Genomic DNA, 60,948 nt, shown 5'->3' with positions numbered 1-60,948 from the left:
GAGGTGAATTCTATGGAGATGGTTTGATGAGCCAAGCTTGAATCTCATGTCCACCGCTTGACGTGGTGAACTTGAAGTCCTGCACTCATATCATCAATGCAACTGGGTAGGGGGAGTTTCTAAAAGGAAAACACAGTTGTTCCAACCAGATAAAAAGTGAAGTGGATGTTGGGAAGTCAAATCAGCAGAGGTTCACGACATAACCAAAATGTGGTGGTTAAACATCAAGAGGCAGAGACCAAGAGTGATAGGTGAATATTGAAGTATATCTTGACAATGGCCCAAACAATGATGAGCCCAGTGAAAAGGTTAATAAAACCTGGTTCCAAGTCTAGTTTAAATCAAGCTGTTAATTTTTATTTTTCCTTTGAAATACTTCCAGCGATACCCAAACCCGGAGTGGCATATGAGCAACTGGTCCAGTAAACATCTCTTTCCAGTCAGCATGACCTACCTCCTACCCACATCCTCCTACTCATTCTCCCCTGGCCAATCTCATTCCTTTGTCTTCACCCAAATCTGAAGCCCAAGACTGTTTCTTCAGCAACCTCTTTGTTTAGCTTGGAAGATCAATTAAACACCACAGGATTCTTCATTGACTTTTCAACATTTAACAAATGGTTAAACTTTTTTTTTTTTTTTAATTCAAAGTCAAACCTCCTTATTAGACATACAAAGAGAAAAAATAAAAGCAGATGAAATGCTTATTTGAAACTGCCTTCTGAGTGCTTTCTGAGGCAGAATTTGCTCTAGTCCCCTTTGCTGAAACTTCCTGAGAGACACTGTGGAAGTGAAAGATGGTTCTTCACTTCCAAAGTACAAATCAGGCCGGCATTTTGAAAAGACAGGTTTATTCATCACTTCAGCGTTAGCTGGCTTTTCTCCCTGTAAAATTTTACTTTTGGTTATTAAAATAGTCACTGTAGGAAATAAATTTGTAATCCATTTCTCATATTACCTACACACAGAAAAACAAAATTTGATATCTTGGGGTTTATTTGCTGAGGGCGCTTCCCATAAAAGCAAGGGGTGTGCATTGGGAAATGTGTCTGGTTAACTCCTTATGGATAAATTAGTCACAACCTTTCCTCCGCCCACCCCATCCCCCCTTTCCCGACTCGCCCCCAGCACCCTCTCCACCTCCCGACTTCCCGCCTCTCCAGGGCTGGTGACCTAATAGCATTTTTCTTCATGCATATTTTGGCGTCGCCCCACGGCCTGGCTGCCTTTGCCTGTCTGAGTCTTTTGAAATTCCTGCATGTTCGCCCCAGATTAAGCCGAGTGTGTCTCAGGATGTGTGTTCCGTTTTGTTCTTTCCCCTTAACGCTCCCTGTGCAACGTGTCTGGGGGGAGGAGGACACGACGGGGAGGGGAGGGGAGGGAGGGGCAGAGGCGAGGAGCTGTCCGCCTTGCACGTTTCCAATCACATTACGTGAACAAATAGCAGAGGGGCGGCCGGGCCAGAACGGCTTGTGTAACTTTGCAAATGTGCCAGAAAGTTTAAAAATCTCTCCTCCTTCCTTCACTCCAGACACTGCCCGTTCGCCGGGGCCGCCACGCCGCTACCCGTCGCCTTCCAGAAGGACTGAGAAAGAGAAGAGAGGACAGTGCCACGTCTCACCAGCCGCCTTTACTGGAGAGGGTCTGCACCCACCCTAGGCATTGCTTGGTAGGGACTGAGATACGCGGGCGCCCAGCCCGCCTCCTCGGTTGAAGAGGTCTCCCTCCCTCACGTGACTTGAGCCCCGTATTGTTTTTTTTTCCCCCCCTCCGAGCTACGTCTTCCCGGAGTGGGGACAGTCCAGGAAAGGGAGCGATGCGCTTCGCCTGGACCGCACTCCTCGGGTCGCTGCAGCTCTGCGCACTCGTGCGCTGCGCCCCGCCGGCCGCCGGCCACCGGCAGCCCCCTCGCGAACAGGCGGCGGCTCCCGGCGCCTGGCGCCAGAAGATCCAATGGGAGAACAACGGGCAGGTGTTCAGCCTGCTGAGCCTGGGCTCGCAGTACCAGCCGCAACGGCGACGGGACCCCGGCGCCGCCGCCCCGGGGGCCGCCAACGCCACCGCCCCGCAGATGCGCACGCCAATCCTGCTGCTCCGCAACAACCGCACCGCGGCGGCGCGAGCGCGGACGGCCGGCCCCTTTGCAGCCGCAGCCGCAGCTGGCCGCCCCAGGCCCGCCGCCCGCCACTGGTTCCAAGCTGGCTACTCGACGTCTGGGGCCCAAGACGCTGGGACCTCGCGCGCTGATAACCAGACGGCACCGGGAGAGGTCCCGACGCTCAGTAACCTGCGACCGCCCAACCGCGTGGACGTGGACGGCATGGTGGGCGACGACCCGTACAACCCCTATAAGTACACCGACGACAACCCCTATTACAACTATTACGACACGTACGAAAGGCCCAGGCCTGGGAGCAGGTACCGGCCCGGATATGGCACCGGCTACTTCCAGTATGGTAAGCTCCCCCAAGTCTCCGCTAACTCCCGCGCACCGTTTCCCCAGCTCCGTGTCTCCCCGACGTGGCTGCCTGGGCGCGGCAGGCCTTGGTCCGTGCAGATCCCATCCCTCCCCCTGCGCTGGCCGAGGCAGCCCTGGAATTTGGTGCAAACCGCGCGCGCCTGGCCCCTCCTGCTTCGTTTCCACTTTACTTTGCAGCCCCAGGCGCCCCCATTCTTCTGCTACCCGCTGCCCAACACCGCAGTCCAGCTGACTGAAGGGTGAGGAGTAAGGCACATGAGGGACCCGAAGCCAGGGTGGGGGCCGCTAAATTGTCTCACTGCTTTGCCCATTGCCTGCTGACTTAGGTCTTCCGGACCTGGTGCCTGATCCCTACTACATCCAGGCGTCGACATACGTGCAAAAGATGGCCATGTACAACCTGAGATGCGCTGCGGAGGAAAATTGCTTGGCCAGGTACCAGCGGGGATCTCCTCGGCCTAGCTCCCCCGTCTTGGTTCCAGGGGGCTCCTCAGGTGCTTGGTCCTGACCACTCTTGTTCTGTGCAGACAAGGGTTGGGAAGCGGAACATGATCTCTCGGGCATGCTGACCTGGGTGGAGAATTAAAATTTGGAAGATTTCTGTGGGTTCTCTGACTTTCAAACCGTGGCATAAATCAGGGAGATTAAGCAAACCCTTAGCCTGGAGAGTGGAGGTCTCCTATTCTTTTTCCAAGATCCTTAAACTTTGGAGCCAACTGTTTCCAATGACGTTCTATTAAACTAGTATACCATGGAAAAAATACTGTAATGGAAGAGCTTGTTAAAACCCCCTCAGAACATTGGGGGCCACTTTGCCAGTGTGGCACCCCTCCGTTGGATGTCATTGTTTTCTTCTTTTGTTTGAAGTCACAATTAACTTAGTTGTTTTGGCATTACTTTAGCCAGAATAAGATCAGGAGCAAGAGCTTTGTTTTTGCATTAGTCCTAAAATAAAATCTTAGCAATTTGGGGAATGGAATTCCCTGAGTTTGCTGCTGGGAAACCAGCAGAGGGAGTAAAAGATGTTTTGATAAGACACACAATTTTTTTAAATGTAAAATAAGGTCATCGATAGTATTTGAATATATAGTCACACAAAATATTTTACAAGACACAGAGAAATGTTTATTTATTGTGTCAATTTCTTCCACTTCCTTTATAACTGTTAGGCTAAAAGCAGAGAAATCCAAGCTCATCATTTTCATTCCACTAGAGTCTTGCATCACACACCCCTGCATTCCCTATGGTAGTCTTACAGTAATGCCATTGCTTTAAAGAGTTACTAAATTATTTATCTTATCTGGGTATACTCTTTCAGGGTTATTTCCCCAATTTACATCTTCTTTAACTGGGTGAGAAAAAAATGTATGCAAAATGCTCTAGTCTTTTGGAACTGATAACCTTATTGGGAGAAGAGGGCAGTGAACTCTTGGAAGGTTTTGCTTGTAGTTTTGCCTTTAGTTCATATTCTGTGAAAATCATAATGTTTCTCTCTGTAAAATCACAGCACAGCATACAGGGCAGATGTCAGAGATTATGATCACAGGGTGCTGCTAAGATTTCCCCAGAGGGTGAAAAACCAAGGGACATCTGATTTCCTACCAAGTCGACCAAGATATTCCTGGGAATGGCACAGTTGTCACCAGTAAGTGATGGGACTCTTGGGTACTTTTGAGTTGCTTTTTTCACTTTACAGGTGATTCTTTTTATGTTTTTTAAGAGTTAACTTTTTGTTTTGAACTTTCTATTTTGTAGTAGGGTATAGCCGATTAACAATGTTGTGACAGTTTCAGGTAAATAGCGAAGGGACTCAGCCATACATACACATGTATCTATTCTCCCCCCAAAACCCCTCCTATCCAGGCTGCCATATACTATTGAGCAGAGTTCCATGTGTTATACAATAGGTCCTTGTTGGTCATCCATTTTAAATATAGCAGTGTGTACATGACCATCCCAAACTCCCTAACTATCCCTTCCTCCCCTGGCAACCGTAAGTTCATTTTCTAAATTATAGGTGATTCTTGATATGACAAATTCCTACACAAAGGGAGAAAATTGCTGTTATTTACACTTAGAATTTTTCTATATAATTTGACATAATCAAGGAAATCTATCTTTAGGATAATACAACAGTTACTATATATTGTTATCTTTTAAACTGGAAACTCTTTTAAGCCCAGCTTATTAAAACTGTTGATAAGATCACATCAGTTAGCTTCACTAGAATTTTATCCCAGTATACACAGCTAGGGCTTTCCTGGTGGTCAGTGGTAAAGAATCTACCTGCAATGCAGGAGACATGGGCTGAATCCCTGGGTTGTGAAGATCCTCTGGAGAAGGAAATGGCGACCCACTCCAGTATTCTTGCTTGGGAAATCCCATGGACAGAGGAGCCTGGCGGGTTGCAGTCCATGGTGTAGCAAAGAGTTGGACACGTCTTAGCAACTACACCACCACCACCAATTCTACAGTATGACTTGGTAACTTGCTTCAGTGTTCATTGCCAGGAAATCCTGTTTTATGTTCTTAAAATTTCTATAGTTTGAGCCATTACTTTTTGTCCTTTTCTTATGTGAGAAAATGAACAGTTCAGCACCTTCACTTAAATGAAATGAAAAAAAAAAAATGTGAGCAACTACTTTGCTGATAAAGTAGATTTATAAATAAAAGTTTATACTAGTTAAATAAGAATGGTGGACAAAACATGCTTTTATTTCTCCTTTGCATTTTAGTATGGATTAAAATGTGTGAGAATACAGTTTTTAAAAATTTCACAGAAACCTCCCAAGAGAAAAGTGCTCTTCTCTTTTGGAATGAAACATCAGTAGTAGCAGCCAAAGGAGATAGATATACTAGAGAACATAGGACAAGTTTCACTTAAACAAAGATAATTTACTATCTCTGTTTTAATCTTCAAAGATGAAACAGGGTGAAGTAAAAAAGCAGAATACTAAAAATAAGTCTTTTTTTTCCTCATACCAAAGTTAAAGCCTTACCATTTTGATAGATTTTTGTCCTGGAAAAAAAAATCTAGCATGAATCTAGCTTTAAGAAGGTCAATTTGATCCTGATTTTGATGCGAAAACAAATGTGGGAAGCAGTGGAGGCGGGGGCTGGGGGTCCTTTAGAATCCTCACTGCTGTCTCTGTATGTTACTGACTGCTGTGTCTGTGTCCTGTGGACATTAGACATTACCACAGCATGGATGAATTCAGCCACTATGACCTGCTTGATGCCAGCACCCAGAGGAGAGTGGCTGAGGGCCACAAAGCGAGTTTCTGTCTTGAGGACACATCGTGTGACTACGGCTACCACAGGCGATTTGCATGTACTGCACACACACAGGTAGGATGGCAACCTGGGATCAGGAACCCACACGCTTCAGAGAGAAAACGCCATCTATTTTCCTTCCTCCTGCCCATCTTTGTGAAAAACTATTTTACTCAGGGAGTCATCTAGTCCAAATGGTAAATTATTGGGAAAAGGAAAGTGATGGCTCAATGATCCAAATTACTTTTAAAAAGTATTCCATCATCACAGAAGTTCAAGGTGCATACTTGCTGTGTTCCATAATGAAGAGCAGTAGTCTATAATCTGAAAAGATCGGAAAGGTTTCCCAGTTTTGCACTCATCCTGTATTCTTTGACTCAACCGGTAAGTTAACTTGTAGAAGAGGTATGTTTTGTCACCTGCAAAACTATCTCTCCATCTGAGCTAAAAATAGAATGGTGGTTGGGGTTAGCAAAAGGACAGAAATAAGTTTCTTAAAAAGCACTTTAAAAACGTCTCTTTTAATCATGCAGAGAAGAGCAGAAGGACAGTTTCTTTCTCCATGCATATATATTTAAACTTACGGTATAATTGATGTCAGATGTCCTTTGGATGGATTTTTAAAAATAGTGCTGTCCTAAGCAGTTTGTATGTCTTATAATGGGAAAATGTGTGTCAGTTAAAAGCCGCGCCAGTATTTCCATAAGAAACCCTAATTTGTAAAAGGACATTATAATTTTACTCCAGCAGAAATCTTGGCAGGGAGTAGTGAATATACGTAACTCAGGGCACAAGGATCAGCAGCTGGCATCTTGGGAAGCAAATTCGAGGGCTGTGGCAGGAAGCTTTCTGGTGACCTAAATATTATCATTACTTCTTTCTCTGGGCTTAAAACATCATAGCAATTGGAAGGCGAAAGGTTCAGTTCCTCTCACCCTGGGGCAGCGCTTACGCTAGGAAAAAGAAGATGTGACCTCACATCACACGGGTGTTTGTGTAGAGGTTCCCTTTTCACACAGTGGGCCCCAAGTCCCACGGCACCTGCCAGCACAGGGTACCTCGAGTTTACTCTCTTCACTTAGGAGAAGAGGCACTCTGAACAGCTCAATGCTGAAATATTTGAATCTAAGACTATAGGCACCTATAGCATATGAATCCCCCAACTCCTCGGTGGCTGACCCTACTACATTTTATGTGGTAGCTTTCTTATTAATTATCCTCCATTTATATCCTGTTTAACCACTATTCACTAGATCTTACATTACAAATGACTAAGGTATTTGTGTTTTTCACTACACTGGTTGTCTCTTGAACATGGGCTTCCTTTAAAGGGAAAAAAAGTTCTCACAAAGCTCCACTGTTGACTTAGTTGTATTATAACCCTTTTAAATGTATCCAAATATAAAACTAGATATAACTTCTTTATATTTATACTCTCAGATAAATTCTTGGGCTTCCTTTCCCTCAGTTGGTAAAGTATCCGCCTGTAATGTGGGAGGACCTGGGTTTGATCAGGTCTTGATCCCTGAGTTGAGAAGATCCCCTGCAGAAGGGAAAGGCTACCCACTCCAGTATTCTGGACTGGAGAATTCCATGGACTGTATAATCCATGGGGTTGCAAAGAATTTGCATATTAAATATATATGAAGCTAGAAATTACATTCACCTCATTCATTTATGTAATAGCTACGTTTGGCTAAAACCAAATAGTTAATTTATATAGTCTTGGCTGTGGTTCTGCATTTTTTAAGTTTTTAAAGTTTGAATACAGGAAATGCCTGTTTGCTTACTGCCGTGAAAAACCGCTTTTTTTGTTTGCCAGTTCAAATAATCAAAACTTATACTTAAATTCTGCCATCTGAGTAAGGTAGAGTGCCAATATCAGCATTCTTTAAAGTGCTCTTGTTCACTTGAAGGTAAGATAAGCAGGTATCTAATTCAGTGAGTCCCTTACAGCGCCATGAAGGTGCTACTAGTAGTAGAAGTAGCAACAATCATAGCTAACACTGAGTATATACTCTGTGCCAGAATAAGAATTATGTGCTGGAATATTGACTACTCAGCATAAGGTTACAGGTTGGTATGGACCAGCAGGGGAAAACAGTTCTCACCGCAGCGGCACAGGTCCTTTCTGGTTTGCCGGTCTGTACTATTGTGTCCCGTATGAGAACACAGTGCTCCCCCGTTCTTCCCGAATCGAGCCACAGGCAAACCAGCATGGGTACAGCATGTTCCAAATGATTCTGCCCTCTCTCTGGAGGCCACGGTGGTCTTAAGCACCAAACAATACTGAGTTTAAATGACTGCAGCCTATTCTTTTAAATTTACTTTGATTAGTATTAGAATGAAAATACAACAGTGAAAACTTTTGATAAAGAACCAGTGGAATCAAGAATATACCTATGGATTCCAATTTGAGCAAATTTCTCCAGACTAACTTGCTGGAGGGCAAGGGACATATCAGTGGTGTTTTTCTTCTCTCAGCCGCTAGAAGGCACTCATTTACTACTGAAGTGAGTATCTGAGCAAGTAGAGTTGACGTGGCATTCATCCCTTTAACACAACAAAATATTCAGTGATGATGTGAGAAAGATTACAGCGTGGTGGTTACAAACAGGGACCCTGGACCCCAAATGCCTAAACCCAAAACCAGCTCAGCCACTTACCAGCTGTTTATTCTTGTATGAGCTATTTGACCTTAAACAGCCTTAGTTTCTTCATTCATAAAATGCATTAATACTACCTCCTCCCTTGTGTAGTTGTGAGAATTAAATTTGTATATATATAACATGCTTAAAATTGCTCCTGGCACATAATACATACTTCATAAGTGTTAACTATTCAAAAATGCAATAAGACTCCATACTTAAGGAGCTTACAATCTCTAGTAGATTGATTCTTATATAGGATGATTTTAATATAGAGAATAGAAGGATAAATAGCATAAAATGTATACACAAACTGAGTATCATGGGCTTTCAGAGTATAGGAAGGTAATTTCCAAGAACAGAAATTGGAGAGAGTTCCATTGATAACAAGACATTTGAGCTAAATTGATTATTATGTGGCCTTTATTCCTGAACTGGTAATATTCAAGGATTTTGGTGGAGGCCTATTTTGTCACTTAAGATTGTATTTATCACTAGTGATTTATTACACTTTTAAGCGAGATGTACTACTACTTATATTAGTCCTGTATTTTTTTTAGCTGGAGGTGCTATAAGGCTGAGTAATATATACTTCTCAAAGGAGATGCAATATAAGTATAGTTTTATGTCAAACTCTTGTAAGTACTAATTAAAATTTAATTTGCAAATAATAAGCATATTCTTTAGCACATTCTAACCATATACCATCCTTTTAATTTTTGAATTTTATTTGTTTCAGGGCTTGAGTCCTGGCTGCTATGATACCTATAATGCAGACATAGACTGCCAGTGGATTGATATCACTGATGTCAAACCTGGAAACTATATTCTCAAGGTAGAGAACTTTGACTATATACCCATAATGTATTTCAATTGTAACTTGGTGGGCTTGTTCTCTGGAGTCAAATGTTAAATATTCATGGTCCTGCAAGCAATTATACATCTTCTACAACTACTTCTAAACCAACCTAGATATATTTTAAAAATTCTTATTTGAAAAAACTTTATGGAAAAAGATACAGCCTCCTTCAAAAACTTCTCCAGAGTTGAACCACATGCCTAACTTACACCCTCTTCCTTGCCTGATTTAGCTGAATTATGCTGCCTCTATTTTAGCCTCCATCCTGGAAAGAGGAAAAAAATTAACCAGTAAACACTGCTGATGAAATCTGAAACACAGATGATGTTTTTTTCTGCCTAGGTCAGTGTGAATCCCAGCTATCTGGTGCCTGAGTCGGACTATTCCAACAATGTTGTCCGCTGTGAAATTCGCTACACAGGACATCACGCGTATGCCTCGGGCTGCACAATTTCACCGTGAGTCCCATTTGCCTAGCTAAGTAATTCTCTTGACGATGAATTTTAGTTCACTGGTAGGCATTTTACAAGTACATCTGTTTTCACTACTACTGCAGCTTCCTTGTAAAATAGGTCAAAGGTAGAAAGTGATAGAGAGTCTGCACTATCATATAATTGGAGCCGATCCTTTTTAGATAATGCTAGAAAACAGAGTCGCAGATTTGATCCCTGGAAGATCCCCTGGAGAGGGAAATGGCACCCCATTCCAGTATTCTTGACTGGGAGATCCCATGGACAGAGGAGCCTGGTTAGCTATATAGTCCATGGGATTATAAAAGAGATAGATACAACCTAGGGACTAAACAAAAACAAGAGAATGGAGGAGGAGATATGCTCAGATTTTTAATCACCCTGAAACTTAGACAAGACACAGAACACATTTATTTACCCACAAAGCCTGTGTTGCAGCTGAATCTGTAAAATATGCAGTATGCAGTGTGGGTGACCTTGTGAGAGCCCAAAGACTTGGGTTTCTGGCCTCTTCCTCATAGTCCATGATGGAGCCCTGAAAAAATTCCTAGAGTTCTTCAAAATACACTTTGAAAGTCACTGCCTTAAAGTACACAACTGAAGAGGTCAGACCACCTGTTCTGTGGAAATCAAGACTCCACATATTTGAGTTCTTCAAACACAAGTAATAGGGAAATACCTTGCAAAAGAAGGGCTGTGTGGCGATGCCTTCATAATTTTTCTAGTCCTAAAGCCCTTCTTTGGATGAAATTTTAGAAGGAGTCCCAGCAGTTATTACAGACATGTTGCTTTGATGAGAGTAATTAAAGAAAGGTGCAGTTTTACCTCCTTGTGTCTCTGTCCCACCCTGACCCGTGGCACTGCCTGCCCTAGTGATGCTGGGTTACAGATTCTAACTACATATGCCACCTGGGAGGGCTGCCTTCCCAACAATAAGAATACCATGAGAGTGATACTAAACACAAGCCAGGTTTGCTGTGATGTGAGAGAGGCACGAGTTAGTAGAAAGGTGTCTGACAGAACCACACCGGAAACTTAATAGAAATTTTCCCCTGTTACACAAACCAGGGCCATGATCACTGCACATGAACCTGTAGCTTGTGGGCTTTCTGAACTCCACGGGAACCTATCTTGCTGTGCACATTTTGCCAACTACTAGGGAGCTAGTAGCCAGGGGAAAGGTGGAACTTAAGGCAGCCCATGCTGGGCACTGTGGACTGGGCTACATTCACCTTGGAGAGGAGCCTTTTCCTTATTTCCACGAAGGAGCAAAGCCTGTGTTTTTTAAGTGTTATCATAGCATTAGAGACATCTGTAGTCTATGACAAACGAAGGCGTAGGACTGAAAGAAGATTATCAAATAAATTCTTCTGAACATGCCTGGAATACAGAAAAACTGGCTGGGTTTATGGCCTCACAGTATAACTGAAAATCCCCAGAAAAGGATTATAACTTAATTTAAAATTATTAATTTCTCTTAATTTTTATAATTCCATAATTTATTCACTCCTTATTTATTCACTGGCACTTTAATTTTTGATACAATATTTAAATTCCATGGGGGCGTGCTAAAATAAAATGCATTAGAAACAGGAGGACCTCTGCAATGATAAGCTAAGTGACTCTCAGATACAACTGCTGACCTCCTATGAGGAAAAAGTCTGAGAGGTTGATTCTATTGTTGTATAGGAAGTGGCTTGCTTGCAGTAGAATCCATTGGGTTGGATATTGACAGACATTTAGAGCAAATAAAAACTGTTACTCTGTTCCAGGAGAGAGTTTCTTTCTCTTTTTTTATTTTAGCCAGTTGTCACTGACTGTAAATTATAAGAGTGGTTGATGAGAAACTTTAATGACCAATACGGATCAGATGAAAATATGCAAAAGTGAAAGGACCCACAGGTAGTGATTTGTAATGAAATAACAATCTCATACATATCTGTGAGTGAAAAATAATGGGAGAAGTACAAAAACCTTGACTTAAACCCCTACCTTCAGGAGAATGATGCTCACCTCTTATATTTTGACTCTCAGTTCCACCTCCCTTGATGGGGATCAGAGTTCAGGGGAAGGAGAAATTTTCTCTGGCTGTGGCTTTAGGATAGCACATGAATTGGACCTTGAGGGCTGAGGAGGACCGTAAGGAGGGCCATGCTAGGAGGAGTCAACATCACTCACAACTACATGGCAAGAAGAAATTGCAGGGCCTGTTTGGAAAAGCAAGTTAGCCTGGCTAAGGCATGAATTTCATGGGCAAAAAGAATGGGAAAGTTGGGACGAGATCAAAGTGAGCACTGAAGAGCAAGCTGAAAAGTCTGAACTTCATCCTGGTGACCATGGGGAGTCCCTGAGGTTTCCTGAGCAAGGTGTGTATCTTGCCTAAAGCCACGTGGTGGCTCAGTGACTCTCTAAGCAGCAGTGTGTGATTCCCTTGGTAATGTTATTGTCATTAAAAAAAAAACAACCTCTTAAAGACATATCATCTCTTAGTTCACTGGTTGTTTTTCATGCTAATCAAATATCTGAGAGCATTCTCTGTGTGTCTGACTCTTTGGGACCGTGGACTGTAGCCCACCAGGCTCCTCTGTCCATAGGATTTCCCAGGCAAAAATACTGGAGTGGGTTGCCATTTCCTTCTCCAGGGGATCTTCCTGACCTAGAAACTGAACCTGGGTCTCCTGCACTGCAGGCAGATTCTTTACCATCTGAGCCACCAGGTATCGGTTTGTAAAAACACCCAGTAAGAAAGTGTGTGCCTTGGGTGGATCCCCTCTCTCATTTTCCTTACTGTAATCCCAACGAGTGACCCCGGTGACTCTGTGGCCCAGTTCAGTTCTAAGATACCATCATTAAGTTCTTTTTTCACAGAAACTACTTGGGAGTAAATTCACAGAAATTATTTGGAAACTGATGGTTTATAATCTGGACTAAGTGATTCTTATTTCATGCACACAGGGATCTGTGATCACAATATAAATACAGTATTTGATTTACTGGCTTTGACCCAGCCTTGGCCTGTTAGTGTAACATTCTACATCCAGAACCTTGCTGGGAAACCACCAATGCAGGACAGTATGGCGGTCATGAGCCTGCTTTTCGCTGGGCCTGCCACACTAGCTGCACAGAGTGAGCGCACTTGGCCGGGCCTGGTGGTCCTGTAAGCCCTGCCTTACTCTTACAGGTTTCAGAGGGTGTTCCTTTTAACCCTAAACATCAAGTGCGTAGGTATCAGGCATAAACTTTCTCCTATTGACATAGTCACTATCTTCAAATCATGTATTAAATAATGTATTAATGGATAATTTCAGAAGGTGACTGTTGCATAGGTGGAAGGAAATTGTCATATATATATATATTTTTAAAGGTGACTTTAAACTTGTCTACTATACTCAATCAGAGTATTATCAGGTTAATAACTTGTTTTATTTTGTTTTCTTAATATAGGTATTAGAAAGCAAGCCAAAACTCCCAAAGGATATATCAGTGCCTGGTGTTCTGAAGTGGAAAAAAAATAGATTAACTTCAGTAGGATTTATGTATTTTGAAAGAGAGAACAGAAAACAACAAAAGAATATTTGTTTGGACTGTTTTATAACAAAGCACATAACTGGATTTTGAACATTTCAATCGGCATTATTTGGGAAATTTTTAACATTATTATTCACATTACTTTGTGAACTAACACAGTGTTTCACCTCTGTAATTGCACACTTGGTTCTTTCAGAGAAATCCAAATTTCTTATGCTTCTTCTGAAATTATAGTGCAAAAGGAAAAAAAAATTCGAGGAATGAGTCAAAATTATTTTAAACTGAGAATTTTCTAAAGTTCTAAAACTTTAGTGAACCGTAATAATAACTGGCTTATATATGTCCTAGCATAGATCACTTTAGAAATGAAGCTCCTACTGTTTAAATAGATATGGACACATTTGGTGCTGAGGGAGGAACAAACAGGTTACCATTGGTGTCAAGAAATGTTACTATATAGCAGAGAAATGGCAATATATGTATTCAGATAGTTACATCCCTATATAAAATTTGTTTACATTTTAAAAATTAGTAGATAAACTCCTTTCTTTCTGTCAAGTGTACAAGTTCATTCTGACTTAAGTCAGCTTTTGTTTTGGAACAAATTAAGTAATTGAGCTGCCCAACTTGTGCCTGACATTTGTTGATGCGCCCCTCTATTCTTTAATTTTACTGTGGGCAGAGACCTTTTCAGTGACATTTGTAAAATTACTGTTTTGGGGATCTGCTATACATAGGACAACTGTATCAATGGGAAGTCGTTCTGATGATAGATGTGATACATTCAAAGATAGTATGCATTTTAGTATCTTTAACTATTAGCCAAAAAAATTTCCTTGCTGACATAAAAATCATACAGAAAAGTCCCCCAGACCACAACTGTCTCTAAAATACTTAGAAATATTAGTGAGAAACTTAGGATTTTCAACTTTTCTACACTTTTTAAAATGATCAGCTTTAAAAAGAGTAAGACTAACAATTTTTAAATTATCCAGAATAGATGACATAATGTATTTGGATACATGAACATTATCCTAGGTCATCTAGGAATTAGTCATATGTGATTTTTGTGTGTGTATCTGAAATATTGTACAAACTAGCAAAGCACATAGCATTACATACTTGAGACGTTGGTGAATAAGGGGGAAAAAAAAAGGACAGCTTTCTGCAAAACCAAAGAGTGTGTTGCATAATGAGACAGCTGTGATTTTATTTTAAACTGTGAAACCATGTGCCACATCATAATTTGGAGAATTTCTTTTTTTCCTAGATTCAAAAGATGCAGAAAGAGATCAAATTACACTTTTTAAGTTAGCGGTGCTGAAGCAGAAGTTTTCCTCTCTTAACCAGTATTAAAATCTTAAGCAAGGTATTTCCAGTGCCAAGACACATTAGGTAGAATTTTAAAAGGAGTGGCGTCCCTATATTGTGTCATACAGTTGTAAAGTTAGCACCAACTACCAACCATTCTTCACTCACCGAGTGCTTTGCACTGTAAGAAGGGCTAGAGGTGGGCAGTCATCAGGGGAGATAGAGCGGGCTGCAGGAGCCTCATCTGCCAGGCACACACTTACCGTGAGACAATACAGACAGCTTGATAGAGACCCAGAATTTCCATTGAGCTAGTATCTGAGCTATGGAATAGCTTCTTTGATGTACCTCTTTGCCTTCGATCGCTTTTAGTTTTAAGATTGTAGAATGATCCTTTAAAATTGTAATCTTTTCTAATAGAGATATTTTAATATACTTGCTTTTTTTAAAAAACAAAAACTACTGTCAGTATTAATACTGAGCCAGACTGGCATCTACAGATTTAAGACCTATCATTTCATCAAGATTCTTACCCCTATACTAAAAGCTAGCTAATATCATGGCCTTTGGATACATATGAGAAGATGTGTTTACTATCATTCCATGGGCCTTCCATCTGTGTGTAAATCCATCATCATTTGAGGGCCTAAAATATACTAGGGACTAACATGCTAGGCATTAGGATATGAAAAAGGCTGTCCCTAACCTCATTAAGTATTCAAAATGTCATTATTACTCATTAGGTTCAGCTTATCTCATTTTTAACATCATAAGTACATGTCTAAAAAATTTCTATTTTAAGCACTATTGTTTTTCATGACCATATTTTATTAAAAAATAAGTTTAAAATAAATATATATATGCATGTATGTGTTACTAATAATTAAAACTATGTTTCCAATCCCTGAAATCTCTGCTTTTTAAATATAACACATACTATTTCATTGATTTTGGAAAAAAAATATTCAATCAAAAGGTTAAAGATTTTCACTTACTCCTTATATAAATATTCCTCCCCACCCCTAATCACTCCTAAACACTCCCAAATATTAATTTAACACTCAGTATTTTTGAACCTCAAAGAATCTCTTTTCTGAATAACCACCAAAACTCACAGATAATGATTAGTTGGTAAAATGCATCCATTAATAAAAAACATAATCCAGACTTACCAAACTCTAAATAAAAAAAATCTTTTAAACAGGAAGTAGAAATGAAACAAAGAATTTTGAGTACTGAAAAGAGACTGGTTTTTAAACACAGACTGTGAAAAAATAGGAAGATAACTTAGTGAGTCTTCCATATGCCATATTAGTGGCCTCATAATTCAGACCACAGTTTGTATTAGAGATGTCTTGCCTTCTAAGGCTAGGGTTCAGTCTCACATAACTTGCCTATTTCCAGGACATCTCTATATTTTTACATAATGACATTCATAATTGCTAATTATTTACTAGACATTATTTTTAATAATGAAGAACAAATTTTTTTTTTCTCCTTGACCTCATAAGAGATCATCACACTCATAATCTTCTCAATATTCAGACTGTAGAGAAAATGCAGTTCACTAAAATCATGGTACTGAGAATTTCTCTTTACCAAATTATGTTAAAATACTGAACTTCTGATCAGAAGACATTTTGTTTTAAAAATAACTTGTTTTGATACTAACAGTATAATTAATAAGTAAAACTACCCTTTTCTATATTTTTATGTTTAGAATTCATATCACAATCAATAGCCACATTTCATTCCCAGCTACCAAAAGTCTTGGGCCACTTTTGAATGCTTAAAGCATGTCATTTATCCTTCTAATCAAAATGGTGCTGAATTATTTCAACTTGAATGTAAAATGTGTTGTCTTAGCTCACAGGATATAAACATTTAATATATAACTGCTTGCTATGAACTAAGTAACATGTGATTTGGTATTGTAATGTTTTTAATGAAGTTTTAGTTTCTTCCAAATTTTTCAGGAACACTAGTTGTAAAACATTTTTAACTTTTTTTTGAAGAGCTCTTATTTTAAATGCCCAGACACTGGCTTTATAATCTTCTTTACACTCTCACATTCTTTTATTATATGCCTATACTATGATTGCAAGATTATGTAAAAATGCCTTGAATAAATGATTTCAAGTGTCTAGAGTGGTCATTTGTTGTTACATATAAATAAATGATATGAATTTCACTTAGATTAAGATCTTAAAGCCATGTGTATGGTTGGTGATTTTGCTTAATTGCCTTTTATATTAACAAACTCTTTATCAAGCTCACACGACTTGAAACTTGTCTATGATGGATAAAAATCTAGCGGATGTTTTAAAAAGAAACTATCATACCTGAACAGATTCTAACTTTTGTCATCATTACCAGCTACTTCCAAGGATGCGGAACAGGCACAGAAAGAATACCTGCCCTCTGTTTTGATCCGCATTTCTTAGAAATACTCTTGAGCATATGTGTACCCAGGGGACACATCTGGCTCAAGATACAAATTATTTATATGAAGAGAAACATTGCTATCACAATAATCCTTATTTAAATGTGTACCAGATTAACCTGAAGCTAGTAGTGTTCTTGCCTGGAGAATCCCAGGGATGGGGGAGCCTGGTGGGCTGCCGTCTATGGGGCCGCACAGAGTTGGACATGACTGAAGCGACTTAGCAGCAGCAGCAGTAGCCTAAGAAGACAAACAGGCCCCAAACTGTGGGCAAGTGTTTTGGGAGAACAATAATTAATCCACAAACAATTTACCTTTAAGGAGCCCTTGCGGGTAAAACAGACGTAGGCTTGTGGCTGGCAGATTTCAGATTTGACAGCAGTAGGGCATTGGTGACACTTGACACCACCGACTTCCTGCTTTCCTCAGCTGCTCCAGGAAAGGTGCAGTGCAAAAGGTGATGACTCTGGGCTCATCAGCGTTCGCTGTTTCAAGCACTGTTCATTAATATTAGTTCATCAAAGATACATTCTAAGTAGTCACAGTCCCTCTAGAGTGGGTACAATTCAATGGCAGAAAAAGTGAGGAATGAAAACCTCAGAGGAAAACACAGCAAAATACTAGTGTTCTGGAAGAACTGCAGCTGTAAGGAGAGGGTTGGGTGAGAGTAACAGTAGTCAGCTGTACCCCTCCCTCTTGCAGTATGATCTTAGTGTTTTCACCATTCTTTTTAATCCATGATATAGAAAAATTTACACGTGGTTGATGCTGGGGTGAGGCAAGAGTGGCGCAACTCATCCCTGACGTTTCTGCACCTGAGTCCAAGAGCATCAGCAACTGGGTTAAATTTGCTTTGCAGATGAGAGATCTGAGGGGATGAGGTAAGAGGAATGGGATGGAAAACACATCCATGGTGCAACTTCTTCACTAATTTAGGCAACTAGTTCTCTGGAAAGGGACCTACAATGTCAAGATTTTCTCCAAGGCCCAGGCTGACCAGAGATGACTTTTCGTCCACAGGGAGTTATCCTGTTACTCTTTCAGAGTTTGAGAAGGCTTATCAGCAGCTAAGCATACAAAGCCTTACTTTCCGCCCCTTGCTCCCCAATTTTCTAAAAGGAATACTTCTGAGTATTAGAAACAAGGAAAAAAAGGTCATCCTTCTTCTTCTCTTTCATGTACAGGATTCCACAATTTAGCAACTGGTGGTCCTATGGGACTTTTTTCTCTTTTGATGATCAACAAGAGGCCAATAAGAGTGTTTTAACCTCAAACAGTGGTTTCATTTGAATGTGCTTAGAAAAACATCTTAGGGTTAAGAGTTTGCCTTATCGGAATATTCTAGATTTTCATTCAAAATCAATACTTCCATTATGAAGTTATTTAAAGTTGGTTGTCATCAATAAATAATATTCATTTCACTGCAGTGAAATTAAGGTAACAGTTCCTTAATAGCATCAAATACCTAGTTAGCATTCAAATTTCACCAATTGTTTTAAAAATTTTTTTTAAAGTTGATTTGTTTGATTCAGGATTAAACAAGGACACACTAACTTGGTTATTTTGTGTTTTAAGTCTCTTTAAAATTTATATATTTCCCCTTTATCATTTTTTCTTTGTCTTGCTATTAAAGTGTGTGAATTTTTTTTTTTTTTTTTATAGAACACCTACTATCCCATAGAATCTTCCACATTCTAGATTTTGAAGACTGGATCCTGGTGGTGTCATTTAATATTAACACATTCTTCTGTTCCTTGTATTTCCAATGAAAAGTCAAATCTGGAGGCTTGACCAGATGTAGGTTAGGTTTGATTTGGGGGAGCAACAAGACATGACGGTGGTGCATCCTTCATAACTGCATCATATGAGGAAGCCCAGGATGTCTCTACCATCTATCTTTTTGTGATGCTAAAAATGATTAGTGGGCTCAGCGTTGTCAGTCTGATACAGCCACTATAGAAATCTCCAATAGATTCTTAGCTACTCATTTTAGCAGTCATTGATGATCATTGCTAGATCCATTATCAGATTTCCACATTAGGTGATTTTCTAAAAAAAAAAAAAAAAAAAAAAAGAACTGTTGAGTATTCCATAATGGTATACACGCTTTTTAACTTGAACTGAGCTGTTTATTTCATTAATGCACTTCACTAAATTAAACAACATTTAACATGAAACTTGGTAACTGATCTCTATCTCCCCCGCCTTTAGTAATCTGAGTTGGCTCTGGAACCTTATAAAAGACATTCAAGGTGCTGTGCTGTTGCACAAGAAAAGCCAAAACATTGTTTTTGGAGCTGTTTTTCCCATGTGCGTGTATATTTTTCTCCCATTATTGTTAAAGGTAATTTTAACCTTACACAGATGATCTGTTGATTTGAAATATCATGGGAAAACTTTGACCTAGAACATTTTCAAAGAGGTTAGTTACTGGAAATACAAAAAAGCTAAGGATACTTGGCAAGGTGGTTATATTACATGCTTCAAATCTCTACACAAGTGCATAGCTTTCTCCATCCTCAGATTTTTCAATTTCCAATTGAGTTTCTCAATTTCCTGTAAACTAAACTTCAAGAACCTTAAATGACATTCAAGGCCTTCCTTTAGCCTTAATTCTCCACTTCATCAGTTTCATATCTACCATTTTTCTGCATTCTCTTCTCTAGCCACACTAGACAACTGACTATTCCCCTTACTCCTCCTGTCTCTCTAGGAGTCAAGTACTTCCTGGGGTACACATGGGGAGTTTCTCTCTTAAGGTGTTTTGTTTCTTTTTTTAAATAGATTCACATATATTCATGCTCTTTTACTAGACTTGTAGAGGACAGCTACTCTTTCCTGGCTAACACCATGTCTTTCTACTATTTAAGAGATATTAGCACCCTGATTTCCTTTTGGGGGAATACTTTGCCCACATTGCATTGCTAACCATGATATCCTACACCAAGCAGGACACAGCTCCAGATCCCATGTTCAATGAATTAAAGGACACCTTCTCCCTAAAATGTTAATTGTCAGCAAAGTGACTAAAAGATTGACAATATTTATAAATGATTAATCGGCAGTCAGATGAGTTTCTCAAGAACTAATAGTTATTTACTGAGTGCATGCCAAAGAACCCTATATACTAGGTATGCAACCCATGTAGTATTTATTTTGTTGTTTTCAGGGTTTTTCCCACTTTTTCTTTCTCACTTAGCCTCAATTGGTCATTTCTCTACTCCCAGTTCATATTCACTTAGGAACAACCATTCAAAAAAACCTTACTTCTTAAGTGCCTGATGAGTTCTTACAGCCGTACTTGTAGGGTTGTTTTCTCTGGCCTCAAATAAAACAGGAACTGGAAAAGAAAGATAAAAGTAGAGTAGGAATTCAAACTGATAAGGAAGATGGTTAGAAAGAGGAAGGTCAAGAATTTTGAGAGTTTTGGGAAGCAGAATGAAAGGTTTTCTGATTTTTTATCTACAGGTAACTTGTCATTGGGGCTTCCCCAGTGGCTCAGATGGTAAAGAATCTGCCTGCCAATGCAGGAGAGCCAGGTTCAATCCTCGTGTCAGGAAAATCCCCTGGAGAGGGGAATGGCAACCTACTCCAGTATTCTTGTCTGGAGAATCCCAGGGGCGGAGGGCTACAGTCCACGAGGTTGCAAAGAGGTGGATACAACTGAGTGACTAAGCACATATGCAACCTCTCAGTCAACAGTCCTGGACACATGTGGATCCTCCTGGAGAAAGGGGTGAGGGAATCTGGATACCTTACACGAAGATGAGGATAAAAAACAAACAAAAACATCCTTACTGTAACCACAATAAAATTGGAATAAAATGAATGGGAAATACCACTATAAATGAGGCAGAGGTAGAACCGATTTTAACTTTATTTCTTCCTTTCCATTTCTAACTGTACTGGCTTCAACTTTTAAAACAATGTCAAGTGAAAATATAGTAATAGTATAATGAGAGCCATCCTTGTTATGTTTCTAACTTTCAATATTTCTCCATTAAATGCAATATTGATTATTAGTGTAAGATACCCATTTTTATGCTGAGAAATTAAACTTCTATTCTTAGATTTTTAAGTGCTTTGTTTAGAAAAGGACAGATTAAAGAAATGAAAGAGGAAAGCAGGGTAGGAATTCAAACTGATAAAGATGATGATTAGAAAAAGGAAGGACAAGAACTTTCAGATTGTATACATAGCACTTACAAACCTTAAAAAGTTGATAGGGCTTATAAATTTCTCTTTTATCACAGGTGGAACCTACGATTTAAAAAAAAAATCAGAACTAGTTCACACTTATTTCAGACTTGAGCTAAATTGGTTATTGTTGGTGTATGTAAAGACTGTGAACTTCTGTCCATAATAGAGCTAAGCTAAACAAAGAATATTCATATCATGTTTATTTTTAAAATAAACACAAATAACACTCCGCCATTCACTGATCCTCTAAGTTTTGGCCGTCTTTACTGAAAAACATCCTTTTAATTATATTCTGAAAACAGCATGGAGAATGACTTTCTTTCACAACCAGTTTTCCCTTGAGGGAAAACACATGTTCAAGTACAAACAACATCCCAGTTTCCGACTTAAAGCTACTTAATTTCTGCACAATGATGTCACATTTAAGACTACTGAGCTTGCTCCTGTTCATATCATTTCTTCTGCAGTTCCACATTTTAGGCCCATCCATGGAAAGAGACCCATCATTTTATATAACTACAGAACAACAATGAGAACACACTTGAAATACAAATACCTTCCAGGTTATGAAAAATTTCTAAAAGGAATCAAAATTAATATCCCAAGACAATTTTTTGAAATAAAACTTACAAGCTGATTTTAAAATCTGTTGCTAGAGAAAAGACATAAGACTTGCTAAGAAACTTCGGAGGGAAAAAAAAAAAACTTAAGTAAAAACAGCTACTCAGTGTCTAAATAAATTACAAGGCTACAATAATTTAAAATACAGTATTTAGTTAGAGAAACAGATAAGCAGCGAAGAGAGTGAGTCTAGGAACAATGGAGTGATTATTAATATACAGTGACATTTCAAATCAGTAGAGAACAGACAACCCAACTATTCAAAAAAGGCATTAGAACAATATGCATTTTGGAAAAACTAGAATAGTAAGATACCAACCACACATATGTTTTAGAATAATTCTTAGCTGGAGTAACAGCTAATACTAAATCTCAGTGACATAACCAAATACTTACTTATCTCCTGCTCATGTGAAGTTCACTCGGTGGCTGGACAGGGTTATGGGGATCTGTTCCATGCAACCAAGCAGGGACCCTGGCTGATATTCATAGAAACTTCACCATCTTGTAAATCTATCTTGTAAGGTTGCCCAAGATGTTTAACATCTAGCTGGAAAACAAAGACAGAAATGTGGAGATTGCCTGGAAAGTTCTGTGGGGCAGGTGAAAATCATGTACCCACATTCTTCTGGCCAGCCTTTGCCAACTTCAAGGAGGCTGGGAAGTGTAATTTAGCCAGGTACCTAACTAAAAGAAGAAATATATTAAGTGAACACTTCTGTGCCAGTTTCTAACATAGTATGTCCTTCTGGTTACCAGGTGCCCTACCTAATAGAGCACACTCCCTCCTTCCCCAAGAGAGAAAATTCAAAATTCCATTCAGTTACCACAATCAGCTCAAAGGCCAAGATCTCTGAATGATGTGTGGTTCTTTCCACCAGTTCTGGATATGGCCACTTGAGGTTCTAGTGACAGTTGCACTAACAACAAAGTTACAGAAATCTATTGCCACCAGACCCAATTTACCACGGTAAAGCATGGACAGGAGGTTTGTGATGTAAACTGCCACCTGGTAAAGGGAATATGGGAGACACACAGAGGGCACTGCGTAGGATATCCTTCTGGCAGACATTGTGAGATCCCTCTTTTCTGGTAGTGGGCCACTTTCCTGATAGCAGCTTTTCTGTCTAGAAGGAACTACATATACGGTGTTCTTCATAGCTCTGAATCTACCTTTCTGGAGATTGTTTGGTCCATTATTATATTCGAAATAGATGGGCATTTTGCCTTTCCTGGGAGCCTTTAGTTTTTGCAACTCATCTCTTCTCTAAGCAAGTTTGGGACCCCCCAAACACTCAGAATGACAGAAAATTCAAAGGCTACCGAAATCCAGACTTTCAATTTCTTTGGCATTACAAAAAAGCAAACTACTATTTTTGAGGGAGAGGTATCTATTCACTTACATATGCTAATAGTATCCTTCAAAATTCTTTCCTAAATATAATTCTCAAGCCTGCCTTATTTTTTCCATTTGTCAACATGGCTTAAAGCTATCATGCTTGGGAGGAAATGCCACATCTTTACTTAGGTCTGAGTGGACCCAGAAGTCTCAGCAGACATTTGTCCATTATCTCTTATTATTTGGGACTAGAAGTCATGGCTTTTTCATCTTTTTTTTTTTTTTCTGCTTTCAAACTAACAGATTTTTGCTACATCCCATTTTTCTTTTTTCCCCTACCACCCTGGTAAGTCCAGAGTAACAATCAACAGTCAATACCAGCATTTCATTCTCCAGCCTCTCTCCTTAGTATTAGGAAGTCAATAAACACGTCATCCACCTTTCAAGCAATTGCAAACGACCATTTAAAAAAATGTTTTGTCATTGCATGCACAAATCTCCAGTTTTATAGCTTTGGATATTAGTTTCCATCTTGACTGTAGAGTGGACCAATGCTAAGTATATTTTGGATTTTTGTCATAGGAACATTTTTTCTAGCAACAGTTTCTGTATCAGAGTAATACTTGTACTATAAAAAAAACTTCTCACTGGTTTTACACAAGGATGTTTGATAGAGGCTAACTTAAGTCCATTTGGCTTAAGTGGAGGGAAAGGTGGTAAGTATGATTTCCACAGTTATTGAGGTTCCCACATTGATAGTTATTTCTTCATCTTAAAAACAGGGTCCTCTACTGTCTCCCCAGGACTTGACACCTAACTGAGGGTCAAAAGAAGGGTGGAAGATAGACGACGACTTCATGGGGCAGACCTAGTAGTTTATATAATTTTCACTCATATTCCACAAATTAATTCTTGTCACATGTCCCCAGCCTAACTTCAGGAGAAGCTGAGAAACACAAGTTCACTGTAACTAACTGGTTTGATTATTTAGCAGTTTGCCCATCAGGGTAAATTCCAGAGATATTAAAGTTGAAAGGTAAACCAAAATCCATAAAAGTACTAGAGGGAAATGTAGTATAATTATTTAGAGATGTCAAGAACTCTAAAGGGTATGGGAATTCCATGGGCCTACACTGGGCACTCAGAAAGATCGGAGACAGAGCAAAAACTGTTCTTGATGGTGCAGGCCTGAAAGAGGAGAGCTTACTGCTGAATCAAGGACACAAATACCTATAAGGAGTCTTCTTCCTTACTGAGAAAAAAAGCCTTAAGCCACAATAAGGTCATCAAACATTGTTAACCAGAACACAGGTACAAAGACTTGCTGTGGCTTGGGGAAGTCTGTAAAAGGAAAAATATGAAAAACAAGAAACAACTCCGTATCCCTGGGAAGGGTCAAGGCGTCACCTAGATTTCCTAACTTGGGAAGGAACAAGAAACTCCACCATAGATACAATGAATGTTTAACTGTCAGAAGCAAAAGGGGCAGGATCACTGAGAAAGCCACAAACCCAAGATCCAGTCATGTTTAACTATGAAAACCACAGAAAAAAAATTTATAGTATGAAAACTACAGAAAAACATTGAAGCATCAAGAGCTCAAGTAGTTTTTTCCATGAGTCCTTTTTGAGGAATCTGCTAGAAAATGAACTTTATCCAACAAAAGATGACTGAGAAAACTTCAGCAATTTAGCTTTAACATACTTAATTGCAAATCTAAGGCTAAAACAAAGGTGGGGATAAGGGTACAATAATATGTTATATAATAATACTCTGTTATGTGTAGTATCTCCTAATGAAGTAAAAATAACAAAACTAAAAACTGGAAGAGAATGCAGATGGAAGGAGGAAAGTAGAATAAACCCATTAGCTGTAGTTTAGGCAGAAAGTGAAACTTAAGGGATGTCACTGAAAATGGATAATACAGGTTGTGAATTAAAAAAAAAACAAAAAACAGGACTAAAGGCATTAAATAAAGGTAGAAGCACAAAGATAACTACCAAAATGGAATTACTGGCTTTTCTAAACATCAAATTTAGGAAACTCTTTTTGAAAAAGAGAACACAGCATACATTATGGAGAGGAACAAAATGAATACAATAATTTCATGAAAGGATGAGAAGGTTGGATGGCATCAATGACTCAATGGACTTGAAAGTGAGCAAACTCCATGGATACAGTGAAGGACAGGGACGTCTAGAGTGCTGCAGTTCACACGGTTGCAAAGAGCTGGACATGACTGAACAAAATAGCATAAGACAATCTGAAAGAGTTGAAAGCAATCATATTCATCTTATTAACAACTGTGAAAGGGTTTAATTTGGTTATACGGAAACGTTTTCAAGCTGGCTCATAAAGGCCCAACAAAATGCTCTTTTCAATAGACACATCTGAAACAGAATGCTTCAGAAAGACTAAAAATCAAAAGGATAGTCCAAGGTGTTTCCGACAAATGGAAACAAAGAAAACATGGATAGCAAAAGTGATACCAAAGTAGAAAGAAAGTAGTAGAGTAAGATTTTCTAAATATGATCCCAAATGTAAATATAAAAATTAAGTAACAGTAAATAAAGAGGAACCACTACATCTGAATACATCAAATAAATGACAAACATGATGGAAACATGAACGACAAAAATCAAGTCAACTGACAATGTATGGGGCTATTTTTAATAAAACTACATACACATTTACCTTCTGACATAACAAGATTACTTCTAGGAACTTACTTCAAAGACACACCTCCAACAATATGAAAATACAGTTGGTTCATATTTTATTTGAAAGTGTTTGTAAAATATGACAAATAACCAAAGGCTCATACATGGTGGTGGTGGTGGTTTAGTCGCTAAGTCATGTCCGACTCTTGTGACCCCATGGACTGGAGCCTGCCAGACTCTTCTGTCCATGGGGTTCTCCAGGCAAGAATACTGGAGTGGGTTGCTATTCCCAAGTCTCATACATAAATGAGTGAATAAATAGATCCACTCAATGATGTGTGATGCCGTTTCTATTCTGTAATGGCTTAAACAAAAATAAACATTATCTAATAGTCTAAAGTCTGACATGGGTCTCAGTGGGCTAACATCAGAGTGCCAGCAGGGCTGTGTTCCTCTTTAGAGGCTCTTGGGTAGGATCCTTTCCATGGCTCATTCAGGTTGTTAGCAGAATTCAGTTTTTTGAAGTGGCAGGTGTGAGATTCCCATTTTCTTCCTGGATGTAAACGCAAGGCTGCTAGAGTCCACCAGCTTTCCTCAGGTCGTGATTCTTTCTCTGTCTTCAGAGAAAGCAACAGTGGATACAGTCCCTCTCACACAACTGGCCGTACTCCTGGTGCTGGGTACTACATCCTTGATGCTTTTTTGTACCTAGCAGTTTGAACCTCTTAATCCCCTTCATCTATCTTGCCCCTACCCCACCTCTCTCCCCTGTGGTAACCACTAGCTTGTTCTCTATGTCTATTTCTATTTTGTTATATTCATTAGTTTTATTTTAAAGAAGGAAGACCTCTATGGACAGATCTGTAGTGACTTCCAGACTATGTTGGGTTGGCCTTTGGTTTTTAACTAAAAATAAGACACATTTTTCATTTTCACCAAGAATTTTATTGAACAACATATTCACTATTTTGTTCCACTCCTTTCTGGCGTTTTTCAGGCAACTTTGTCATTCCATCATCCCAAAACTTTCTCTCTTTTTGAGCAAAGAACTGTTCCACGTGCTTTTTCAGTCTTCTAGGAAACTGAAGCTTTTTGCATTAAGAGAATTTTGTAAAGACTGAAATAACTGGACACGTGAAGGTGCAATGTCTGGTGAAAATGGTAAATGAATCAGAACTTCCCAGCCAGGCTTTAACAGTTTGTATCTGGTCATCAAAGAAGTATGCAGTCTTATGGTAACCTGATAGATTATGCATTTTCTGTTGACTAATTCCAGACACTATTCACTGAGTGATTTCAGTTGGTCTAACTGGGAGCAATACTTGTTGGAAATAATTATTTGGTTTTCCAGAAGGTGCTCATAAGAGAACTCCTTTCCAATCACACCACAAACACACCACCTTCTTTGGATAAAGTTTGGCCTTTGGTGTGGTTGGCGGTTCATTTTGCTTGCCCCAGGATCTCTTCTGTTCTACAATATTATACAGTACTCACTTTTCATCGTTTATCACAATTTGTTTTAAAAACAGAACATTTTCATTACTTTGAAGTAGAGAACTGCATGCAGAAATACAGTCAAGGTTTTTTCACTTAACTTATGTGGAACCCAAACGTCAAAGAGATTAACTTGGCCAAGTTGGTGCAAATTATTTTCAACACTTAAGTTGGATATTTTGGGTATGCTGGCTATCTCCTGTGTGGTAAAATACTGATTATTCTCAATTAATGTCTCAATTTGATCGCTATCACTTCAACTGGTCTACCTGAAGACCATGGAGGATTGTTCAGCAAAAAATTTCCAGCACAAAACTTTGCAAACCATTTTTGACATATTTGATCAGTCACAGAACCTTCTTCATACACTGCATGAATCTTTTTTGCATGTTGTTTTAACCTTTCTTGAAATAATAAAGCATAATATGCCAAAAATGTTGCTATTTCCCCGCATCTTCAATATTAAAATGGCTACACAAAAATTCACCAATTTTGATAAACTTTTTAATGCATGTTGATATGACAGCTGTCGCAATACAATCTAACAAAACTGTTTTGAATGATGTTAAGGACAACTAAGCATTAACTAGAGCCATCTTATGGAAAAAAACAAAGAACTTTTGGAGCAACCCAACATTTTTAAATGATGAAAACAAGGATTATAAAAGCATCTAGAAAATGTCAACTTTTATGTAAGAAAGGGGAAATAAAAAAACATACATATTTGTTAATCTGCAAATAAAAACACAGGAAGAATACACTAAGGACAAATGAGACTGATTAATCTACACGGGGAGGGAGGGGTTGGGATGAAAAGGAAATAAACAATTCGAACAGCAGAGATGCCACTTCTCTGAGTATACTGTTTTATGCAGCTCTAACACACAGAACAATATTAACGTTTCACATACATAAAGAAAAAAAAATATAATTATCAAGGATAGAGAAAATAATCCTTAAAATAAAATACAGTCAGAAATATTTGAACTAAAATGCATTTCAAATGAAGTACTATATGGAAGGAAGAAGAGTGGGGGAAAAAAAAAACACTAACCCAGGTAAAGTTTTATTATTATTTAAAAAAAATGAGATACAATTCACATACAGTAATATGCATCCTTATAAAGCACACAATTCAGTGGATTTTTGTATATTCACAAAGTTGTGCAACCAACACTACAATATCCAATTCCAGAACACATCCAGTCCTTGAAGAAATGTCACATCCATTAACAGGCACTCCCTATTCCTCTCCCCCTCAGCCCTTCGCAGCCACTAATCTACTTTTGATCTCAATGCATTTACCTATTCTAGACATTTCACATAAACAGAACTCTATTTTGTGTATGTTTTCTTTTTTATCATGATGTTTTCAAAATTCATCCATGTCACAATATGTATCAATACTTCCTTCTTTTTTAATGGCTCAATAATATGCCACTGCATGTATATATCATTTATCCAGTCATCAGCTGATGGGATATTTGGGTTCTTTCCTCATTTTCTCTATTATGAATAATGCTCCCATGAACATGTGCATTCAATTTTTTTTTCCGTTAAATATGTTTTCAATTCTCTTGAGGGTACATAACTATGATTGGAAATGTGGGGTCATATTAGACTCCCACTATGCCTATATTAACATGCTTGATGGTATCCCCATGGGTCTTCAAGAGTCTATTAATGTTCATTATTTATTTTCCCTCTGTTCCTGTAACTGGATAATCTCAATTGATCAATTGTCAGCTTCACTCAATCCTTCCTAACTGCTCAAATGTATTGTCGAACCCTTCTGCTGAAATTTTTGTTTCAGTAATGTATTTTTCAATTCCTAAACTTTTTTCTTTCTTCTTTATAATTTCTATCTCATTACTGATATTCTCTATTTGGTAAGAATAGTTCTCAAACTTTCTCTTAGACCTTTAGATATTGTTTCCTTTTGTTCTTTGAACACATATAAAATAGCCTATTTAAAGTTTTTGTCAAATAAATTCAAAGTTTGGGCCTATTTGGGACAGTTTCTATAGAAACTGCTTTTTCTCCTTGTACATGAGCCATACGCTGTGTATGTGTGACAACATTCTGTTGAAAACTAGACACTTTAAATAATAATATATGTTCCAACTCTAGAAATCAGGTATTCTCTTCTCCTTAGGGTTTGTTGTTGCTATTTTTTGTTGCTGTTTGTCTAGTGACTTTTCTTAACTATTTTTGTGAAATCTGTATTCTTTGTTGTATATGGTCACTAAAGTCTCTGCTTCATTGGCTTCAGTTCAGTTCAGTTTAGTCACTCAGTTATGTCCGACTCTGCGACCCCATGAATTGCAGCATGCCAGGCCTCCCTGTCCATCACCAACTGCTGGAGTTTACTCAGACTCATGTCCATCGAGTTGGTGATGCCATCTAGCCATCTCATCGTCTGTTTTCCCCTTCTCTTCCTGCCCCCAATCCCTCCCAGCATCAGGGTCTTTTCCAATGAGTCAACTCTTCACATGAGGTGGCCAAAGTATTGGAGTTTCAGCTTCAGCATCAGCCCCTCCAATGAACACCCAGGACTGATCTTTAGGATGGACTGGTTGGATCTCCTTGCAGTCCAAGGGACTCTCAAGAGTCTTCTCCAACACCACAGTTCAAAAGCATCAATTTTTTGGTGCTCAGCTTTCTTCACATTCCAACTCTCACATCCATACATGACCACTGGAAAAACCACAGCCTTGACTAGACAAACATTTGTTGGCAAAGTAATGTCTCTGCTTTTTAATATGCTGTCTAGGTTGGTCATAACTTTCCTTCCAAGGAGTAAGCGTCTTTTAATTTCATGGCTGCAATCACCATCTGCAGTGATTTTGGAGCCCAAAAAATCATTTGCTTAGTGGTATGCTAATAACTGGACAGATTCCCTTAATGCCTGGAACTAATACTTCACTAACTTTGTTGAGAGCCTTTTGTTGGGATACACCTTCAACACTTGGCCAGGAAGTTGACATTTCCACACTAGCCATCACTTCCCGCTTATGTAGAGCTCCCAAAGTCAACCAGAAGTGAGGGTTTAGGGCCTTCTCAGCACTTTCCTGAACGTGCACATAATTCTGTCATTCATATGACTTTCTTAATTCCAGGAAATATGTCAAAACTTATCAAAGTTCCTAAGGATAGTGAATTTTCCAGATTTCCTTTTAAGCTGTTTGATTAACTTCTTGTCTTCCCCAACTTTTATTCACTGCCTTTGGAAGTTGTGATGTTAAACAATTGCCTCTAACTGATTTCAAAAAGTGATCTCAGGAAAAAGGCTTTTCACATTGGGTAAGCTCTTAGCCAAGTTAGATAAAGAAAGAATTGCCATCGGGTCTTCCAGTGAACTACCTTACTGGTCAAATAAAGATAATTCTCAGGGAATGTGTCTTTGAAAAAGTTCCAACCTTTTTCTGGCGCCTCTAGTATCTGTCAGGCTGCAGGTTTTTATCATGATTGTGGGCTGCTGATTTTCAAGACACCATGGACTTGGGGAGTGGGGGATGAGAATAGAGCAAGTTAAAATGTCACAAAGATACTCTCTGTATCAAGTTTCAGCCATTTTTAATAAATAACAACCCTTAGTAAGCTTTTGGTTAATTCTGCAGTTCTGAAAACATCAATTCTGACACTATGGACAGCTTTCTCCACTGCTTTTAAAGAAGAAAGGTAATTTTTGGATGTCCTTAGTCAGCCATTTTTGCTAACAATATCCCAGATAACTTGCAAACTTAGTTTTGAAACCATACGCCCTCAGGCTAAAGAAAAAAGAACTTCAAACATAAATTAGTTTGACTAATAAACTTGTGTTTTGCAGAGGTATCAACCAGCAATTTTGAACTGAACTTCTGTGTACGCTGGGGCTGAGAAAATAAATATATTGTGGAAACTAAGAAACCACCTTCCTCACTACTACAGAAAGGACTTACATGCCAAAAAAACACAGGAAACAACTTGAAGGGGCTTCCATTAACCAAAGTAAGCAGCATCCCTGGCCTATATCCACTAGATGCAACATCTTCCCCAGATGTGACATTCAAAATATCTCTAGACACTGCCAAATATACCTTGTTGGTACAAACTGCCCCAAGAGAATCACTGCAGACAAGATCATTAAAACAGCTACTAATGTTCTAGGAAGTAGAGAAAAACATAAACATGATACAGAGACAAACAGAAATTATAGTAAAATCAAAAACAATACACTACAGGGTTAAATGTAGAAGCAAAATGTATATAAACAATAGTACAAAAGCATGGGGAGAAACGTTAACATTTACTACAGTAAGGTGTTTGGACCGTATGTAAAGTGGTATAAATACTACTTGAGATGTATACTATAATAAATCTTATAATCCAATAATTGATAAAATGAATAAAAAATAGCCAATTAATAAAAAGTAATAGAAAAGGAGAAAAGAGAAGTATCCATGAGATAATACTGAAATACATTTAAAAGCTCAATTAATAGGAGAAAATGTAAGATTCTCCCTTATTCTAAAAGGCCATCTAATAAGTGTAGAAAAACTGAAATTAAAAAAAAAATCATAATTTAAACTACTATAGCAATAATTATTTCAGGTAAGAATTATGAATGAATGTTAAAACTAGTGCATGAAAGTTTCAAGACAGTTTCACACAGTCTTAAAGTATCTCCCCACAAGATAATTATTCATTACAAAGAGAAAATAGTAATCCTGCAGTGGAAAAACCGTATAAATACCGTTTAAAACAAGTAAGCAAAGTTACCACCACCAGTAAAGGCCCAGCCATATCAACATCATCACCTAACCTCAGATATGATGCAACAGGACAAATGCAACATTCCTTCTGCAACATTCCTGCCAAAAGTGCATAACTTGAATATGAAAATGTGAGTATTAGACAAGTCCAAATAAAAGGACACTGCAAAATATCTGATCTGCACTTTTGAAAAAGGTCGATGTCATGAAATCCTAAGAGACTGAGGTACTGTTTCCAACCAAAGAGAGATAACTGAATGTAAGGTGACCACTGGATGAAAGGCTTGATGCTGATTTTTCTGTTGCCATAAAAAGACACTGGGACAATTGGCAAAATCTTAATATTTGATAACTGAACTGTGGCAATACAAAAAAACAGAGAATGACTTGTTTTTAGAGAGAGGCTACAAACAGGGTAGAGAAATAGAAATGATAAAAGGATGAGAGGAAGAGAGTAGATGGAGAGGGAGACAGGGATAAAATGAGGAAAAGAGAGATGAAGGGATAAAGAGTATAAAAAAGGAAGGAGAAAGGGGAAAAGGAAGGAAAAAAGGAGGAGAGAAGGGAGTATGAGAGCCAAAGATAAAGTAGATACAGAAAAATTGTTAATATTGGGGGAATTCGGGTGACAGATGTTGTGTAGTAAAGAACCTGGTCTTGCCCAAAGAGAGAAACTGCCTTTGCCTTCCGCTTCACGGAGGCACTCTACGTCATACCTGATAGGATTGTCCTTGTTTAGAGCAGGGGTTGGCTGCACTAAAAAAGACCTACCATGTCATTTAGGATGAGTCTTCGGGTCATATGATATTATCAATCCATCTGAAACAATCACATGGGCAATCAACTGAGCATGTCTATCTATGAAAGATACAATAAAAATTTTGGACATTAAAACTGGAGTGAGCTTTTCAGATTGGCAACACTGTACACATTGATGCAAGGATGGCAATGCAACTTGAGGACAACAGAAACTTTGCTTTTAGAACCCTCACAGACTTTGCCCTATGCATTCCTTCCTTTGGCTGGTTATAATCTGTACTCTTTCCTTGTAATGAACTATCTGTTGTTCAGTCGCTAAACTGTATAATGAACTGTAACTAGGAATATAATAGGTTTTAGTGAGTTCTGCAAGCAAATTTTTGAATCTGACAGTATCTGGGGAGCCCTCCCCTGCAATCTCCGAACCTGCAGTTGGTGTCAGAAGTGAGTAGTCTTGTGTGGCCTCTTTCCTCTAACTTTGTAGTCAAACCCTAACTCCTTGAAGTTGGGGTTAGAAGTGTTGGGTCAATGAATAGTGCTCTCAACTTCATGGTTTGGCTAAATCTGGGTAGGGATAGAAACATTATTTTTTAACTTTTTTGGTTACTTAGTTAACCAAGAACTTTAATTTCTCCCAGTAGCAAGAAGTCAAACATTTGAAGAGATTTTTAAAATTCTGTTTTCCTTTAAAATAACAGTACTATGAAATATAAAGCAGTCCCTTCTTCAGTGAATTATAACCTCTGCTTAGCTATAGTGAAAATGCTTCTGTAATCATATCTCCTTCAGAATTTGCTCTTGTAAATTCCAAACCTATGATTCCTCAAAAACTGTTTCTATAAAAACACATGTCTAATGTTATGTTATACATTTGTGATTTGACAGAAATTTTATATGCAGTAAAACCAATTTTTGGTTGGTTGCAACATTTAAACATGAATGCTGCCCAAATAACTGAAACATAATTCAGAAATCCAAAATTTTCCTGGGAAACTATTTTAAACAGCAAAAACTAAAAAATTACAAATAATTAAAGCTATAATAAAAATTAATATTTACTTATATAGCTTACTATCTGTATACCCATAATAAAAGTTATCATCTTAGTTTTGCTAACAAGAGTAACTCAGTAAGAAGAGTCTGTTTTAAATAGCTACACTTTCCTCATATTTTTCCATTATTATTTCAAATATCACTCAACATTTATTTTCAAAGTAAAGAAACACAGAGCTAACCTAGTGAAATACACTTCATGATAAAACCAAATGAGAAAATCTGAGATAGCTATCATCTCAAAATTCTTTTATAGAGGGACAGCAGTCTTCTAGACATATTTAAAATTAAGTATGTACTTGATCTACAGAAGCTTAAACATAACACGAACACACTTAAAAAAAGACAAAACCAACTCATTTCTATAACCCATTCAGAGACTTACTTAAATATATATTTAAATAATGAGCTAGTTTAAAAAATAAGAAGAAAATCAAATTTAGACAGAGAAATTAACAAAAATATAGTACTGATCAATCATTAAAGGTAATTTTTTTCCCCTGAAACACAGCAATTTTGGATTGCTGTTCTTTTCGCCGCCGGCTTGCTTCCCATGAAGGATGAAGAGGCAGCTGTGATTTCTGTTTTGTATTTTCAAATCCTCTTTGTGCTTTCTTATTAAACTGATTCTTGATCTGAGGTTCAATGTGCTGAAAATCTGCAGGAGAAAACAAAATTAATGAAAACTAAGTCTATACATAAATAGCATAGAAGACAAAAACATTTTATCTTCTCAAGCCAGTATTTAAGGAAGAAATTTAGTTTTACTTAAGTAGAATACCTCACACAAAAATAAAAAATCTAAGCCCCACTGGGAAGTTTGAAGTTGAAATACACATGGCCAGTGAGTTTTGGGACACATGCTTTCTAACCGTTGTCAATATGTTTGTTGCAGGCCTCCTAGTATATGCTGTTCTATCTTTTTACATTGACATTAAGAAAGGAAACACAGTCCAGACAACACATAAGGAAACAAAATTTTAAAAGGGGAGTATTTTGTATTTTTAAAGGAATATGATTCATTGGCATATGATATCTCTGTGTGGAGCAATGCAGCCAGAAAATTCACATGTTTTAACTAAAATATTGAGTTCAACAGTGTTGATGGGTGAGCTATTTAAAGGGCTATTAATTGATTCCACTCCCTTCTGTTACTGAACAAAATAATGTGACTGCAAAGTAACTGCTATATCTACTCAAATTTAAAACACTGTTCTTATCGAACCATAAAGTTATCCACCAAATATGAGGGTGGCAATTTGTAATCTAGCTCTTACCTCTTTCATTATGAGAAACTTCTATTACATTATTTTGAACAAAGTACTGGGAGACATACGGGCCTGGAAGGACTGAATCAATGCACATTTATAAGATCACAAAGACAAGGCAAAAAATTTAATACAGATTTATTAATCAGTCCTAGGGGTGCATAATTTCTCTACTGCTAGTCAGCGATCATTGTCAAGAAGCCTTTTAAAGATCTTAAAAAGCAAATGTTATAATGTTATTGAAACAAATGTACAATTGGAATAACACTTCCAAAAGATCACTGCACACAGACTCAAAACATCCCATATCTTGTACAAATCACATGTGCTCCAGAAGTCTGTTATAATACTCCAAGAGTGCCTCTAGTGATAAAGAGTGGAGAACTAAAATGTTAAATGAAACCATTTCATGTAACCTAAAATTTGAATAAGATAGTATTTCTAAACTGATATGTATTTTAATAACTATATAAAGCATACTTGCATATGCAAATACATGGATAAATTAAATATCATAAATTTATAAGCTAAATAAAAACAAAAACACGTTCTACTTGGGTCTTCTCATTAGGAAGATGTGGGAATCTTTTAATTTGCAGCTATTCTGTATTTGTGAATATAAGGCCATGTATTTGCCAAACCTAGTACTTCAACACAGTGATTAAAATAACATAAAAATGTGGCATGGGTTTTACAGTACTGTAGTAGATAGTAAGGAAACGATATTTAAGGCTGCAAGTGAGTATCCTATGTATGTGTTAGGAAAGGTAAAACTGTTGCTAGTTAAAACTTGGGAAGCAGGCTACATGCTTATGGAACTGCAGCACAAGGTAAGTGTCTGGAAAGAATAAAAAGATTAGTGTACTGATGGATCTTTGGCAAAGTACTAAAAAGAAAAAGAGAACAGTTCAGGAAAGAACTGGCCAGTTCACAGGCAGATACAAAAGGGAAAAGAGGGTACAGATATTTGGCAATTTAAGGTTTAGAAAAGCATTTTGACTCCAAACTGTGAGAGATATGATTGAGAAAGATTTTAAGCAGTAAAGACCTACAGAGATTTAGCCCTGGAGCAGACATAAGAGCAAAGGTATGGCTCTCTCATAAATGCAAAGAAGAGAAGCAGAAGGCAAAGGAGAAAAGGAAAGATATATCCATTAGAATGCAGAGTTCCAAAGAATAGCACGGAGAGATAAGAAAACCTTCCTCAGTGATCCATGCAAAGAAATAGAGGAAAACAATAGAATGGAAAAGGCTAGAGATCTCTTCAAGAAAATTAGAGATACCAAGGGAACATTTCATGCAAAGATGGGATCAATAAAGGACAGAAACAGTATGGACCTAACAGGAGCACAAGATATCAAAGAAGAGGTAGCAAGGATACACAGAAGAACTGTACAAAAAAGATCTTCATGACCCAGTTAACCACAATGGTGTGATCATTCACTGAGAGCCAGACATCCTGGAATGCGAAGTCAAGTGGGCCTTAGAAAGCATCACTACGAACAAAGCTAGTGGAGGTGATGGAATTCCAACTGAGCTATTTCAAATCCTAAAGGTTGATGCTGTGAAAGTGCTGCACTCAATATGCCAGCAAATTTGGAGAACTCGGCAGTGGCCACAGGGCTGGAAAAGCTCAGTTTTCATTCTGATGCCAAAAAAAGGCAATGCCAAAGAATGTTCAAACTACTGCACAATTGCACTTATCTCACATGCTAGTAAAGTAATGCTCAAAATTCTCCAAGCCAGGCTTCAGCAATACGTGAACCATGAACATCCAAATGTGCAAGCTGGTTTTAGAAAAGGCAGAGGAACCAGAGATCAAACTGCCAACATCCATCGGATCATCAAAAAACCAATGAATTCCAGAAAAAACATCTGCTTTATTGACTACACTAAAGCCTGACTGTGTGGATCACAACAAACTGTGGAAAATTCAAGAGATGGGAATACCAGATCACCTTGCTGGCCTTCTGAGAAATCTGTATGCAGATCAAGAAGCAACAGTTAGAAGTAGACATGGAACAACAGACTGGTTCCAAATCCGGAAAGGTGTACATCAAAGCTGTATACTATCACCCTGCTTATTTAACACATATGCAGAGTACATCACGTGAAATGCTAGGCTGGATGAAGCACAAGCTGGAATCAAGATTGCCTGGAAAAATACCAATAACCTCAGATATGCAGATGACATCATCCTTATGGCAGAAAGTGAAGAACTAAAAAGCCTCTTGATGAAAGTGAAAGAGGAGAGTGAAAAAGTTGGCTTAAAGTTCAACATTCTGAGCGCCGAAGAATTGACACTTTTAAACTGTGGTGTTGGCAAAGACTCTTGAGAGTCCCTTGGACTGCAAGGAGATCTAGTCCACCCTAAAGGAAATCAGTCTTGAATATTCACCGGAAGGACTGTTGCTGAAGCTGAAACTCCAATACTTTGACTACCTGATGCAAAGAACTGACTCATTAGAAAAGACCCTGATGCTGGGAAAGACTGAAGGCGTGAGGAGAAGGAGATGACAGAGTATGAGATGTTTAGATGGCATCACCAACTCAATAGACATGAGTTTTAGTAAACTCCAGGAGTTGCTGATGGTCAGGGAGGCCTGGAGTGCTGCAGTCCATGGGGCCGCAAAGAGTCGGACTCGACTGAGTGACTGAACTGAACTGAAATCAAACAGACTCAACGTAACTGATAAGTTTTGTCTGTATCTTTCCTACTGGTAGAACAGAGAGAGTAAAAAAAAACACATAAAATAAAAAAACAAAAAACTATACTGATAATTACAAGATGCTCTATTTTCGTTTCTGTGGGTACAGAATTTATTCAGACTACTAAGCAACCAGGTTTCCCTCTTCTCAGCAGTTAAGAATCAGGAGACACAGGTTCAATCCCTGGCTCAGGAAGATCCCCTGGAGAAGGAAACGGCAACCCACTCCAGTATTCTTGCCTGGGAAATCCCATGGAGAGAGGAGCCTGGCAGGCTACAGTCCATGGGGTCACAAAAGACTCAGACACAAAAGTCTCAGACACGACTTCATGACTAAAGAACAAGTAAGCAACCAGAGTTTTTCTTCTTTCCTCTTGGGAAAAGCACTGCTCAACTGTATGTGGAAGTTAGGTAGTTATTAGTACATACCCAGGGTTTTGCTTCTTGGAACCTGTTCTCTCTGATTCCTAAAAGAAGAAAAACACCATTAGGATATTTAATATTGAAACAAATCCTCCGACTTTAAGAAGACAACATAATAAGAATGTTGATAAAACTCACTTTAAAAACTATCATGTTCCTTTATCTCCCCCACTAGAAACAATAAAAAAATTATGAAAACCCCATGTTTTAGCTATATCAAAGGTTTGTTAGATCCCAGTATCACTATGGGCTTCCTAGGCGGCACTAATAAGGGTGGTAAAGAATCCACCTGCCGATGCAGGAGACGCAAGAGACATGGGTTTGATACTTGGGTGGGTAAGATCCTCTGGAGTAGGGATCAGCAGTCCCTTTTAGCATTCTTGCCTGGAGAATCCCATGGACAGGGGACACTGGTGGGTTACAGGCCATGGGGTCGCAGAGTCAGACATGGCTGAGTGACTGAGCAGAGGATCACCACAGAAACATGTAGGAATCTTTCTCTCAACGTCCTTATCGTGACTTCTGGCTACAGAATATCCTGTCTTGGTTACCTTGGATGCTTGAGAACTATCTAGACAAAGAATTTCAAAAATCTTCTTACTGGAGCAATGAATCACATGTAACAAAAATTAAGTTAACAATTTTGGAGAGAAGAAAGGGATAGTGGTGTGTAATTTTCAAGTGAGGAAAAAAAATAAATCTTTTGAAGGCAGAGTTGGGAGTTACAAGGACTAATTTAATAATTTTCAAGGCTTCAAAGATGGTTTATGTGTCTTTTCCATACTCTTACTTTCTGGGAAAATTTCAACATCACCTTTTTTCTGTTTTATTAAAAATTATGCCTCACCTATAAATTATAGAAAAAGCTTACTGAAGAAAATAGCTAACCATGATTTTTATTCTAAAATGTAGAGATATCACCTAACATTAGAATTACAAATGAATTTAAACCTATTGATTTACAACAAAACAGCTGCAAAAAGCAGTGATTACAGAAGGGATAAGGATGACCACCGAGTATAAGCACCACCAAATAGAAAGCAGTCTGGAGATACCCGGAGTTTGGGCAAGCAAGCAGCCTTATATACTGAAACAGGAAAAGGTATAAAACAATTGTTTTACAATAATGCTCTAGGTCAACACGAGAAAAAACAAAACAAAACAAAAATTCACCACAGTCTTTTCAGAAAATTCTGTTTAGAAACTGAGAAACATGAGACATTTTCAAAAGTTTTCACCAAAAGCTAACTCAAAAGTTTCAGAACTTTGATAAGTGAAGGAATAAACTTAAATTAGCTAGACGTTAAATTAGATAAATTACTTATCTATATTATCTCATTTTCTGGTGAGGCTGGAAGAATTTGGCATTATCATACGTGTAGTTGTACATATTACTCCAACTTTATAAGCTGGAGAGAGCCAAGTCTAAACACAAATTCTGTACAAAATAGAATTATGCGTGAGAGAGAGCCGTCTCAATGTCAGGATGTATAGATATTTCATACTTTTTGAAAATTAAGATTTAATAATTATTTCAGAATGAAAAAATACTCTTACCTTTCAAGGCTCTTAGATCCAGATAAAGAATGGAAAAACACTGATTCAAACCTCCTTGCCTCTGTACGTGGCTTGTTTTTATCATTTTGTAAATCTTGATGGGTTTTAGGTATATCTTCTTCAAGCAACAATTTTTTGGGGGGGTTTTGTTCCTTATCTGAAAAACGACAACTATTTTCCTTCTTCCGTGCCCGTTTGACTTTCCCAATGAAGAAGTCATCACCACTATCACTATCCTCAGACATGGAAGATTGTTTGTAAAACCTTTCTTCTGTGCTATCATCAAAATATTCCTTCTCTTCTTCATGTAATTCTTCTCCATCACTGTCAACATCAAGTGAGCTACTGGACTCTTTCACTTTTTTGGTTTCACTTAATGCTTTCATTTTGGGGTCAGCAGCTATCTTCTGCAATGCTGAAAGAGTTGCAGAATCTTTTTCAGAAGGCTTTGATAGAGAATTTGGGACGTCCATTGCTTTGGGTCCATGATCCATCTTGGCTATTTTTTCTTTTGAATTATTTATTGGTTTCTTTGCCAATATTTTGGCTTCCTTCTCTTCTTGTTCACAGATAATAGTTCCTTCATGCTGTAACTTATTGGCATCATCATTTGAACACAAAGTGTCCTTGGAATGATTTTCTTTTGAAGCACTGTTTGATGACTTATCTTCAACAACATTTTGTCTTGCATCTTTAAAGGATTTGACAGCAGCTGCAAGAGAAACAGCACATGACTTGTTTCAGCACTGAAACAAGTAATAAAAAATATCACTGCTTTAGTACCATATTTCTTAAATTATTTGGAAATACTTAACAAAATGATTGGAATTTAAATTACATATATATAATAAGTGAAAATCCACAAAGAACTCTATTAACTTTTAGAAAATCAGAACATTTATGAAATGCTCAGATATCCATTTTAAATCTCTAAAATTAAATTTATTCCTTCATGTATGATGTTAAGAACAGTAAAAACTTCACTAAATAAAAAAAAAAAAAAAAAAAAAAACTTCACTAAATATAAATGAATAAAATGGCAACTTTAATTTCTATAGCAATAATGTATTAATAAAATTGCAGGGTATTATAAATTGTGCTTTCAGGCATAAAAATAATTATCTTCTCATCTGTGACAGAAGCATTTAGTTCTTTCATTGTATTCTTTTTTTCATTTATTTTTATTAGTTGGAGGCTAATTACTTTACAATATTGTAGTGGTTTTTGTCATACATTGACATGAATCAGCCATAGATTTACACGTATTCCCCATCCCGATCCCCTCTCCCACCTCCCTCTCTACCCGATCCCTCTAGGTCTTCCCAGTGCACCAGGCCCAAGCACTTGTCTCATGCATCCAGCCTGGGCTGGTAATCTGTTTCACCCTTGATAATATACATGTTTCGATGCTGTTCTCTCGAAACATCCCACCCTCGCCTTCTCCCACGGAGTCCAAAAGTCTGTTCTGTACATCTGTGTCTCTTTTTCTGTTTTGCATATAGGGTTATCGTTACCATCTTATTTTATAATACACAAACATAAATAAAAATTATGTGACTAATGGCAAAGTAAGTAATAATATGAATTACATCAATATTTAGAAACGGCTTCCTTGGTGGCTCAGACGGTAAAAAAATCTGCCTGCAAGGCGGGAGACATGGGTTCGATCTCTGGGTTGAGAAGATCCTCTAGAGGAGGGCATGGCAACCCACTTCAGGATTCTTGCCTTGAGAATCCCCATGGACAGAGGAACCTGGCAGGCTACAGTCCATGGGGTTGGAGAGTTGGACACAACTGAGCGACTAAGCACAGCAAAATATTTACAAAGTCAGTTGTATTTAATATTATCTTGAGTATTATCTATGTTAAGAATTTAAAAAATTTAGGAATTCAGAAAAAATGCAGAATTTTTTAGATATAAAAAATTTTCAGGTAGTTTCCTACATTTGGAAGCATTTGAAAGGACATTTATAATATAAAAGATCCTCAAAAGTAAAAAAAAAAAAATCATGCAAGTAAATAAATGAATGGCCATTTATTTACTGAAAATGGCGTAAGTCATTTAATTCATACCTTTCAGCACATCTATTTTTTTCTTCAGAAGAGGGTGCACTGCTAGTCTAGCAACTGCTCTTTCAGCCGCAGTCGAATCAGGCTGCAAATTGAAATAATAAACACGTGGGAATAAAAACTAACACTACTAAGAAGTGAATAAAATGCAACTCATTATAATTTTTAAAAGTTAAGAATTAGGGAACAGAAATTTATTAATATTCTCACTAGATAACTCACCTATATAATGCATTCTAAAGATAACAAGCTGAAAAAAATACTACTGTTCTTGACAGTTAAAATTATTTAATCAATAACAAATATTCTTTGAGTAATTAATATTGTTCCAGAATTGTGGTAGGCATCACATGTATATTTTAAAAAAATGTAATATAGATCCTGCAGTCAAAGAATTTAAAAATCTAGTATAGAAGACTAAAATAACATGAAAGAATCAAGTAACATATTAGTACTAAGCTGGGTGATATAATCCATGACTACTATAATGCCTGAAGTTCCATTTACTAGAGACCTAAAATGATCAAATACTATATATTTTTATGTTGAATGACTAATACCACTATTTCATTCTCAGAACCTTTCACCAGTGCCTGGCTTATAGCCAACACTTTATAGATGTTTGATGATGACTGAATGGGATTATATACATATAATGATATGTGTGTATGTGTGTGTGTATACACACATACACAAACATACAGACAGACACACACATAGTATTTATTCACTGAGAAAATTCAGAGTTCAGACTACTTTAAATAAACATCATCTGTGGTTGAAACTTCCAAATTTCCACCTCAAGCTCTAACTTGATCTCCAGACTCATATATCCAACTACCTAGTTGACATGTTAAAAGAAAATGCTGTGATTTTCTCCTTAAACTTTAAACCTTCTTCCATCTTATTAGATATAAGTTTAATTTTTCTGGTGATTAAGGGCTAAAACTCATGATTCTTCCATTACACTTTCTTCCATTCTTCACAGCTCACAATAAATCCTTCAGCAAATCCTGGGATTTCATCTGCAAAATCTATCCAGAACCAGTCACTAATCACCATTCCTACTTACTTTCTTTGACCAAATCACCACCTCTCACCTGGACCAAGGTAATAAGCCCATAACTGGTCATTCTCCATTGGCTCTTGTTTTCCCAAAGACTATTTTCCATAAAGCAGTCACAGTGAAGTTTAAATGTAACCAGATCATGCTACTTCCTTATGGGTTCTTTTGAAAGCTTTACTGCCTTCTGATGCTTAAGCTATCCCTTTTCAAGTTCTTCTATACTTGGCTGATCATCTCATTGTATTCAGGTTTCTGCTCAAATGTTATCTGAATTAAAACAACACTTTTCATCACCATTTACTTCACATCACAAGAGGCAGGGGCTTTGTCTTCCACATTCCTGTAGACCTAGTGCCTAAAACAATAACTGGTAATAGTCGGTATTCAATAAACACTCCCTGAAGCATGTAAAAGTTTCACCAGTGTGTGAAAGCAGAGCTATCAGCTTTAAACATCTTTACATTTACCCTCATTGTTAATAGCCCAATAAGGCTTTTTTTTCCTCCCAGTAAGAAACACAGATGAGTACCTAAGGAAAAGCAAGGTAACTGCTTGAAATCTATTCTGTTTGGAGAATTTATCTAGGTAAAAATCACTCAGAAAACAACTTTAGACCTGGTGCAAATCCTGTGCTAGGACTACTTGCTGCCTAATTACGTTTTATCTTGGGTCAAATGGTATTATCCTCAAATTTTATACCTAACAAGAAACTGAAAACGTGATCCTAGTTGGAAATAGGAACAAGGGTATTGCAGATATAATTAAGAGGACAGCATACTGGTTTAGGATGGGCCTTAAATCTATTATGACTGGTGTCCTTATAAGGAAGATACTTAGGTACAGAGACACAGGAGACAGAAAGGGAATAACACTGAAGTAAAGGTTGGATGTACCCTCCCACAAGCCAAGTTGGAAGAAGCTACTGGCTCCACTAACATAAGGAAGGAAACAAAAAGAGTGAGGAAGGCATAGATACGAGAAATAGGAAATCCAGGCAAAAGAAATGCTTAGGATGGTGACAGGAGATTTAGATTTATATTTAGAATACCGAGTGTTATTAAGTATCTTGAGAGATTTCAAAAACCAATGAGGAATTTGGTTTTACATAGAGTACACAGACAATCAACAAAATAAACATAATGACAAACTATAAGTAGAAATATTATACAGAAAAACAAAAGTAATAAACATTCACTAAATGACTCACAGCCAAAATAACATAATCACTATATGTTCACCTCATCTAAATCTGACCCAAGCATATTAGGAAGACAGAAGGGATAAAGAGGGTACATATATGACACAGAAGCTGAAGGGGGAAAGAGATCTAAATCCTTGTAAACCACAGCCGGAAGTCAACAGCTAGTGCTTAAAATGTATTAATATAAACATACTGATGTGGGGGTAAATTCCATAATAATCAACTGTAATTGAAGGTGGGGAATGACCAGTAGAGAACTGTCATTTCTCTCTCTCTCTCTCTCACACACACACACACACACACAAATCTTGTAGAAGTATTTGATTTTCAAAATCAGTGGCTGGCAAACTAACTCGTGTGCCAGTTTCTCACCTGCTTTCTGCTTTTAAAAATGAAGTTTTATGGGAACATAAAACCAAATCCATTTATCCACATACTATCTATGGCTGCACTAAGTCACAGTTGTATTGTTCAGTAGTTGTGACAAAGATTGTAAGGCCTAGAAAGCCTAAAATATTTACGATATGGTCCTTAATGGAAAGAGTTAATATTGCTCTATATTACATGCAAGAACCTTCAGTGGGGATCAACCAAAAACTGATGAAAACAGAAGAAAGCTTTTTTTTTTTTTTAAAAGCAAGCTCATGATGTCTAAAACTTGAATTAAAAAAAAAAAACACTGCTGTGACAGTTTTGCTGCCAAATTGAGGCAATGGGTTATAGCCCTAAATGCAGTAGATATGCTTCCTGAACTGTGATATAATAAGATATTCTGGCTTAGTAGAAACAATTTGGTACTCAATGTAGAGGCACTATTTCTTAATCCTCAGGACTAATTCTATGTAAAAACATTTATATGTGAAAACAGCGACAATGGCAACAAAAACAACTAGTCCTGACAAACGTTATACACACCACAAGAATCTTTGTTCAGGTTACAAGGGAAAAGAAGACATTCCAACAGCATCTGTTTTTTCTTGAACTGTTTCTTTCAGTACATTTTCCCTGCATAGCTACTAAAAATTCATTTCAAAGAAAATTCCTGATGATATATGAAAAACTGTATCTGTAAAGCAGAAAAACTAGAAAGTAACTATTTTTATCATGTGAGTTAATTTCACATGTTTTAGATAAGAAGTTCTGGGAATCCAAAATAGATTCTGACTAAATGAATTCATGTATAATTGTTCAAAGTCATATTTATTACTGTTCCCAAATCTCTGTTTTGACAACTTGCAAGGAGTTTTAATGGCCTGGGCGTTCTTCTTTCCAGAATAGCTGCATCTTACCACTTAACACAATGGTAGTACCTGCATGTCTAGTGTAGACCCTAAGTAACACTACCTTGATAAGAATCACTTTATCTTTGAATTTACTTAGCAATCCTACTTCTGTGCTCTGGAAGATATCTCAAGAGTAATCTGACTTCAGTTCAGTTCAGTCGCTCAGTCGTGTCCGACTCTTTGCAACCCCATGAATCGCAGCACGCCAGGCCTCCCTGTCCATCACCAACTCGCAGAGTTTACTCAAACTCATGCCCATCAAGCTGGTGATTCCATCCAGTCATCTCATCCTCTGTCGTCCCCTTCTCCTCCTGCCCCAAATCCCTCCCAGCATCAGGGTCTTTTCAAATGAGTCAACTCTTCGCATGAGGTGGCCAAAGTACTGGAGTTTCAGCTTCAGCATCAGTCCTTCCAGTGAACACACAGGACTGATCTCCTTCAGGATGGACTGGTTGGATCTCCTTGCAGTCCAAGGGACTCTCAAGAGTCTTCTCCAACACCACAGTTCAAAAGCATCAATTTTTCGGTGCTCAGCTTTCCTCACAGTCCAACTCTCACATCCATACATGGCCACTGGAAAAACCACAGCCTTGACTAGACGGACCTTTGTTGATAAAGTAATGTCTCTGCTTTTTAATATGCTGTCTAGGTTGGTCATAACTCTTCTTCCAAGGAGTAAGTGTCTTTTAATTTCATGGCTGCAGTCACCATCTGCAGTGATTTTGGAGCCCAAAAAAATAAAGTCTGACACTGTTTCCACTCTCTCCCCATCTATTTCCCATGAAGTGATCGGACCAGATGCCATGATCTTAGTTTTCTGAATGTTGAGCTTTAAACCAACTTTTTCACTCTCCTCTTTCACTTTCATCAAGAGGCTTTTTAGATCATCTTCACTTTCTGCCATAAGGGTGGTGTCATCTGCATATCTGAGGTTATTGATATTTCTCCTGGAAATCTTGATTCCAGCTTGTGCTTCATCCAGCCCAGCATTTCTCATGATGTATTCTGCATATAAGTTAAATAAGCAGGGTGACAATATACAGCCTTGTTGTACTCCTTTCCCAATTTGGAACCAGTCTGTTGTTCCATGTCCAGTTCTAACTGTTGCTTCCTGACCTGCATACAGGTTTCTCAAGAGGCAGGTCAGGTGGTCTGGTATGCTCATCTCTTTCAGAATTTTCCACAGTTTATTGTGATCCACACAGCTGAAGGCTTTCGCGTAGTCAATAAAGCAGAAATAGATGTTTTTCTGGAACTCTCTTGCTTTTTCGATGATCCAGTGGGTGTTGGCAATTTGATCTCTGGTTCCTCTGCCTTTTCTAAAACCAGCTTGAACATCTGGAAGTTCTCAGTTCACGTATTGCTGAAGCCTGGCTTGGACAATTTTGAGCATTACTTTACTAGTGTGTGAGATGAGTGCAATTGTGTGGTAGTTTGAGCATTCTTTGGCATTGCCTTTCTTAGGGATTGGAATGAAAACTGACTTGTGATCCAATTTCAGTAAATTTTTTTTAATAAAAAAAAAAAAGAGAGCCCTAGAGTAAGATTTAAAATTGTACAATTACATATGACTTCTATTATGAAGAGTTATTCTTATTTGTTACATATCATTCTCTTTAACTATATTTTTATGCTGCAACCTTTGCAGTGGACTTATTGGGAAGAATACCAGGTTAATAAGAAGTGAGAGTGAGTAAAAAAGAGTCACTGTATTCCATAATTCTAGGGTTGGCACTCACATTAGTTGTCACAATTGGAGTTGTACAGTATATTGCTTACGCACCCAAATGTAAGCAGTGAATTCAAACAAAAACATTATGGCTTGAGTCAACAAGCTACACAGGTCTATAAAACTAAGTAGTTACTAATGAGGTATGATTATGTAACAGTAAGTAGAATTATGTATATCACAGCTTTAGGTTTGTGATTATATGCAATTTGTGTTTTTAAAGAAAACAGTTAATGATATCAGCAAATAAAATTTTTATTATTGTCCTGAAAGTACTTTGTTGATGAGTAGTTACTTTAAAATGAAGATATATAACGAATTCTCATTCTTTGTGCTTCCTAGTTTTGACAGCTAGTGTGTGATGACAAGCCCTGGTGGCTCAGATGGTAAAGAATGCAATGTCAGAGACCCAGGTTCGATCCCTGGGTCAGGAAGAATCCCTTGGAGAAAGGAATGGCAACCCACTCCAGTATTCTTGCCTGGAGAATTTCATGGACAGAGGAGGCTGGCTTGTTGAGGCAGTGTCCATACTATGGCAGTGTCCACGTCCTTAACAGTAGCTAGGATAAACACTACTCCATTGGTAGGAATACAATTCTGCTTAAAAAAGCATAAGGAGATGAATGGGTTTCTCTAATGGTTTCTCCATTGCCAATCCTTTTTAAGCTTTCAGGAAAAAAAAAAAAAAATGAAGGCAGAACATTATTTAAGAACCAAACTTCAGCAACCACCACCCTGATCAGTCAGCAGTCATAAATTTTAAGGTAAGACCCTCCACTAGTAAAAAGAATACAACTTGCTGAAGACTCAGATGATGGCTAGTGCTTTTCAGCAATGAAGTATTTTTAAATAAAGGTATGTACATTTTTTTAGACATAATGCTATTATATACTCCACAGTCTACAGTATAGTGCAAACATGACTTTTACATGCACTGGGAAACTAAAATTTTGTGTACTGTTTTATTGTGGTTATTTGCTTTACCAAGGTGGTCTGAAATTGAACACCCAGTATCCTCAATGTATGCTGGTAGTTCTTTGATTTGGAAAAAGTCTTAGATAAAAATATCAAATTTTATATACTATAGCAAACATTTAAATAAATTTATAAAATTCTCTAAGTAAAATATTGTCAAATTTAATACTTTAAACCTTTTTTTAACTTTGTTCTTAAGAAAGCAATTAGAAATCATTCATTTAGTGTTTTAAGTTGAAATTTTAACAAGAGATTAAAGAAGTAAACAGAATAGAGATCACAGATTTTATCAACAATTAAATTAACAGTATTGACTTGATTTCAAGACCACTTAGCCAGTTAGGAACAAGGGAGAACTCAAAGTCAGGTTTCTAAATTCAATCTGGTATTCTCAACAAGCTTTCTTCTAAACTACTTCAAATAACTTTCCTTTGTTTTGTGACCCAATTCCAAGCCACCCTCATATCTTTTTGTAAAGAAATTAAATATAAACATAAAAACAAAAAGAGGCTTATTAATCAACTGGACTAAGTTCATACCTTTGGTAGTGTTTGGGGTCTGTGCTGGAATAAGAGATGTCTACATTTTCCTTAAAGCACTGAGGTTAAGTGTAGGAACTCACAAAAGTACAACAGTCCCTGAGATAAGGGACTTCTAATCCTTTATCTAACTTTACTTCTTTCCCATCCCTTTTCCTTCCTCACTTAAATTTCTCTCTCTTTATATTTACAGATATTTACACATAAATATATATAGCTAACAAAACATATACGCTAGCAAAGTAATGCTCAAAATTCTTCAAGCCAGGCTTCGACTGTACGTGAACTGTGAACTCCAGATGTTCAAGCTAGATTTAGAAAAGGCAGAGGAACCAGAGATCAAATTGCCAACATCCACTGGATCATCGAAAAAGCAAGAGAATTCCGGAAAAACATCTACTTCTGCTTTATTGACTATGCTAAAGCCTTTGACTGTATAGACCACAACAAACTGGAAAATTCTTCAAGAGATGGAAATACCAGACTGCCTTAGCCCTGCCTCCTGAGAAATCTGTATGCAGGTCAGGAAGCAACAGTTAGAACTGGACATGGAACAACAGACTGGTTCCAAATTGGGAAAGGAGTACAACAAGGCTATATATTGTCACCCTGCTTATTTAACTTATATGCAAAGTACATCATGCAAAATGCCAGGCTGGATGAAGCACAAGCTGGAATCAAGATTGCTGGGAGAAATATCAATAACCTCAGATATGCAGATGACACCACCCTTATGGCAGAAAAAGTGAAGAGGAACTAAAGATCCTCTTGATGAAAGTGAAAGAGGAGAGTGAAAAAGTTGACTTAAAGCTCAATATTCAAAAAAGTAAGATCAGGGCATCCAGTCCCATCACATCATAGCAAATAGATGGGGAAACAATGAAAATTGTGACAGACTTTATTTTTTTGGGCTCCAAAATCACTGCAGATGGTGACTGCAGCCATGAAATTAAAAGATGCTTGCTCCTTGGAAGAAAAGTTATGACCAACCTAGACAGCATATTAAAAAGCAGAGACATCAGTTTGCCAACAAAGGTCCATCTAATCAAAGCTACGGTTTTTCCAGACATCATGTATGGATGTGAGAGTTGGACTATAAAGAAAGCTAAGCACTGAAGAATTGATGCTTTTGAACTATGGTGTTGGCGAAGACTTGAGAGTCCCGTGGACTGCAAGGAGATCCAACCAGTCCATCCTAAAGGAAATCAGTCCTTAATATTCATCAGAAGGACTGATGCTGAAACTGAAACTCCAATACTTAGGCCACCTGATGTGAAAAACTGACTCATTTGAGAAGACCTTGATGCTGGGAAACAATGAGGGCGGGAGGAGAAGGGGACGACAGAGGATGAGATGGTTGGTTGGCATCACCAACTTGATGGACATGAGTTTGAGCAAGCTCTGGGTGTTGCTGATGGACAGGGAGGCCTGGTGTGCTGCAGTCCATGGGGTCTCAAAGAGTCAGATGTGACTCAACTGAATGACTGATATATAAGTATGCTCTATTATGCGAAGATGAAATCTTACACATAAGGATACAAATATCATCTCTTGAGGCTCACAATCTTCCACTTATTTAAAAGGTTAAAACAAATGCACAAATAACTAACCCAAAGCAGAACGTGATAAACTTGAGGAGAGACTGAAAATGTTGTGGAGGTTTACAGAAGAATTGAAATATAGTCAAACATCGTAAATTTAAATAAAGGTATTTTGAAGCTTAAAGGTCTAAGCAATCTTTATTAACAAATAGACATTTGTTAATCTCTCTTCCACACCTGCAAGAAACAGTCATCACAATATTGGGAGATATGCAGGAAACCACAACTTTCCTTATTTGAAGTTGACACAGTGTTTGCCTTGGAGCATTCTCAGGAAACTGTGGTTTTCACACACCTCCAGTTTCTTCCATTTCAAATAAATTAAATAAAAAAGGGAAAACACCTCATCTTTGAATGGAAGAATTTTATTTTGGCATATGGGTGTTTCTGTGAACACAAAGTATTTGGTGCTCAACTTTGAAAAGAACTTTGAGAATGTACATGTAAATATAAACAAGAGTCTAAAAGTGGAAAAGCTCTCTTACATGCAATGTTCATTCCTTTGAAATGTTGTTGCCTTAGAGAAGAACTAACACCTATCTCTGCTCAAACTATTCTAAAAAACTGCAGAGGGAGGAAAACTCCCAAACTCAGTCTATGAGGCCATCATCATCCTGATATCAAAACCAGACAACGATATCACAGAAAAGGAAAATTACAGGCCAATATCACTGAAGAACATAGAGGCAAAAATCCTCAACAACGTTCTAACGGACAAAATCCAACAACACATTGAAAGGAAGAAACACCATTATCAAGCGGGGTTTACCACAGGGATGCAAGGATTCTTCAATATATGCAAATAAATCAAAGTGATACACCATATTAACAAACTGAAAAATAAAAACCCTATGATCATCTCAATAAACGCAGAGAAAGCTTCTGACAAAATTCAGGACCCATTTATAATAATAAAAAAACCTCTCCAAAAAATTTGCAGGATGAGTTTTTTACCTCAACATAATAAAGGCCATACACAGCAAACCCACAGCAAACATTATTCTCAACAGTGAAAAACTGTTCTTCTAAGATAAGGAACACTTACCGCTATTATTCAGTATAGTTTTGGAAGTCCTAGCCACAGTAATTAGAGAAGAAAAAGAAATAAAAGGAATCCAGATTGGAAAACAAGTAAAACTCTCACTGTTTGCAGATGACATGATACTACACATAGAAAACCCTAAAAATACCACAAAATAACTACTAGAGTTAATCAATGAATTTAGTAGTCATAGCATATAAAATCAATACACAGAAATCCCATGCATTTCTATACACTACAATGAAAAATCAGAAAGATAAATTAAGGAAACAATCTCATTCACCATTGCAACAAAAAGAATAAAATACCTAGGAATAAACCATCCTAAAGAGACAAAAGACCTGTATGCAGAAAATTATGACACTGATAAAAGAAACCAATGACTACACAAACAGATGGAGAAATCTACCATGTTCCTAGATTGGAAGAATCAATATTATCAAAATGACTGTACTACCCAAGTTCAGTTTAGTTCAGTCGCTCAGTCATGTCCGACTCTTTGCAACCCCATGAATCGCAGCACGCCAGGCCTCCATGTCCATCACAAACTCCCGGAATCCACCCAAACTCATGTCCATGGAGTTGGTGATGCCATCCAGCCATCTCATCCTCTGTCGTCCCCTTCTCCTCCTGCCCCCAGTCCCTCCTAGCATCCGGGTCTTTTCCAATGAGTCAAATCTTTGCATGAGGTGGCCAAAGTACTGGAGTTTCAGCTTCAGCATCAATCCTTCCAATGAACACCCAGGAATGATTTCCTTCAGGATGGACTGGTTGGATCTCCTTGCAGTCCAAGGGACTCTCAAGAGTCTTCTCCAACACCACAGTTCAAAAGCATCAATTTTTCGGTGCTCAGCTTTCCTCACAGTCCAACTCTCACATCCATACATGGCCACTGGAAAAACCACAGCCTTGAGTCAGCTCAAGATGGCGGAGGAGTAGGACGGGGAGACCACTTTCTCTCCTACAAATTCATCAAAAGAATAACTGAACGCAGAGCAAACTTCGCAAAACAACTTCGGATCGCTAGCTGAGGTCATCGGGCGCCCAGAGAAGCAGCCCATTGTCTTCGAAAGGAGGTAGGACAAAATATAAAAGATAAAAAGTGAGACAAAAGAGCTAAGGACGGAGATCCGTCCCGGGAGCTCCTAGGCAGCATTGCTTGGGGTAGGGTCCGGGCCGAGTGCCCTGAGGACAATCGGAGGGAACTTCTGTGAGTTGCCAACTTGAACTGTGGGAGACCAAAAGAGAGAGAGTAAATTAACCGGCCCGAACACACTGCCGGCCGCTCGCAGAACAAAGAGACCGAGAGGGTCCAGAGAGGAGCTCGCAGGCTGCGGACCGGCCCAGCCCCGCCGGAGGCAGGAGGCAGGGGGGAGGGGAAGGTCGCGGCGAGACACAGGGCGCAGGCACCCGACCGGCGCGGGCGGAAACTGAGATTGGGACCGTGGAAGGGAATGGGCGCGCCACACCTGGGGAGAGTGCGCCCACCAAGCCCCTGGCTGCCTGGACCGCTCTGACGGGGAAGGCACAGAGAGCAGGCGCAGCTTTTCCTTCCGCGCTTTTGTGGAACACCCGAGGGCTGGAGCCTCGCGCAGCGCGGGGCGCGCTCCATATAGAACAGCCGGGAGCCTGAGCAGCACAGACGGAGAAAGCAGCGTCAGCCCCTCCCGGCAGCCCCAGCCCATCCCCGCGGCGCAGGCCTGTCCCCACGGCGCCAGCCACTCCCTGCAGCGCAAGCCCCTCCCTGCCCCACAGAGCGACGGAGCTAGCTACCTGGGTGAGATTCCACCTCCGCCTGCCTGTGTCAGGGCGGAAATGAGGCTCTGAAGAGACCGGCAAACAGAAGCCAAATAAACAAAGGGAACCGCTTCAGAAGGGACTGGTGCAACAGATTAAAATCCCTCTAGGAAACGCTGACTACACCGGAGGGGCCTGTAGATATCGAGAAGCGTAAGCTGGAACGAGGAGCTATCTGAAACTGAGCCGAACCCACACTGACCGCAACAGCTCCAGAGAAACTCCTAGATATAATTTTACTTCTCTTTTTTTTTTTTTTTTAAATTTTTTTAAATTTTTTTTCTTTTTTTGTTTTTTTTCTTTTTTCTTTCTTCTCTTTTATTTTCCTTTAAAATCCCCTATTACTCCCCCATTACTCCTTAACTTTCATTTCCACAGACTTTTACGATTTTTTTCATTAGGGGGGAAAAAAAAATTTTTTTTTTCTTTTTTTTCTTTTTCTTTCTTTTTTTTCTTTCCTTTTTCTCTTCTATTTTCTATTTTTCTTTTTCTCTTATTTCTTTTAAAGTCCTCTAGTACTCCTCTACTACTCTTCATTTTCATTTTCAATACACTATAACCTTACAAAAAAAAAAGAAGAAGAGAAGCCCTATTTTTAAACCGAAGATTATTCTCTCCCAATCTTGACTCTCTGTTTTCTACCTCAGAACACCTCTATTTCCTCCTTTCCCCTTCTCTTCCCAATCCAATTCTGTGAATCCTTGTAGGTGACTGGGCTACGGAGAACACTCTGGGAACAGACAGCTGCGTAGATCTGTCTCTCTCCTCTTGAGTCCCCCTTTTTCTCCTCCTGTTCATCTCTATCTCCCTCCTCCCTCTCCTCTTCTTCATGTAACTCTGTGAACCTCTCTGGGTGTCCCTAACGGGGGAGAATCTTTTAGCCATTAACCTAGAAGTTTTCTTATCAGGGCTGTATAGTTGGAGAAGTCCTGAGACTACAGGAAGAATAAAACTGAAATCCAGAGGCAGGAGACTTAAGCCCAAAACCTGAGAACACCAGAAAACTCCTGACTACATGGAACTTTAAGTAATAAGTGACCGTCCAAAAAGCCTCCATACCTACACTGAAACCAACCACCACCCAAGAGCCAATAAGTTTTAGAGCAAGACATACCACGCAAATTCTCCAGCAACGCAGGAACATAGCCCTGAACATCAACATACAGGCTGCCCAAGGACACACCTAACACATAGACCCATCTCAAAACTCATTACTGGGCACTCCATTGCTCTCCAAAGAGAAGAAATCAAGTTCCATGCACCAGAACACTGACGCAAGCTCCCCTAACCAGGAAATCTTGACAAGCCAATTGTCTAACCCCACCCACTGGGTTAATCCTCCACAATAAAAAGGAACCACAGACCTCCAGAATACAGAAAGCCCACTCCAGATACAGCAATCTAAACAAGATGAAAAGGCAAAGAAATACCCAACAGGTAAAGGAACATGAAAAATGCCCACCAAGTCAAACAAAAGAGGAGGAGATAGGGAATCTACCTGAAAAAGAATTTAGAATAATGATAATAAAAATGATCCAAAATCTTGAAAACAAAATGGAGTTACAGATAAATAGCCTGGAAACAAAGATTGAAAAGATTCAAGAACTGTTTAATAAAGACCTAGAAGAAATAAAAAAGAGTCAATTAAAAATGAATAATGCAATGAATGAGATCAAAAACACTTTGGAGGGAACCAAGAGTAGAATAACGGAGGCAGAAGATAGGATAAGTGAGGTAGAAGATAAAATGGTGGAAATAAATGAAGCAGAGAGGAAAAAAGAAAAAAGGATCAAAAGAAATGAGGACAACCTCAGGGACCTCTGGGACAATGTGAAACGCCCCAACATTCGAATCATAGGAGTTCCAGAAGAAGAAGACAAAAAGAAAGGCCATGAGAAAATACTCGAGGAGATAATAGCTGAAAACTTCCCTAAAATGGGGAAGGAAATAGCCACCCAAATCCAAGAAACCCAGAGAGTCCCAAACAGGATAAACCCAAGGCGAAACACCCCAAGACACATATTAATCAAATTAACAAAGATCAAACACAAAGAACAAATATTAAAAGCAGCAAGGGAAAAACAACAAATAACACACAAAGGGATTCCCATAAGGATAACAGCTGATCTATCAATAGAAACCCTCCAGGCCAGAAGGGAATGGCAGGACGTACTGAAAGTAATGAAAGAGAATAACCTACAACCTAGATTACTGTATCCAGCAAGGATCTCATTCAGATATGAAGGAGAATTCAAAAGCTTTACAGATAAGCAAAAGCTGAGAGAATTCAGCACCACCAAACCAGCTCTTCAACAAATGCTAAAGGATCTTCTCTAGACAGGAAATACAGAAAGGTTGTATAAACGTGAACCCAAAACAACAAAGTAAATGGCAACGGGACCACACCTATCAATAATTACCTTAAATGTAAATGGGTTGAATGCCCCAACCAAAAGACAAAGATTGGCTGAATGGATACAAAAACAAGACCCCTATATATGCTGTCTACAAGAGACCCACCTCAAAACAAGAGACACATACAGACTAAAAGTGAAGGGCTGGAAAAAAATATTTCATGCAAACGGAGACCAAAAGAAAGCAGGAGTCGCAATACTCATATCAGATAAAATAGACTTTCAAATAAAGGATGTGAAAAGAGACAAAGAAGGACACTACATAATGATCAAAGGATCAATCAAGAAGAAGATATAACAATTATAAATATATATGCACCCAACATAGGAGCACCGCAATATGTACGGCAAACACTAATGAGTATGAAAGAGGAAATTAATAGTAACACAATAATAGTGGGAGACTTTAATACCCCACTCACAACTATGGATAGATCAACTAAACAGAAAATTAACAAGGAAACACAAACCTTAAATGACACAATGGACCAGCTAGACCTAATTGATATCTATAGGACATTTCACCCCAAAACAATCAACTTCACCTTTTTCTCAAGTGCACACGGAACCTTCTCCAGAATAGATCACATCCTGGGCCATAAATCTGGTCTTGGAAAATTCAAAAAAATTGAAATCATTCCAGTCATCTTTTCTGACCACAGTGCAGTAAGATTAGATCTCAATTACAGGAAAAAAATTGTTAAAAATTCAAACATATGGAGGCTAAATAACACGCTTCTGAATAACCAACAAATCATAGAAGAAATCAAAAAAGAAATCAAAATATGTATAGAAATGAATGAAAATGAAAACACAACAACCCAAAACCTATGGGACACTGTAAAAGCAGTGCTAAGGGGAAGGTTCATAGCATTACAGGCTTACATCAAGAAACAAGAAAAAAACCAAATAAATAACCTAACTCTACACCTAAAGCAATTAGAGAAGGAAGAAATGAAGAACCCCAGGGTTAGCAGAAGGAAAGAAATCTTAAAAATCAGGGCAGAAATAAATGCAAAAGAAACTAAAGAGACCATAGCAAAAATCAACAAAGCTAAAAGCTGGTTTTTTGAAAAAATAAACAAAATTGACAAACCATTAGCAAGACTCATTAAGAAACAAAGAGAGAAGAACCAAATTAACAAAATTAGAAATGAAAATGGAGAGATCACAACAGACAACACTGAAATACAAAGGATCATAAGAGACTACTACCAGCAGCTCTATGCCAATAAAATGGACAACTTGGATGAAATGGACAAATTCTTAGAAAAGTATAACTTTCCAAAACTGAACCAGGAAGAAATAGAAGATCTTAACAGACCCATCACAAGCAAGGAAATCGAAACTGTCATCAAAAATCTTCCAGCAAACAAAAGCCCAGGACCAGATGGCTTCACAGCTGAATTCTACCAAAAATTTAGAGAAGAGCTAACACCTATCTTACTCAAACTCTTCCAGAAAATTGCAGATGAAGGTAAGCTTCCAAACTCATTCTATGAGGCCACCATCACCCTAATTCCAAAACCAGACAAAGATGCCACAAAAAAAGAAAACTACAGGCCAATATCACTGATGAACATAGATGCAAAAATCCTTAACAAAATTCTAGCAAACAGAATCCAACAACATATTAAAAAAATCATACACCATGACCAAGTGGGCTTTATCCCAGGAATGCAAGGATTCTTTAATATCCGCAAATCAATCAATGTAATACACCACATTAACAAATTGAAAGATAAAAACCATATGATTATCTCAATAGATGCAGAGAAAGCCTTTGACAAAATTCAACACTCATTTATGATTAAAACTCTCCAAAAAGCAGGAATAGAAGGAACATACCTCAACATAATAAAAGCTATATATGACAAACCCACAGCAAGCATCACCCTCAATGGTGAAAAATTGAAAGCATTTCCCCTGAAATCAGGAACAAGACAAGGGTGCCCACTCTCACCACTACTATTCAACATAGTGTTGGAAGTTTTGGCCACAGCAATCAGAGCAGAAAAAGAAGTAAAAGGAATCCAGATAGGAAAAGAAGAAGTGAAACTCTCACTGTTTGCAGATGACATGATCCTCTACATAGAAAACCCTAAAGACTCTACCAGAAACTTACTAGAGCTAATCAATGAATATAGTAAAGTTGCAGGATATAAAATTAACACACAGAAATCCCTTGCATTCCTATATACTAACAATGAAAAAACAGAAAGAGAAATTAAGGAAACAATACCATTCACCATTGCAACAAAAAGAATAAAATACTTAGGAGTATATCTACCTAAAGAAACAAAGGACCTATACATAGAAAACTATAAAACACTGATGAAAGAAATCAAAGAGGACACAAACAGATGGAGAAACATACCGTGTTCATGGATTGGAAGAATCAATATTGTCAAAATGGCTATTCTACCCAAAGCAATCTATAGATTCAATGCAATCCCTATCAAGCTACCAACGGTATTTTTCACAGAACTAGACCAAAGAATTTCACAATTTGTATGGAAATACAAAAAACCTCGAATAGCCAAAGTAATCTTGAGAAAGAAGAATGGAACTGGAGGAATCAACCTGCCTGACTTCAGACTCTACTACAAAGCCACAGTCATCAAGACAGTATGGTACTGGCACAAAGACAGAAATATAGATCAATGGAACAGAATAGAAAGCCCAGAGATAAATCCACGAACCTATGGACACCTTATCTTTGACAAAGGAGGCAAGGATATACAATGGAAAAAAGACAACCTCTTTAACAAGTGGTGCTGGGAAAACTGGTCAACCACTTGTAAAAGAATGAAACTAGAACACTTTCTAACACCATACACAAAAATAAACTCAAAATGGATTAAAGATCTTAAATGTAAGACCAGAAACTATAAAACTCCTAGAGGAGAACATAGGCAAAACACTCTCCGACATAAATCACAGCAAGATCCTCTATGACCCACCTCCCAGAATATTGGAAATAAAAGCAAAACTAAACAAATGGGACCTAATGAAACTTAAAAGCTTTTGCACTACAAAGGAAACTATAAGCAAGGTGAAAAGACAGCCCTCAGATTGGGAGAAAATAATAGCAAATGAAGAAACAGACAAAGGATTAATCTCAAAAATATACAAGCAACTCCTGCAGCTCAATTCCAGAAAAATAAATGACCCAATCAAAAAATGGGCCAAAGAACTAAACAGACATTTCTCCAAAGAAGACATACAGATGGCTAACAAACACATGAAAAGATGCTCAACATCACTCATTATCAGAGAAATGCAAATCAAAACCACAATGAGGTACCATTACACGCCAGTCAGGATGGCTGCTATCCAAAAGTCTACAAGCAATAAATGCTGGAGAGGGTGTGGAGAAAAGGGAACCCTCTTACACTGTTGGTGGGAATGCAAACTAGTACAGCCACTATGGAAAACAGTGTGGAGATTTCTTAAAAAACTGGAAATAGAACTGCCATATGACCCAGCAATCCCACTTCTGGGCATACACACTGTGAGGAAACCAGATCTGAAAGAGACACGTGCACCCCAATGTTCATCGCAGCACTGTTTATAATAGCCAGGACATGGAAGCAACCTAGATGCCCAATCAGCAGATGAATGGATAAGGAAGCTGTGGTACATATACACCATGGAATATTACTCAGCCATTTTAAAAAGAATTCATTTGAATCAGTTCCTAATGAGATGGATGAAACTGGAGCCCTTTATACAGAGTGAAGTAAGCCAGAAAGATAAAGAACATTACAGCATACTAACACATATATATGGAATTTAGAAAGATGGTAACGATAACCCTATATGCAAACAGAAAAAGAGACACAGAAATACAGAACAGACTTTTGAACTCTGTGGGAGAATGGTGAGGGTGGGATGTTTCAAAAGAACAGCATGTATACTATCTATGGTGAAACAGATCATCAGCCCAGGTGGGATGCATGAGACAAGTGCTCGGGCCTGGTGCACTGGGAAGACCCAGAGGAATCGGGTGGAGAGGGAGGTGGGAGGGGGGATCGGGATTGGGAATAAAGACCTGCCCTCTGTAGTTGAAATAAAAAAAAATAAAAAAAAAAAAAAAAAAAAAACAAAAAAAAACCCACAGCCTTGACTAGACGGACCTTTGTTGACAAAGTAATGTCTCTGCTTTTTAATATGCTGTCTAGGTTGGTCGTAACTCTTCTTCCAAGGAGTAAGTGTCTTTTAATTTCATGGCTGCAGTCACCATCTGCAGTGATTTTGGAGCCCAAAAAAATAAAGTCTGACACTGTTTCCACTCTCTCCCCATCTATTTCCCATGAAGTGATCGGACCAGATGCCATGATCTTAGTTTTCTGAATGTTGAGCTTTAAACCAACTTTTTCACTCTCCTCTTTCACTTTCATCAAGAGGCTTTTTAGATCATCTTCACTTTCTGCTATAAGGGTGGTGTCATCTGCATATCTGAGGTTATTGATATTTCTCCTGGAAATCTTGATTCCAGCTTGTGCTTCATCCAGCCCAGCATTTCTCATGATGTATTCTGCATATAAGTTAAATAAGCAGGGTGACAATATACAGCCTTGACATACTCCTTTTCCTATTTGGAACCAGTCTGTTGTTCCATGTCCAGGTCTAACTGTTGCTTCCTGACCTGCATACAGGTTTCTCAAGAGGCAGGTCAGGTGGTCTGGTATGCTCATCTCTTTCAGAATTTTCCACAGTTTATTGTGATCCACACAGTCGAAGGCTTTCGCGTAGTCAATAAAGCAGAAATAGATGTTTTTCTGGAACTCTCTTGCTTTTTCGATGATCCAGTGGGTGTTGGCAATTTGATCTCTGGTTCCTTTGCCTTTTCTAAAACCAGCTTGAACATCTGGAAGTTCTCAGTTCACGTATTGCTGAAGCCTGGCTTGGACAATTTTGAACATCACTTTATTAGCGTACTACCCAAAACAATCTACAAATCAATGCAATTCCTATCAAATTATCAATGGCATTTTCCACAGAACTAGAACAAAACATTTCACAATTTGCATGGAAACACAAAAGATGAAAAACAGCCAAAGCAGTCATCAGAAAGAAAAGCCCAGCGGGAGGTGTCAGCTCCCTGGCCTCAGACTCCACTACAAAGCCGCAGTCACCTAAGACAGCATGGTACTGGCACAGAGCAGAAGTGTACCCCAATGAAGTAAGACCGAAATCCTAGGGATGAACTCATGGACACATGGGCACCTTATTCTTGACAAAGGAGGCAAAAATAAACAGTGGAGAAAAGAAAACCTCTTCAATAAGTGGTTCTGGGAAAACTGGTCAGCTACATGTGAAAGAATAAAATTAGAACACTTCCTAACAACACACACAAAAATAAACTCAAAATGGATTAA

The 60,948-nt window shown here is 38.3% G+C and overlaps 2 protein-coding genes and 1 long non-coding RNA gene across 5 annotated transcripts in view; 1 reads left to right on the top strand and 2 right to left on the bottom strand.

The window, feature by feature from the left end:
• The first annotated feature begins 1,179 nt into the window (after positions 1-1,179).
• Positions 1,180-16,712, top strand: LOX (lysyl oxidase). 3 transcript variants are annotated; one of them, XM_043465885.1, is made up of 8 exons: positions 1,180-1,295; positions 1,532-2,456; positions 2,806-2,914; positions 3,987-4,124; positions 5,671-5,827; positions 9,140-9,235; positions 9,602-9,717; positions 13,174-16,712. In XM_043465885.1, exons 2-8 carry the CDS (start codon positions 1,817-1,819, stop codon positions 13,178-13,180), a joined length of 1,263 nt encoding a protein of 420 aa, XP_043321820.1. In that variant the 5' UTR covers positions 1,180-1,295; positions 1,532-1,816; the 3' UTR covers positions 13,181-16,712. The 3 variants fall into 3 exon arrangements, with proteins under 3 accessions (XP_043321820.1, XP_043321822.1, XP_043321819.1); XM_043465884.1 differs by lacking the exon at positions 1,180-1,295 and having other exon boundaries at positions 1,417-2,456; XM_043465887.1 differs by lacking the exons at positions 1,180-1,295; positions 13,174-16,712 and having other exon boundaries at positions 1,416-2,456; positions 9,602-9,721.
• A 659-nt stretch (positions 16,713-17,371) lies between these two features.
• On the bottom strand, positions 17,372-24,438 carry LOC122440081. Its single transcript, XR_006269041.1, has 4 exons — positions 22,229-24,438; positions 21,222-21,271; positions 20,279-20,351; positions 17,372-19,060 (listed from the first exon to the last, which is right to left on the bottom strand). It is a non-coding gene; the product is annotated as an uncharacterized LOC122440081 (long non-coding RNA).
• Positions 24,439-30,884: 6,446 nt separating this feature from the next.
• Positions 30,885-60,948, bottom strand: part of SRFBP1 (serum response factor binding protein 1) — an 83,840-nt gene continuing 53,776 nt past the window's right edge. Inside the window, exons 5-8 of the mRNA XM_043465883.1 lie at positions 41,921-42,002; positions 39,848-40,559; positions 38,297-38,334; positions 30,885-34,549 (exon numbers count right to left, since the gene is read on the bottom strand). Of these exons, the coding sequence (XP_043321818.1) occupies positions 34,365-34,549; positions 38,297-38,334; positions 39,848-40,559; positions 41,921-42,002 (1,017 nt within the window). The 3' untranslated portion in view covers positions 30,885-34,364. The remainder of the gene's footprint in view (positions 34,550-38,296; positions 38,335-39,847; positions 40,560-41,920; positions 42,003-60,948) is intronic.

Source organism: Cervus canadensis, chromosome 4, assembly GCF_019320065.1.
Source record: "Cervus canadensis isolate Bull #8, Minnesota chromosome 4, ASM1932006v1, whole genome shotgun sequence".
Lineage (NCBI taxonomy): Eukaryota > Metazoa > Chordata > Mammalia > Artiodactyla > Cervidae > Cervus > Cervus canadensis.
Note: the sequence above shows the minus strand (reverse complement) of the source record. Positions and strands in the feature narration are given on the sequence as shown.

Bases quoted from the DNA above. Each gene is read 5' to 3' on its own strand.
- LOX (XM_043465885.1), top strand. From the start codon at position 1,817: ATGCGCTTCGCCTGGACCGCACTCCTCGGGTCGCTGCAGCTCTGCGCA. The intron at 2,915-3,986 runs GTACCAGCGGGG...GTAAAATCACAG, and splicing joins GAGGAAAATTGCTTGGCCAG to CACAGCATACAGGGCAGATG. The intron at 9,236-9,601 runs GTAGAGAACTTT...TTTTCTGCCTAG, and splicing joins CTGGAAACTATATTCTCAAG to GTCAGTGTGAATCCCAGCTA.